We start from the raw sequence: 72,089 nt of genomic DNA, 5'->3' as shown, positions 1-72,089 counted from the left end.
AAAGCCCCGTACAGGACCTGCAACGTGCGGTCGTGCATTATTCTGCTGAAATGCAGGGTTTCGCAGGGATCGAATGAAAGGTAGAGACACGGATCGTAACACATCTGAAATATAACGTCCACTGTTCAAAGTGCCGTGAATGCGAACAAGAGGTGACCGAGACGTGTAACCAATGGCACCCCATACCATCACGCTGGGTGATACGCCAGTATGGCGATGACGAATACACGCTCTCAATGTGTGTTCACCACGATGTCGCCAAATACGGATGCGACCATCGTGATGCTGTAAACAGAACCTGGATTCATCCGCAAAAGTGACGTTTTGCCATTCGTGCACCCAGGTTAGTCATCTAGTACACCATCTCAGGCGCTCCTGCCTGTGATGCAGCGTCAAGGGTAACTGCAGCCATGGTCTCCGAGCTTATAGTCCATGCTGCTGCAAACGCCACCGAACCGTTTGGTGCAGATGGTTGTGGTCTTCCAAACGTCCCCATGTATTGACTCAGGGATCGAGACAAGGCTGCACGATCCGTTACAGCCATGCGGATAACATGCCTATCATCTCGACCGCTAGCGATACGAGGCCGTTGGCATCCAGCACGGCGTTCCGTATTACCCTCCTGAACCCAGCGATTCCATATTCTGCTAGCAGTCATTGGATCTCGACCAACGCGAGCAGCAATGTCGCGATACGATAAACCGCAATCGCGTTAGGCTACAATCTGACGTTTATCAAAGTATGAAACGTGATGGTACGCATTTCTCCTGCTTACACGAGGCATCACAAAAACGTTTCACCAGGCAACGACAGTCAACAGCTGTTTGTGTATGAGAAATCGAATGGAAACTTTCCTCATGTCAACACATTGTAGGTGTCGCCACCGTCGCCAACCTTGTGTGAATGCTCTGAAAAGCTAATCATTTGCATAGCACAGCATCTTCTCCCTGTCGGTTAAATTTCGCGCCTGTAGCACGTCATCTTCGTGGTGTAGCAATTTTAATGGCCAGTAGTGCAGTACACTACCAAGGATGAGACAACTCCGTCAATTAGTTTGCCGGTTATGGACTTTTAAACAGTGGATACATTTTTTGGACCTCTCTGTATATAGCTTCTAGTGACATATTTTGCGAAACAGAGATTTCAGAAACACTTTTTTGCGAGATAGAGCTGTATAATGACAGCAGATAAATAAATAATGACACATGAAGAGCAATAGGATTGTTTCTGCTCTGTCATGATGAAGTACTCAAAGCACCCAGCAGTGCCAGACAAGCATTACTTGCCATTGTCTCGACAATCCAGCGTTAAACTGCGGTGAGGGATATGCGTTCGCAGATCCGATAAGCAGATCCCGCGTAACAGCCGCGCACGCAGTTATCACTTGTTTTCGAGCAGAACGATGTCGACTACCCTTGCACAGTTTTCTCATTTGTTAGGAAAGGCAGTCATGGGCTGAGTTACGAAACTGTTTGTGAGAGTCTTGAAAATCGCGGTGAATTTATCCATGCGTCGATTCAGCGTCAGGAAGGATGTTGTTATTTTGTACGTGAAGTGTCGTCAAAACGTAATGGCATTTTTGCCTGTTCAAGTGTTGTATTAGTCCGACTCGCGATTCTTTCGTTGTTGTGTTAGTAACCATGTCTGAAAAGTATTTGCACAGTGTGGTTTCGAAGAGCTATATCTGTACTACCATGTAAAGGCAATAACGTTTGACATTGTTGCCAAAAATCTCGAAAATTCTTCACTGATTCATTTCAAATTTTTACATGATATTGTAACAAACGTTTGGACAGACATGGGCTACATTCAGATGGACGAAGGATACATTTTTTTTTTTTTGCAAATATACCGGGTGATCAAAAAGTCAGTATAAATTTCAAAACTTAATAAACCCCGGAATAATGTAGATAGAGAGGTAAAAATTGGCACACACGCTTCAAATGACATGGGGTTTTATTAGAACAAAAAAAAAAAAAAACGAAGTTCACAAAATGTCCGACAGATGGTGCTGGACAGCAAAACGTAACTGCTACAGTGACGGGTGAGGGGTACGCCGATATGTTACAGAATCACATCATCCCCAGCCTGGCTGATAAACACCTGCTGGAACGTACGATGTTTATACAGGATGGCGCTCCACCCCATAATGCTAGATGCGTGAAAGATCTCTTGCGTGCGTCGTTTGGTGATGATAGTGTACTCAGCCGCCACTTTCGTCATGCTTGGCCTCCCAGGTCCCCAGACCTCAGTTCGTGCGATTATTGGCTTTGGGGTTACCTGAAGTCGCAAGTGTATCGTGATCGACCGACATCTCTAGGGATGCTGAAAGACAACATCCGACGCCAACGCCTCACCATGGCTCTGTACATGCTTTACAGTGCTGTTCACAACATTATTCCTCGACTACAGTTATTGTTGAGGAATGATGGTAGACATATTGAGCATTTACTGTAAAGAACATCATCTTTGCTTTGTCTTACCTTGTTATGCTAATTATTGCTATTCTGATAAGCTGAAGCACCACATGTCGGACATTGTTTGAACTTTTGTATTTTTTTGGTTCTAGTAAAACCCCATGTCATTCCAAGCATGTGTGTCAATTTGTACCTCTCTGTCTACATTATTCCGTGATTTATTCAGTTTTCAAACTTCTGCAGACTTTCTGATCACCCGGTATATATGGCATATAAATGTATACGGGGTACCCATAGTTAAAGTACCAGTTTCAAAACGCTGTAGAAACAGAACACTGCTCAGAATGACGTCAAATTTGAACAGTATACTATTGATGTAAGGGGAAACGTCGTGGAACAAAAAAAGTTTAACGAAAGGTTGACTAATAGACAGCTATAAGCATCAGACGGCTATAAGCATCTAAAGTGTCACATAGACCGTCAGTGACAGAGCACTTCATGTTCCTGCTGCAAAGAAGTCGAGTACACCGTTCGTTTGTTGTATACTTTTACGAGCTTCCAGCAGGAGCGACTTATTTATTTACAAATATCTGCGTAGCTACTAGATTATTTTTGTAATTTCTTGCATGTTCAAGTGCTTATTAGGCACAAGCTTTTATTTTAATAATAGTGTAGCGTACCGTACTGCAGTTGCTATCGACCCTCATACAGTACAGGGTTTTGTTTATTTGGGTAAGTATAGCTCAGTGTCGGATACTCGTAGACCATCAGTGACAGAGCACCTCGCATTCCATCTGCCAAGAAGGTGAGCACACCTTTAGTTTGTTGTATATTTTTACGAGCTTCAAACGGGAGTGACTGCAGTAATGGATATGAACCGTGATTGCTGTGTACAGATGCAAGGTGTGTTGGTGACCCTTCGCTCACAGCTCCAGGCTGTGTTGGCTCCTGTCAAACAGCTTGAGGCTGCTGCCAAGGGGCATCACTGTGGAGGATCGAACGCGGGAATGGGAGAGACGTCGAGCACGTCCCACTTTCCCCTGTTCGGTCCACTGCTGTGGCCGCCACGGGTATTTCCTGCACTAAGGTTGACCCATCAACCATGGTCGAGTGGGAGATCATTCCAGAGTCTGGCAGGCAGCGAAAAACTTTCTGAGGAGCCGATCGTAGGGCCTCCCCGGTTCGGTTGACGAACAGATTTCGGGCGTTATCTGTGGCTGATGATGTCTCAGAGCTGGATGCGGTCATTCACCCTGTTACAGAAGAAGCTTCTTGGCCCGCAAGATCTGGATGTTCACAGAGGGTTGGTTTGCTGGTAGCTGGGTGCTCCAACGTTAGGCCTTTAATGGGGCCCCTTAGGAATATAGCTGCCAAGGAGGGGTAGGAAGCCAGTGTGCTCTTTGTGCATACCCAGGGGGAGTCATTCCGGATGTGGAAAGGCTGCTTCCGGATGCCATGAAGAGTACAGGGTGCAGCCAACGGCAGGTGGTGGTTCATGTCAGTACCAATGACGTATGTCGCTTTGGATCGAAGGACGTTTTCTATGGTTTTGGGCGGCTAGAGGAAATTGTAAAGACTGCCAGTCTTGCTTGCGAGATTAAGGTGGAGCTCACCATCTGCAGCATCGTCGATAGAATCGACTGTGGCCCTTCGGTGCAGAGCCGAGTGGAGGGTCTGAATCAGAGGCTCAAGCGGTTCTGTGACTGTGTAAGCTGCAGATTCCTTGACTTGCGCCATCGGGTGGTGGGTTTCCGGGTGCCGCTTAATAGGTCAGGAGTCCAATACACACGGGAAGCGGCTACACGGGTAGCGGGGGGCTGTGTGGAAGGGACTGGGCGGTTTTTTAGGTTAGAGGGCCTCAGGGAACCACAGAAAGGGGGTCCGTCTAAAAGGGGGAATGTAAAACACAGTAAGTTAGTCGTAGAAACGATCGGTATTGTAGTTGTAAATTGTCGTAGCTGTGTTGGGAAAGAACCAGAGCTCCAATCCCTAATAGAAAGCACTGAAGCTCAAATAGTTATAGTTATAGAAATAAGTTCAGCAGAAATTTTTTCTAATGATCTAACAGTGTTAAGAGAGGATAGATTAAATACAGTTGGTGGTGGAGTATTTATTGCTGTCAGAAGTAGTTTGCCTTGTAGCGAAATCGAAGTAAATAGTTCCTGCGAAATAATATGGGTAGAGGTTATACTTCAGAATCGGACTAAACTATTAACTGGGTCGCTTTAACGATCCCTGACTCAGAAGATAAAGTTGCTGAACAGTTCAAAGAAAACTTGAGTCTCATTTCAAACAGGTACCCCACTGATACAAATATTGTCGGTGGTGACTTTATCTAGCCTCGATATGCTGGAAAAATTATGCGTTTAAAGCCGGCGGCAGGTATAAAACGTCATCCGAAATTGTATTGAATGCTTTCTCAGAAAATTGTTTTGAACAATTAGTTCATGAGCCCACTCGAAGCGTAAATGGTTGCGAAAGCATACTTGACCTCTTAGCAACAAATAATCCTGTACAAATAGTGAGTATCGTGACGAACACAGGGATTAGCGACCACAAGGCAGTAGCTGCTTGGCTGAATACCGTAACCAAAGAAGACGAAGTAATTATCTCTCAATTCCAATCAAGAACAACTGCCAAGATGAGAAACATAGAAATAGATATCGCAAAGCAGTTTAAATCACTTAATAAAAGCAAGGCTTCCGGTCCATATTGTATACCTGTCAGGTTCCTCTCAGAGTATGCGGTTACAATAACTCCATATTTAGCAATTATATACAACCACACGCTCACAGAAAGATCCGTACCCAAAGACTGGAAAATTGCTCAAGTCACACCAATACCCAAAAAGGGAAGTAGGAGTAATCCGTTGAATTAAAGGCCCATATCACTAAATCGATTTGCAATAGAGTCTTGGAACATATACTGCATTCGAACATTATGAAGTACCTCGAAAAGAACTATTTATTGACACGTAGTCAGCACGGATTCAGAAAATATCGTTCTTGCGAGACACAACTAGCTCTTTATACTCATGAAGTAATGAGTGCTATCGACAGGCGATGTCAAATTGATTCCATATTTTTAGAATCCCAGAAGGCTTTCGACACCCTTCCCCACAAGTGTCTTCTAACCAAACTGCGTGCCTATGGACTATGGCCTAAGTTGTGCGACTGGATTAGTGATTTCCTGTCAGAAAGGTCACAGTTCGTAGTAATATACGGAAAGTCATCGAGTAAAACAGAAGTAATATCTGGCGTTCCTCAAGGAAGTGTTATAAGCCCTCTGTTGTTCTTGACCTACGTTCACGACACAGGAAACAATCTGATTAGCCCCCTTAGATTGTTTGCAGATGATGCTGTCATTGCCGTCTTGTAAAGTCATCAGATGACCAAAACGAACTGCAAAATGATTTAGATAAGATATCTGTATGGTATGACCCTGAATAAAGAAAAGTGTGAAGTTATTCACATGAGTACTAAAAGAAACCCGCTAAATTTCAATTACGCGATAAGTCACACACATCTGAAGGCTATAAATTCAACTAAATACTTAGGGATTACAATTACAAATATCCTAAATTGGAACGATCACATAGATAATGTTGTGGGTAGAGCAACCCAAAGACTGCAATTCACTGGCAGAACACTCAGAAAGTGCAACAGGTCTACTAAAGAGATTGCTTACGTCACGCTTTTCCACCCTATTCTGGAGAACTTCTGTGCGGTGTGGGATTCGCATCAGATGGGACTGACGGATGACATCAAAGAAGGGCAGCTCGTTTTGTATTATCGAGAAGTAGGGAAGATAGTGCCACAGACATGAAACGTGAATTGGAGTGGCAATCATTAAAACAAAGGCATTTTTCGTTGCGACGAGATCTTCTCATGAAATTTCAATCACCAGTTATCTCCTCCGATTGCGGAAACATTCTGTTGGCACCTACCTAAATAGGGAGAAATGATCATCACGATAAAATAAGGGAAATCAGGGCTCGCACAGAAATATTTAAGTGCTCGTTTTTCCCGCACGCTGTTCGAGAGTGGAACTGTAGAGAGAGAGCTTGAAGGTGGTTCATTAAACGCTCTGCCAGGCACTTTATTGTGAATAGCAGATTAATCACGTAGATGTAGATGTAGACGTAGAATGTGCACACCAATAGACATGCGGCACACGGCTGTTCTTCCGTTTGTGTCCGAGACCCCAAACATGAGTGCCTCCATAAAGGTTCACCCGCTGCTAATAAAGCTCTTGTACGAGAATGGTGACCTTCGTCTGCAGTCATGCAGAGACTTCCGACACTCAAGGGTACGAAAAATGGCACTGGTCCGGTGTCTGCTAAGGGTCATTACAAAATTTGGAAATTTTTTTTGTGGTGGTGTGCAAACATGCAGTGCACGCACGGAGAATTGCAGAAACGTTGGACATGCCTGCGAGCATAGTGCATAAAATCCTACGAAACATCCAGCATTGCTATCCGTATAAAATCACCCATGTTCAGGAGTTGCTTCCTGCTGACTTGCCAGCAAGACAAACGTTCGCTCCGGAATTTATTGCTCGCTTGCAGTTGGACAATGAATGGCCGTGGCACACTCTGTGGACAGATAAAGCCCATTTCCATCTCCATGGACATGACAATGTGCAGAATTGCTGAATATGAATAACGGAAAATACGAACACACATCAACCGGCATCGATTCATTCTGCAAAGGGTACTGTGTTGTGCGAGTTGATCGGATTGTTTATCGTAGTGCTGTATTTTTTCGAAGAGATGAGTCTTCCTTGTTCAAAAATGGCTCTGAGCACTATGGGACTTAACATCTGAGATCATCAGTCCCCTATAAGTTAGAACTACTTAAACCTAACTAACCTAAGGACATCACACACATCCATGCCCGAGGCAGGATTCGAACCTGTGACCGTAGTGGTCGCGCGGTTCGAGACTGAAGCGCCTAGAACCGCACGGTTACGGCGGTCGTCCTAGCGCGTCCAGTTACCTGTACCGTCACTAGTAAACGCTTTGAAAGTCTTTTGCACACCAGCGTCATTTCAACCTTTCAACAGTGTGGATGTGTGGGTAGGATTATTTTTATACTCCTCCGCTCATTGCACGACCATTGTATGCAGAAGCATTTCGGAATTACTAGAATTATCAGCCATCATTTCTCTACAGCATGGCCGTCCAGATCACCTGATCTTAATCCGTGTGACATCTGACTGTGGGGTTATCTGAAAGATGTTGTGTTCAGTGCTCCAATTACGAACGTATACGAACTGAACTCACGCTTTCTGAACGTGACCCCCAAGACATTCTGATCTGTTGTGGAACATGCTTTTTCTCGATTTCAGCTTGTGGCAGAAAACGGTGGACGTCATGTCGACCACGTCTTGCGCCAGTCTCACGTCAGTTGACAATGGATGCAATTTTGCTTTTTATGCTATTTTTCACCTCCGATGTGGTACGACCTTTTTGTGGTGGGTGGGCTAACCTAATTGATAGTGCTACAACTGTAGACTGCCGAACATCTGCAAACACGCGCATTGAACGGTACGCATGGTGCATAGTGCAGCTCAAAACACAACCGACGTATTGCGAATTTTTTTTTCTCTGACGTAACCCCCCGCTTCATATAAATGCTGTTCAATTTTGAAGTCATTCTGAGCAATTGTTCTGTTCCCACAGCGTTTTGAAACTTGAACTGTGATTATCGACACAATTTATATACAGTATATAAAATTTAAGGTTGTTAGCAAAATTCTCCAAAGTTGTTGACCGATTTATTTCAGTTGTACTGTAATAAACATTCAGACGTACATAATAAACTTATTATTTTCAACAGCATGTGCAGGTTTTCCGTTAACGTCAACTGCAAGAAATAAAATGCTATGCAATGCCGTCAAAATATGCGATTTCTTTGCGGCAGTCAGTTTTAACCACGGTAGCAAGGCATACAAGCCAACAGCTAAATTGTTTCCCTAATGTAAATACTTTCTCCTTGTACATAATTTTAAACGACAACTGAATACGGAACAGTGTGTCTTTTTGTTTTCTTCTTCGCAGTAGGTCGTAACAGAAAACAGGAAAACAGTGTTTGTGGGATACCGGCTTCTGATTAGAATACCACTACGGAATCTGAATCACCCGAAACTTCGTAATTCTACCCGATCGCAGATTAAAACTATGCGAAATACCGTCATTCAAACTACTGTTCTCACTAATTCAATAGCTGGAGAGCTGGAATGGACAGATAGCGAGGGAAGGTTGAGATGGACAAAGAGAGGGGGAGAGGCAAAGAAGAGAGAGAGGGGCGAGGAGGAGATGGACAGAGAAAAGGGGGAGGAGGAGATAGAGAGGGGAGGAGGAGGTTAGGATGTATACTCCATCCCCATACATATTTAGCAATTGCGAAGCATTGCTGGGTCTTCTAGTTTAGTCTGTTGTCGGTGCTCGGAAAGGTTACATGTTTTTTGGTAGTGTCGGTAGTTGTGTATCATGTTTAAAGATAGAAAGGACAACTTGTGTTAAATTTTGCTATAAGAGGCAAATAAAATGCAGTAAAGTTTTAGTAATGTTAAATGTTGCTACTTGTGGATATGCTAATAGTAAAAGAAGGATTTACTCGAATCTATCTAATTTTGCTTTCATAGTTATTTGTCGAGATACATGCAGGAGTAAGCCATCCTACCTGATAAGGCGCCTAGGTTGATTAACAATACTCGAATGTCTATCAAACGAACATATGAAAGTTGCATCCTTCAGGGATGAATCTCAGTCTGCTTTCAGCCTTTCCTACGATTATTTTTTTGTAGCTGATCCGCCTTAAATCGCTCCATACGTGTACTGCTAAATATTTAATAGATGTGACTCCAATGATTGTTCGAAGATTTTGTAACTGGACAATAGCTGGTCTTGTCGCCGATTTATGTGCGACACATGCTGTTTGCTTATATTTCATTCTCACAGTTACTTCCCATACATTTTCAATGTTTCAGTAACAGCAAGGCTATAAAAAAAGCTCTTTTTAGGCTTCCTACTGTGGGGCGGCGGGTGGAATAATAGAATATATGTTTTGTATGTATGCTGTTTGCCGTTCTCAACACTGGCTCTCTAACTACAATATTGGCAACCAGAAAGTGATTAGCAAAACGTGAAGCCTGTAATTAGAATTCCTAGTGCCCACTTCATCTGAGAAATACATTTATAGCTACAGCTTATAGCTCTGAGGAATTAGGAGATTGTCTGGGATTCATAATCAAAAACCATTCTCTCTAAAATGTTCACTATATTCTGAAAGTCCCAGACCAAAAAGGATCCACACAATCCAACTACCAGAGTAGTTCAGAGTCTAATGTGCTGATGCCACTATAACTGTTCAAATTAAATATTTAAGTGAATGCTCGCCATAATTTGATGATAATGTTCATCAAACGCCACGCTAATAATGGTAGAATGTCTGTCCTGCGGCGGCACGTGAAAATACGACATACGCAAACTAAAGATAGATCATTAACGTCATCCCAAAATTAACACTTCACTCGAAAACGATTTCATGGTTACGCGTACCCCGAGTGACTTATTACTGCATCCGAGGCTGTTTATATCAACGATGTCGATACCGACGCGAGGCGACTCCCGGCACAGGTGGTGCGCTAATCAGTGTGTGGAGAGAACTGGGGCCTTCCTTTTCTCGCGCAGCATTCTTACACATAAGCCGCGGTGCGGACGGCTAAGGGAAAGCCTTATCAAATCTGCTCTCCCGACTAGCCGCTGGGCTAGTAATGCACCACTTTAAGTTATCGAATAAATCATTGCTTCCTTTGCTGATGGCCGATGAAGCTTTAAATTTAATTGTGCAATCAGCACACAAGTAAGTAATCAAAATAAAAGTCTGACGTGGCTAAGTCAAATATTTTGTGTGAGAGAATTAATTTAATTACACTACACGCAGTAGACGACTCTGAACTTGCCCTTTGGAGGTACGCTATCGCTATAGTTTTATAGTTATTTAGTTGAAACTTCTCACATCTTTATGATTATAGCGGATCTACCTTCTACTTAAATTTAAACATCCTAGCTTTATTTATTCGCCTACTTAATCTATCTTGCTTCCTTAATTTTTAAGATAAAAACCAGAAAATCATGAATTTCAACTAAAATTTTAATTTTTGAGATCCAGAATACTGTTTCTACTAAATTATTGTGCAAAAGGAATATAAATATAAATTTTTAAGTTTCTAGCTCTTTTCTGTTGCGCCACTGATTTTTACAGAAAAACATCCAAATTTCGAAAATGGTTAAAGTTATTGAACTGATATTCAACATATATTGATTTAGTATTACTCCTGACATGCTAGAAACGTTTCAGATTATTTACTTGATTTTTAAAGTATTGCGCAACATTTATGACGTCAGATCTAGTTACAGCGGACTGGCTGGCACGCAATGGAAAGACTGATGTGAATTTTATAAGGTGTGAGTAGGCTGCTTCCCTACACTACCACAACGGTAAATACATAACCCTTATAGGATCATTTTGTGGTCCGTCTGCCTCTCTGGCTGGCTGTCTATCTGTCCGATTGTTCAAAGCCCTTTTTCTCAGAACAGGTAGTCGCATCAAGTCGATATTTATGTCACAGATTATGATCTGTGGCCCCTTGACAATATAATAAACGTTAGCTTCTGAGTCAATGCAGTCAAAAGGTACGGCCATTTATGCTTTGATACTCGCAAACGCACTTATCATATAATTTATTTAGCAATTACAGTCTCGGTCGCGTATAAGTTATTACATTTTATTTGTTTATAACCAGTTTCGATCTACTAAAGATATCATCATCAGGTTAGATCATAACCGGTCATCCACAAATAAAAAATGACAACTGATCTGATGACGATCTATGTAGTGGACCGAAACCGGTCATCCACAAATAAAAGGTAACAACTAATACGTGACCACGACTGTGTTTGCTAAATAAATTATAAATTTAGATCGCTATTTCCTGGAGCAATGTTCCAAAAAGTGTCACTCATCATAGCCTGCAGGGTACTCCGCATTGACCCAGAATCATGGAATTTGTCAAAAAGAAAGGTTTCACACTACAATCAAAGGAAAGAATCCAAAATCGTTAATTTGTAATTATATCACATGAAAAAAATTATCATTTGTTATCAGACTGTGTGTCCGTCCGACTGTTAAGACCTGGTTTTCTGAGGAACGGATAGACGTGTCAGGTTGAAATGCATGTTACATGCTAAGGTCTATGCTCCTTGACGGTATAATAAACGTTAGCTTCTAAGTCAATGCAATTAAAAGTTGCGGTCATTTGTGTCAGATATTTTGATACTCGCAAACTCACTCTTTAAAACCTTTAGAATACTTCCCCTTGGCGTAAAATCATGAAACTTGTCAAGAGAAAAGCTTTGCAGTACAAATAAAGGAAAAGAAGAAGAAAATTGTTAATTTATAATTAAATCAGTCGAAAAAAAATATTTCTTTTGTCATTTGTTGAACGCCTTCAAAGTTGAAATTAAAACTTACTCGATAGTGTTGAAATCAATCGGACCGATATCTTGCCAGTGTCATTGTCGATAAGCGGCGAAAATGTCTTGGTCTTTGATTCTTGGAGTGGATGAGCTGTCTATACACATAATTAAGTTTGTACCGAAGCCTCAGTGCAAGAGTCCTATTCGCACCTGGCCAGTTTTTATTTTAATATCGAAATACACACACAAATGACTGAATAAGAGTTTTAAGACGGAAACGTACGTGTGCAGATAAGAAATTTATGACCCGTCAACAACGAAGTAATTAGAGACATAGACCAATCTTTCAGAGTCTCATGGGTCAGTCTCTTGTTGACACTGGTGACTGTTGACGGAAAGCAGAAATACTAAATTCCGCATTTAGAAATGTACTTATGAATAAAGATGCCGCACAGTCGCATATATGAGAGATATACACAAAGAACTCATGGACCAATAAGGACCGACCGACCGCCGTGTCATCCTCTGCCAACGGCATCATTGGATGCGGCGTGAAGAGGCGTGGGGTCACCACACCGCTCTCCCACCTGCTGTCGCGTTTTTTGACATTGGAGACGCTGCTTCTTACTCAAGTAGCACTTCAACTGGCATTACGAGGCTGAGTGCACCACGTTCCACTCCACAAAATGAGGAAAAACCACTGTCAACACCGGGTAACGAATTTGGGTCCTTCGCATACAGGCACACACGTTGCTCACTGAGCTATGGAGGCAGACATATTGGTAAAAGAACCGCTCGATACTGAAAAACTATTCAAACTGCTTTAAGCAAGCAAGACACGGAGTCTCGTCGGAATTCAAATTAGATTTTATTTGAGAATGCTGCGGAATTAGCTTCTTTCCTAGTACATCTTTACTGCGTATCTCATGCGGTGCTAGTAGTCATAGAGTGTACATACGCGTAAGAATGACAGCGAACTGTTAAGGAGGTGCATGTGACCATGCGTGGGCTTCTTGTTGTGATGTTACCATAACAGGACAGCAGCCACTTAAATGCATGCTCCGGACGCATGATCGCAAAAACCTACGTGTCCAGACCTTTGGCGAAAAACGTGGAGAGAGAGACTGCCACGGCTAAACTGAGTGATCGACATAAATATTAAATAAGACTATATCTAATAAAAACTAAACCCATCCAGTTACTGAGAAACCAGTAAGAAGGTTATCACGAAAAATTTAAGATTGGTGTGGGAGGGGGGGGGGGGGGGGGGGGTATGAATGTGCCCTCGATCGAAATAGTAGTACTCATTTAATATTAAATTTTTGTGCATACCATAAGCTTCGAAAATTATTATCTCGACAATAACTTAAGCGATTTTCACAAACAAAGGTCTTCAGGTAGCACAATCAGGAGATCAAAATAAATTTTTACAAATATTACCTATTTTAAATTACGGGGTTGGAATGTGCATCCAGTGTCTAAAAACATGAATTTTTACCCAAGAAAAAAATAAAACAATGACAGTAGTGGCATCATTACTAAGTAAAAATAGACAAGGACGTATGATTGCACTTAGTTTTAATTGTTTATATTTATTACCGACAAAACTGTGTGAGTGATGTATACCTTGACAAAATTGTTATTCTTGAACAGAACTATTAAAGTTAGAGGGACACAAAGAACAGCAATGGAAATCTGAGGAAATTTAATTCAAAGTGATACATGTGTCTAACGTTAACTTTATAGTTGTCAAGTATGTTACAGAAGTTGGTGGAAGTGTATGCACTTGACTCAAGTCCAAGTCATGGCTTAAACAGGCAGGGTTTTGTCCGCTATGAGTGGAGTGTTCTGTTTTGAGATCTCGGACAGTGATTACATACGAGTGGCACTAAGTCGCCTCTCGAATGTGCCTAGGGAACGATGACCTCAGCAGTTTGGTCCCTTAGGGATTCCCACCCATTTGAACTTTTGAATAAACGACATCTCGTTAAATCTTGAAAATTCAGTGACTAGCGAACATTATTTTACACCACAAATTCCTACATGCAAATAGTTTGAACTTTGTGACTGGGTTTTTACAGTAAATGTGGCAATGCACTGGTTGGCCGTTAGACTCTGGCATAACCAACTCTTACAAATCCAACCACACGTTTGAAAACCCTATAAACAGCGATTTTAATCTGAGTTCGATTTGTGATTTGTGCAAGTGCATATGGAGGCTTACGAACTATTAGTTAACAGAATTTTTGGGTGGGGGGGGGGGGGTGTTAAAAAGTCGAAATCAGGATTTTTAACGAATGACATTTCCGTAGTGCCAGATGTAGAAGCTCTTCCGGGGTAGTTCACAGTGAAGTGACCCCGTAGGCAGTGAAGGATTATTTATGACTTCGACGATCTACGAGAAACATTTTGGAGTGGTCAGCAGCTACTCAGTAACAGGGAGACGTGGCATAGCGCCAGTTGGAGTTGCAGCCGCTGTCGCTGCCACACTGTACCTCATCACATCACACCAATATGATTCCAGTGTCACATGATGACCACCTGACAGTATCAGACCACACCTGTACCATACAAATATGGAGGCACATCACACTGCATTGGAGTAGCCTGTTACACAAGCAACAGCAGCAGCAGAGTCACAGTCACCACAGTTGAAGTTAGTTGTTGGCAGCAGGTGCATTATTTTGTAATTTCAGCTGTCCTGCTACCCACAGAGATAGAGCAGAAAAGCAAAACATCACCCAATGATTGTGTCAGTCAAGCATACTGTGAATCACCCTGTGAGTTTACAGATGCAAGGAAATGCAAATGAAGGTCTTTTTCATAAAATTTCAAGTCATTTGAAAAAAAAGTGAGCGCGATGTTTGAGAAATTTTTAGATGATGTGGTAGACAATAAAGAAACATGGATTAAAATATGGAGAAGATATTATTTTGAAAGACAAATTCAGTTGGATGTCAAATGGGGGGGATGGGATATTTATCAGATCTAATGTAATAGAACACCAACCACCATCAAGAGTTGATGCAGTCGCGACTGACTTGAACGGGGAAACAGATTCGAATGGGCAAAAGTTTGACGCTATGGATGTTGAGATGAGGATAACTCTGGCTGATGTAGAGGAAGAGATTGTGGCTAGCAATGATGAGTCAAAATCTGTTGTGATAAGTGAAGTGACAAGTTGAGAATGGTCCCTTATCAGATGTTTTTGGTGGTACCGACTCATGTGCAGATTATAGCTGCAGATAATGATGTTTTGTTGCAGGAACTGTAAATGTCACATTAAATATTAATGAAGTAAAATTTGTTACGAATAATAGCAAAGTTAGCCAGAAGAACAGTAGAATAAGTAATTTACAATTACGGAGTGTGTATGGAAATGTGGGGTGTCCTGTGATGCAGACACCCAGTGGTTACATTTTCACAGGTGTAAGCAAATGTATTACAGTAAATTTACATCTTGAAGCAAGAATTATTTTGCACAAGATATGAATGATGAATCAGGAGTTATGTTTATGGAAAGATTGGGTCTTGATCAGATCTGGAAAAATGAAAGTGCAAATCAGTTTTGATCTGATGTAGTGCCAGGCAAAATTTATAAAAATAGGGACTGGGGGGAACCTAAACAAATTAGATCTCATAATGAAGTTGTGTGGAACCAGTGTATGGGAGAGAAACATTCACAATTAAGGGGTTTTCACAGGCAGAATCGAGAAAATCTATACATCTAAAATAGTTACGCAAGTCTGAAATCAATAAAGGTGAGCAGCTAGGACAGAATTTGGAAAACTGAAATTTGTTGCTACTGTAGTGATAATTTTGGCAAGAAATATGACTCAGAGGTGGGACACTTATAGGCAGAAGGTTGATAGAAGGGAAGTTAAGCAAAGGAGAATTTGCGGAGGAGATACTGATGAGTATTGAGGATTAGTTGATAAGGACAGTGGAGTTGAATATATTGGAGAGATAATATGGATTTGGCATCATTAATACACAATAAATATGTCAGGAACTAAATTCAGATGTTGAACCTGAGAGAATAAGTGTGTGCTATGGTGAAACGAATGGATGTAGACTTGACCGTGTATGAAAATCACAATAAACAAAATTTCATACACACTAGAAAACTTTGAACAACATTAAATCAGCGGGAAACTAACGAAGCCTGTACACTAACCTCACAAGTGGATAACTGAATTACCGATATGTGCCACAAGCATGGGCCAGATCTATCTCTCTGAGCACCAGAAGTTAAATCTGGATACAACTGTAGGTACCTGTAAGAACATGAAAGCGCCGAAAAAAAAAAAGTTACGCCAAGCTACACGAGCATGCAGCGATCTCACCAAAATTATCGTAGTTTGCAGCTAGAGAATGGTTATCGCAAAGTAACTTCAGCTCAGTACACAACGTCCATAAGACATCTCCGACAAGCACCGAAAAGCAGGAAACACAAGCCGTCTATAAAGAGGAGGAAATAGAAATAAAATGCCCTATCGCCATGCAACTCTGCCATGCGGGTCTGCCATTGGCCAGCTCACTCTGCCTCGAAAGTGTCACATACAGACATATCTTCAGTTTACCAGCCAAAGTCGCTTACAATCGCAACCCAAGTACAGAACACATGAAACGTGCACTGATGAGCCAGAAAATTATGACCAGCGGCCTACTATCGATATAAACCCTTCAGGCGACAGTAGCATCACCTGTCCAGGAATGACTGCTAGTCAGACAAAAGCACGGTACATGTAGTATCAGCGACCGTACTGGTCGTTTGTAGAATGGGTAAGGTGTGCGATCTATCTGAGTCAGACCGAGGGCAGACTGTGATGGGCGGGAGGCTCGGCACAAGCAATTCGGAAACTTCAGGACTTGTTGGGTGTTCAAGGAGTGCTGTGGTGACTGTCTTCAACACGTGGTGAAATCACGCCCAGACATCGTGGGGTTGGGCGGCCACCCCTCATTATGGATGTCGGACGTCGTATGCTGGGCAGACTGGTAACTAAGGACAGGCGGTTAACTGTCGTTGAATTAACAACAAACTTTAATGCAGGGCAGAGTGCAAGTGTGTCTGAACACATAATGCGCCGAATACTACTAATGATGGTCCTCCGCAGCTGACGACATCCGCAAGTACGACTAAAATAGGCACGTGACCATCGGGACTGGACGTTGGCGCAGCGGCAGAGCGTTGCATGGTCTGATGAATCCCTATTCGTTCTTCATCAAACCGATGGGAGGGCACGAATAGGTCGTCTTCCAGGTTAACAGCACCTTACTGCGGGGTGGAGACAAGCTGGGAACATTCACTTGGGCACTCATGGGTCCAGTGGAGTTCGTGCAAGGCACTGGTTGCAGACCACGTACACCCCTTCATGACGATTATGTTTCCCGACTGCAGCGGCATTTCTCGACAAGATAATGCGCCATGTCAGAAGGCCAGGAATGTGAAGAAATGGTTCTAGGAACATAGTGGTGAGTTTCAACTGATGTGCTAGCCCACCAAACTGCCAGATATGAACCCGATCTAAATCATCTGGGATGTGATTGAACGAGGCGTCAGAGCTCATCGCTCCCTCCTCCCCGGAATTTTTGGGAATTAGATGACTTGTGTGTGCAGGTGTGGTGCCAACTCCCTCCAGCGACCTACCAAGACGTCATTTCTACCATGCCATGACACGTCGCTGCTACTATCCATGCCAAAGGTGGATTTACTGGCTATTGTGTAGGTTGTCATAGTGTTCTGGCTGATCATTGTACATGAAGTTGCAAGTACGAACAACCATCAGATGTACACTCCTGGAGATGGAAAAAAGAACACATTGACACCGGTGTGTCAGACCCACCATACTTGCTCCGGACACTGCGAGAGGGCTGTACAAGCAATGATCACACGCACGGCACAGCGGACACACCAGGAACCGCGGTGTTGGCCGTCGAATGGCGCTAGCTGCGCAGCATTTGTGCACCGCCGCCGTCAGTGTCAGCCAGTTTGCCGTGGCATACGGAGCTCCATCGCAGTCTTTAACACTGGTAGCATGCCGCGACAGCGTGGACGTGAACCGTATGTGCAGTTGACGGACTTTGAGCGAGGGCGTATAGTGGGCATGCGGGAGGCCGGGTGGACGTACCGCCGAATTGCTCAACACGTGGGGCGTGAGGTCTCCACAGTACATCGATGTTGTCGCCAGTGGTCGGCGGAAGGTGCACGTGCCCGTCGACCTGGGACCGGACGCAGCGACGCACGGATGCACGCCAAGATCGTAGGATCCTACGCAGTGCCGTAGGGGACCGCACCGCCACTTCCCAGCAAATTAGGGACACTGTTGCTCCTGGGGTATCGGCGAGGACCATTCGCAACCGTCTCCATGAAGCTGGGCTACGGTCCCGCACACCGTTAGGCCGTCTTCCGCTCACGCCCCAACATCGTGCAGCCCGCCTCCAGTGGTGTCGCGACAGGCGTGAATGGAGGGACGAATGGAGACGTGTCGTCTTCAGCGATGAGAGTCGCTTCTGCCTTGGTGCCAATGGCGTATACATGAGGAAATAAAATGAAATGATTTCTGACTCGGCAGCAATTAGACACGGAAATAATTTCAATGGTGGCAAGTGAAAATTTGTTCCAGAGTGGGATTAGAACCCGGATTTCCCGATTCGCGTGAATGGTCACCCTGACCGCCTCGGCGATCCGGACCCGACTACAGTCCGACCCAAATTCCCATCTCGGCGCACCCTATTGACGCTCTGGTCCCCGTCCATTATACTCAGTACTCACCGGCAATCGCTGGAGTCAAGCAAGAGTTTAGGAGAAAAAGTGCATACGCACTGAAGGAATCTTGTGGCTATGAAACCTGGCCGGCCGCGGTGGTCTAGCGGTTCTAGGGGACTGGTGACCACAGATGTTAAGTCCCATAGTGCTCAGAGCCATTTTTATGAAACCTGATATAAGAGGGGGGTTCAATAAGTATTACGCTACATCTTTTCATTGGACAATTTTCGTTGAAAAAAATTGCAGAATTTGTTGTGGGTCATCGTGGAATACTCCCGCTTCAGCCTCTATAGCTTCATGAATATCCGATAGGTGACGGCGCTATACACAACCTTCAAAATGGCGTCTGTGAAGGAGGTGTACTCCAAACAGAGAGCTGTCATTGAGTTTCTTTTGGTGGAAAACCAGAGCAGCGGAGATATCCATAGGCCCTTATAGAATGATTACGGAGACGTATCAGTGAGCAAAAGCACGTTGAGTCGGTGGACGAGGCGTCTGTTCAAAAATGGTTCAAATGGCTCTAAGCACTTTGGGACTTAACATCTGAGATCATCAGTCCCCTAGAACTTAGAACTACTTAAACCTAACTAACCTAAGGACATCACAAACATCCATGCCCGAGGCAGGATTCGAACCTGCGACCATAGCAGCAGCGCGGTTCCGGACTGAAGCGCCTAGAACTACTCGGCCACAGCGGCCGGCGAATTGCCCATTGCTTAATGCGTTGCGTACAGCCCCTCCCAGTAAGGAGACGTGAGGCCGTCGCATTGAGCGGAGATTGTGTTGAAAAATAGGGTTTTGTAGCCAAAATAGTGACAAATAGTATGGTGTTCTGGAATTCTGAATAAACCCAACCTGCTTTCAGAAAACGAAGACGTGTTGCATTAATTACTGAACGCCCTCTGTACATTCATATATGTGTGGTGCCTGTTATTTGGGACATGATTCTGCAGCCGTACATATACATGATGATGATATTTGGTTCGTAAGGCGCTCAATTGCGCGGTCATCAGCCCCCGTAGAAAGTCCCAATTTTTACACAGTCCAATCTATCCACAGTCACTAATGATGATTTATTATGAAATGATGAGGACAACACAAACACCCAGTCCCCGGACAGAGAATATCCCTAACCTGGCCGGGAATCGAATCCGAGACCCCGTGATCCAGAGGCAGCAACACTAGGCACTAGACCACGAGCTGCAGACATATACATGATGAACGAATGTGAATGTCGTGTGACTAGGGCCTCCCGTCTGGTAGACCGTTCGTTGGGTGCAAGTCTTTCGATTTCAGGCCACTTCGGCGACTTGCGCGTCGATGGGGATGAAATGATGATGATTAGGACAACACAACACCCAGTCCCTGAGCGGAGAAAATGTCCCACCCAGCCGGGAATCGAACCCGGGCCCTTAGGATTGATATTCTCTCGCGCCGATCACTCAGATACCGGGAGCTACATATGATGAAATGAAATGGGATGAAATAATTTCTGACTCGGCTGCAATTAAGCACTGAAATAAGTTCACTGGCGAAAAGTGAAAATTCCTGGCATGTCCGAAAGAACAGACACCACCCATATATAAATGCATATACGGCTAGACGAACGTAAGATCTCTCTCTCTCCTGAACTCTTGGGGGACTGCAGCCAATGCCGTCGAGCACTGAGTACGACGGACAAGGTCGATACATCAGTAGTGTGCGGCAAGATGGGAATTTGGGTGGGACCGGAGTTGTGTACGGATAGCTGAGACAGTCAAGATTCGAGTCCCGGTCTGGAGAAACTTTTCACTTGTCGCCATGGAAATTATTTCAAAGCCTAATTGCAATCGACTCAGAAATTACATTATTTCATTTCATGGCGGCGCGGGGTAGCCGCGCGGTCTAAGGGCGCCTTGTCACGGTTCGCGAGGCTCCCTCCGTTGGAGGTTCGAGTCCTCCCTCGGGGTTGGGTGTATGTGTCGTCCTTAGCGTAAGTTAGTTTAATTAGTGTGTAAGCCTAGGGACCGATGATCTCAGCAGTTTTGTCCCATAGCAACTTACCACAAAAAAATTTCATTTCATTTGATAATCAGATTTCTTGTCGTTGGGTCACAGAATTTAACAAAAATGTACGTATAGGAAGAGCATGTGGCTAATATGTAGAATAAACAAAACATCAGCTATGTGAAACTGCAAAGCGGAAATACTGTCTGAACTTTCTACCCAGCAGAAAAGAGTGATTTGTGTACACTGTTCTTCACCGTCGTTTGCCGCAGCTGAACTGTGCGGATAGAATCAGTCTGAGGTGGAAAATATCCACCCAGGAGATGTTGAGAGCGCACGGAAACTGATGAAGATACCGACTGACAGACTGACGGGGACAGAGTCGCGTAGCATCTACGGAGGAGCGGCTGAGAGAAAGGAGGCGCGTCTTTCCGACTTCTTTTATCGCTTCGTATGAGCTCAGCCACTGCCTACTCTCTGGGAGATTACCGCGTTTTACCAAGAGATAAGGAAACGGAAGGCAGGTCCAGTGACTGAAAAATACCTCGCGGCAGATAAACTGCCGTTTGAAGTAAACACCGGGGGAAATTATATGCTGGGCTAATCGTACACCATAATTCTCGTCGCCGCAACAAAAACAGATTTTGCTTACTTTTGCTTTAAAGTTCGAGCTCATCAAACAGGCATCTCGTGCCACAATGACGGACTACAAACAAGATGATACGAAGGTCACACCCACGCCCATCTGAAAATTTCTCTAAGCCATTAATCGACAATGTGTGTGCTCCAGCCTCACTGAAAACACATCTTGCGGTTAGATTAGGCAGACACGCAGAGTATAAAACCGTACATGCACAGGCAGATTGCAGCGGTGAAGATGAGGTCCTCCGTGTGCTTGCTCTTTCTTTTGGCAGCCGGTGTCCTGGGTCGCCCGGGAAGACCTGGAGCACGAGGACCTCCCAACAAATTCCCCAAGGACTTCATCTTCGCAGCTGCCACCGCGTCCTACCAGGTGGAGGGCGCCTGGAATGAAGGAGGTAAGAACTCTTTGTCTTTGCGCCTGAAACATTCGGTATTACCTACGCTTAAGCACCAACATGTTCTTGTGTGTTAAAAGACAGAAATGCCGTGGAAGACCTTTCTCATGTGCAATTTGTCAAGGTGATAGTTTTTCTCAGTAAGACATTTTAAGTGCATGAATATTGCGAAGTTCATGGAGACATTGATCTGAATCAACACCTGCAGACATTTTGTGGCACTAGTAGCTACTCTAGATATAAAATTTCTTACTCAAAAAAATAGACAAATCAAAAAGCACGATCGATTTCGCGCACGTACAACGACAGCGGTTATTCATGCGAATTACATGTCATATGAAGTGGCTGTGTATGAGGCAGAAACTGGTGTAATTGTTTAATATCTACCGGGGCCAAGTTCTTTGATAGCCGCACGGACTTCCATTGGATGGGACATTGTAATGTTGCCAACGTAAGTTCTTCAATCGAGAACGCGAACTTATATTCAGAGAGTTGTTTGAGTCTAGTTAGGCCAGTACGTTCATGAGTAATTCGGAATAAGAGTAGTGGAATTACGTGGAGCTCAAATAGATATACGAAACACGAGAATGATGTGGGCGATGAATAAAACAGAGAAAACCTAATGACTACAAAGACTATTAATTAATATTATTCGTGAAAGGGAAACTACAGCATACGGACTGGATGACATTGTCTTATCTTCAATAACTGTGAAGTCTGTTCAACCCGGTATGGTTTTTACTATTGTGTGACTTGATGAATGCTTGTACTGTGACGCAAGTATCTGCATTTGATGTGCTTCAAAAAGTCCACTCAGCTGAGACTGCGCAGTAGTGACTGAAAAACAAATGGATATTTTAATCAAATCAAATAAATAATAATGTGCAGGAAATTTTATTATCCGTAAATTGCTGACATTTGTGGATCCTATTGCAACTAAAATATCTTGTGATGCTTTTGAACGAGGCGGAACAGGGGAAACGGTATGTCAGGTATATAGGACAACGTTTGTTTCGTTAGTCGAGTATAACCTTAAGTGTAAGGTACACATGATGCAAAAATAAAACGGAATAACTGCCTTAAATGAAGGAAGCAGGGAAGTCAACGGGCAAATCATTACAAACTACAAGCTGTTTCAAAAGATGCATCTTATTTCACAACACTGCATCTTTCACGTGAATGAAGGCTGAGGCTTGGGGTCGATTTTAACTTTCGCATCGAAAGTAAAAGTTCACTTTGGCGCCAGCTGTAAGGTACCAGTTCATGTCGTGTCGTTACCAGCAGGGGTCACTGTGGTGCAGCTATCTAGTTCGCTCGCTCGTTTGTCGTTTGAGTCGCGATGACGATAACACGGCAACAAAAGTAGTTTTGCCTCCTAGGTCGCATGATCTCAAGATTTGCGACTTTTTTGTGGAGAGTTGTGAAAGACGCCACTTATGGGCCACCCTTTCAGCAGCTTTGGGCGTATTACGACGCCGCACAGCAATAGCAGTGAACGCAGTAACTTCAGACATGGGAATAGTTTGACTATTGCTTTAATTTTTGACGGATTAACCGACAGTGGTAAACAAAACGGTCTAGACGGAACTCCGGTCAGAACTGATGTCGTATGCTGAACGTGAGGTAAAGGAACAAACAGCCCTTTTTCTGTCTTTGGTGTGAAACTCGTCTTGCTCTGGAACAGAAATTGCTATCTAAAGCCAGTGCTGGACATTCTGGACCTGTTGGAGAACGAATAGTCCGGATGGAACAGTTTTTCTTTTCTTTCTTTTGCTTGTGCCTTTTTCCCACAATGACGCAGGGTCGGCAAGGTTAAACGGATTTGGCAAGGTTAATTTAAGGGGTGGCCGGATGCCCTTCCTGCCGCCACGCCGCACCCCCTGGGCCGGAATTAGTGTACCCCAATTGTCTGTGTCTAGTGTAATCCATGGAATAGTGCGAATGTGTTCAGATGCCTGCGAGCCGTGCAACTGAGGCGGGACGTTGGGACCAGCCAAGTATTCACCTAGCGGGATGTGGAAAACCGCCTAAAAACCACATCCAGGCTGGCCGGTACACCGGCCCCCGTCGTTAAGCCGCTGGGCGGATTCGATCCGGAGCCGGCGCGCCTACCCGAGTCCAGGAAGCAGCGCATTACCGCTCTCGGCTAACCTTGCGGGTTCAGTCCGATCGTACCGATACTGGAAGCAGAGTTTCTCGCATGAGACGTTTACTCATTCACACAAGAAAACTGCTTCATTTAAAGAGGGTGAAGGAAGATATGCTGACAACTGACCATGAAAGACTGGAAACTTCTTTTGATGAATACATTTTCTGTCGGTATATGATGGATTCACGGCATCATGTTCATCACAAACGATAGAAAGCCTTTTGGAGTAACTTCGTAGGCCACTAATACTGCAAGGTCCGGAAGACCTTCCCATGTTTTAATGACGTGGAATTAGTCACTGGTCCAGGCAACTAGATCGAAAAGTCAGAACGGCTCCATCGAACTGCTGGACATTAAAGTTCCGCAGAATTCCATGTCAGATTAACGATGATAGTAACAAAACCAAACTTGTCATCCAAGATTTATTTATTTATTTATTTATTTATTCTTTGCCCATGGACTCCAGCTGAAAATCCAGCTGAGAGTATTGGGTGTGTCATACAATAGCCTATTAACATCAAACTTGATTTCAATATATATATAAATGAAACAAATGATTAAACAGAAATAGTCCATAATCATACAAAGGTTTTACATGTTTCACATTATATGTACACACAAATCAAAAAAACATACAGAAATGATAATTTTTACAGGTACATTTCAGTAATGATATATTTAAACACATCTTAGTATTCACTCAAACTGTATATACATTTCTCTGTGAGATATAGTTTCAAATGATTTTTAAAACATTTTAGATCTGTTTCTTTTTTAATGATTTTGGGGAGTTTATTAAAAAACCTTTTGCCTGCTTCTTCTGGGGCAGTCATAGACAGTTTTAGATTTCTGTTTATCATGTAGTAATTTTCATTTCCTCTTGTACCGTGTTTGTGTACATCTTTATTTAGGAGGTGTTTATCACTTGACCTTACCACCATTATGCTTTGGTATATATACAGTGAATATACTGTCATAATATTATAGTGTACAAAAGCTTGCCTACAGGTCTGTCTTGGTGGTATTTTTGCAATGCATCTCACTGCCCTTTTCTGAATTGTGAATATTCTTTTTAGGTAGCCAGCTTGTGCATTTCCCCATATATGAACCGAATAAGACAAATGTGGGAAGACAAGTCCATAATACATTGATCTGAGGACTTTATCATCCACAGTCTTAGCTGTTTTATGCATGATGAAGATCTGTTTGTTTATCTTTTTACACAGTGCATCTATGTGCTCCCCCCATGCCAAATGTTTGTCTATTATAGTTCCTAGAAAATTTGTGCTGGTTACTTCTTTAATAGTGTTTCCATTTATATTAACATTTATATTATAATTTTCACTATGCTTGGTCTGAAATACTACATTCATTGTTTTAGACTGATTCATGAACAGGTTGTTTTGTGTTAAATATTTATTTGCATTTTCAATAGTCAGGAGTGCTTCCTTCTCAAGCTCCTCCTTTGTGTCAGCTGTGCAAATGATTGTTGTGTCATCAGCATACATAATAAGTTTCTGATTTATATAGTTGGGGAAGTCATTTACGTAGAGTATAAATAGTATTGGCCCAAGCACAGACCCTTGCGGCACACCGTGTTTAACTGTTTGTAATTCTGATATGTAGTTTGTTATGTTTCCCCCACTAGTATGTCTGATTTCTGTACATTGTTTCCTATTTGTAATGTATGATTTAAGTATGTCATAGCATTTTCCTCTAATTCCATACTGATATAATTTCATCATTAATTTTGAGTGGTTCACACAATCAAATGCCTTAGATAGGTCCATAAAAATCCCGCAAGTCTTTTGTTGCCTGTCAAGTAAATTAAGAATGTGCTCAATTATATCTGTTGATGCTGTTTTTGTTGACTTCCCTTCTCTGAAACCATGTTGTGATGAATGCAGTATACTGTACTTTGTTATAAAACTTACAATTCTATTCTTTATTATCATTTCATAGATTTTAGCAAATGTTGAGATCAATGATATTGGCCTGTAATTTCCTAATTCATCCCTGTTCCCTTTCTTAAATATTGGCTTCACTTTACTTACTTTCAGTGAATCTGGAAATATACCTTCTTCTATCGCAGCATTCAGCATGTGTGTCAATGGTTTTAATATACATTCTCTGCATTCCTTTATGAGATGTGATGTGACACCATCCAAGCCAGAAGAATGTTTAATTTTAAGTTGTTTTATTAGGTTTGACACTTCTGCATCTGTTGTAGGTATGAAAACCATAGTATGATTTGTATGTGGGGGGTTTAACAATTTACTTACTGCATTTGTTTTATTTTGACTTATTAATTCGTCTGCTACAGTAATATAATATCTGTTAAAAGTATTGGCTACTTCTAGAGGGTTTGCGTTGCTTTTCCCACTCATCAGTGGGCAGATGTCCTCTGCCCGATTTGCTACTTTTCCTCTCTCTCCATTAATGAACGACCATAAACCTTTTGAGTAGTTCTTTCCCTTATCTATAGACATCCTGATGAATGATGCTTTAGTTTCTCTGATAAAACTACAGTACTCTTTCTTTTTTATTTTATACAGTGTGTTGTAGGCCTCATTATTTTTTTGTTTGGAGAGGTCATAATACACTCTCAGATTATTTCTGGCATGGATTACTTCTCCAGTCACCCAGCTTTTCTTTTTTTGTTGCTGTTTGACAAGCCTTTTACTAACAGGACATGTAACATCATAATAATAATTGAATAAAGAATAAAACTGGTTCCATTTGGTGTTTGCATCTTTAGCTGCATATATTGTTTCCCAGTTTTCTGCCTCTAACATCTTTTTTAGCAGATTTATGTTATGTGGGTAGTTCTGTCTTCTCATCTCCCATATCTTCTGCACTGAATCACTAGTCTTTATATTTATGTCTATCATGATTGCAAAATGGTCTGCTAATGTGGAGTTTATTACCTGTGTGTCACAATAGCATGTAGGAATATTTGTTATTACATGATCAATAATAGTTTCACTATGCTTTGTTACTCTGGTTGGTTTATCTATTTTTATTTTTAGATTGTATATGCACAATAAGTCCAGTAGGGTCTTAGTATTGTCTGTATTTTTACTCGTGTCTATGTTCAGATCTCCTATAATGATCAAATAAGCATATGTTTTTGAGAGGTGTTGGATTATATCTTCCAGCTGTTCAAAGAAGGTTTTAATTATACCATTTGGTGATCGATACAAACCTAATACACAACATAAATTCCCAGCAATTTTAGTTTCCAGTGCTGTAGCTTCAAAGCTCAATTCTATAGCATATTTTGTTATATTTATGGCTTTAGTTGATTTATAGTTAGAAAAAATAGCAACCCCACCACCTTTATAGGAAGTTCTGCAAAAACTGGCTACTTTCACATAATTCTTCAAGTTGTACATTCCTATGTGATTTTCTTTTAGCCCATGTTCTGTAACTACTAGAATGTTTGGCCTATACTCCTGTAATATTACCTCTAGTTCCTCTGTTTTATTGTTTATGTATTGAACATTTTGGTGAAGTATTCTAACAGTTGGCTTTAAATGTAATAGTTCCCCTTCCTGTAATATACTAAGCAGTTCACTTGCTCCCTTTGCTTCTGGTACTATGCAGTGATTTTTTTCAGTTTGTGTCATTAAACCTGGAACGTATCTTTGTCCGGTGTTTATATTCCTCTCATTATTGTCACACTGGTATTTAAAACGGACAGTTTTACTTACATCTTTTTCCATGTTCTCTTTCTGCTTACTCGGTACCATAAAAAATTCTCACTTAGTGTAGCAGATCTCCTAGTTCTCAGGCATCTGTCTTGATTGGAAGCTGCTTCTGCTGTTGATCTCCCAGGCCTCAGGCACCTCTTCTGTGTGGTTGTTGATGCTGGTGGCTCCTGTGCTCGCCGACTTGGTGACTGCTCTTCTTCGTTAGCTGCTGCAGCTAATGACCTTCGTATGTTTTCCTCACATGCATTTTCATTGCCTTGAGGTAGTATTATGGGTTCTGCTGTTCTGGATGCTGCTGCTGATGACGACAGCTCTGCTGATGTTTGTGGTGATTCTGCTGCTATTGGTTTATCAGACACTGCTGCTGAGAACATCTGAGCCTTTGCTGCTGCTGCTGGTGTTTGTTGTAGCTCTACTGCAGATAATGATGGTTCCACTGTTACAGACAACTCTTGTTTTGGCGGAATTGGGATTGGAGACACTTCCATTACAGATGACTCATTAATAAATTTAAGTATTTCGGCACTAATAATCTTTTTCCCTTTTACGTTCATGTGGAGACCATGTCTTGTGAAGTGCTCTCTGTGAACACTGTTTATCTCTACAAAAGTCGTATTCTGGAAACCTCGGCATATTTTCTCAAATAGCCTGTTTGCTGTAACAATCTCGATGTTTACGCACGAGTTTTCCATCAGATCGTGCCTCCTGGGGATACTAACAATGTAGAAATGCACTTGAGGCATCCTTTTGATTGTTTCCTTTAGGATTCTCGTTGCACGCCGAGTTTCATTACAGTAAACATCATTTGCGCCTCCTATTATGATGCAGCTGTTACCCGTCGTTAATATGTTGTCACTGTTTTTCAGAATTTCGCGTAATGGCGCGCCTGGTTTGATGATGCCTGTTACATTAAGGTCTGGGTGGTTTCTTCTCATAATTTCCGTAACTCCTCTCCCATGACTATCTGCAAAAATATATGTCTGTTGCTTGTATCCTTGCTTATGCATAACGTGGTTGTTTACTTTTTTTTCCTTACGAATATTTACCTTGTGTTTTTCTCCGTTTAATCCACTTGTATATTTTTGTGTGGATAGTTTGTTCATATTTTTATCCATAGATGCACTATTAACACTTTCTTTTCTTGCGTTTAATTCACTTGTGTCTTTTAGAGTGATCAGTTCGTTCATATTTCTAGTTACAGTCGTACTGTTTACACTTTGTACATTTGGTTGTGCATACCTACGAATTTTATGGCTAGCATTAATGAGATCTTGTTGCCTTGACGATTCAGACAGTTCCCGTATGGTTAGTACCAAATTTTCCATTGTTTTTATATATTTTTTTATAATGTCAAGTTCTTTTTGAAGTTCGTCATGCACGCTATCTTCTATTCCCGCGTAGCACTTTTCACTCGCGATCTCGCGGCCGTTACACTCTATGTCACATTTACACTGTATTTGTAAATCTTCTTGAGCATAACAGCGTGAATGGCACCATTTATGTTTAAACACGCATATTCTAACTCCATTTAGCACTGTTTCGTCACAAACAACACACTTGATTGAAATTAAGTCCTCAAAAACTGCAGAGCGGTTTAAAGTTACGTGTACACTTGCCGCCATTATCCCAATTCCCAGCTGCTGATTGTCGAGTCTGTCTAAATCTCTGGCTAATTGCTGCGAGGAACTTTCGAGAGTAATGAAGTGGCAGGACTGCTACATAAACTTACAACCTATGTGAAAACCTTTCGTAGGACCTGAAACAACATCAGAGTCGATATTCACTTAACGTGCCAAACGACGAGTTTTTGCGGGGTGCTGTCCTCACATCCAAACACTTCGGGAGTGCCTACCACAGCGAATCACAGAAAAGCAAATAAGTCGCCAGGTTTTGATGGAATCCCGATTCGAGGTTACAAAGACTACTCTGCAGCATTGGCCCCTTACTTAGTCTGGATTTACTGAGAATCTCTCGCCCAGCTGAAAGTTCCAAGTTATTAGAAAATAGCGCAGGTGACTAGTGTATATAAGAAGGGTAAAAGAATGGACCTGCAAAATTACAGAGCAATATCTTTTACATCGGTCTGTTGCAGAATCATTGAACATATTCTCTGTTCGAACACAATAAATTTCCTTGAGAGGGAAAAGCTTCTGTCAACAAAACAGCACGATTTTAGAAAGCATCATTCGCGCGAAACTCAGCTTGCCCTTTTCTCACATGAGATCTTGTGCAACATGGATGATGGGCAACATGCGGATTCCATATTCCTACATTTCCGTAAATCATTTCTCACGGTGGCAGACTGCCAAGGTTAACGAAGGTACAAGCATACGAAACAGGTTGCGAGGTATGTGAGCGGCTTGAAGACTTCTTAAGTTATAGAACCCAGCATACTGTCCTCGACGTCGAGCGTTCATCAGAGACAAGGATATCGTTATGAGTGCCCCAGGGAAGTTGAAGTGTAGTAGGACCGCTGTTACTTTCTGTACACACAAATGATCTGGCGGACAGGGTAAGCAGCAGCCTGTCGCTGTTTTCTGGTGATACTGTGGTGCAAGGGAAGGTGTCGTCGTTGACTGACTGTAGGAGGATACAAGCTAACTTAGATAAAATTTCTAGTTGGTTTGATGAATGACAGATATCTCTTAATGGATAAAAACGTAATTTAATGCCAATGAAAACCAAAAACAAATCAGTAATGTTAGAATACTGTATTACTAGTGTGTTGCTCGACACAGTCACATCGATTAAATATGCAGGCATAAAGTTGCAGAGCAGTATGAAACGGAATGAGCATGGTAAGGAATGTAGTAGGCAAGCGAATGGTCGACTTCAGTTTATTGGTAGAATTTTCACAAAGTGTGATTCATCTGTAAAGGAGACCACATATAGGACATTCGTGCGATCCATTGTTGAGTACGAGTGTTTGAAATCCACACCAGGTCCGGTTAAAGGAAGACGTGGAAACAATTCAGAGTCTGGCTGCTAGAATTATTACCGGTAGGTTCTATCAACACGTAAGTATTATGGAGATACTTCGGGACTCAAATGTGATTCACTGCAGGGGACGCGATGTTCTTTCCGAGGAGCACTATTGAGAAAATTTAGAGTACCGGCATTTGGAGCTGACTGCAGAACGATTCTGTTGCCGCCAACGTGCATTTCGCGTAAGGACCACGAAGATAGGATCAGAGAGCTTAAGGCTCGTACAGAGGCATATAGATAGTCGTTTTTCCCTCACACTATTGGCGAATGGAACACTAAAGGAAATGACTAGTTGTGGTACAGGGTACCCGCCGCCACGCACTATACGGTAGCTTGCGGTCTATGCATGAGCTTTAGCATATATTTCATCCACCAATACTCTTCCAACCGAACTCTTTTAATAAAACCAAATAGCGTTCTCATTCTAAACATTTTATGATATGTTTTGTCTAACCACCAGTATCCTGAGATACATGAGCGAAGAATCTGTGCAGAGTGATATTCAATGTAAGTTGGTGGCTGGAGAACAAAATAATTACCCTCATTTAATAATTCTTCTTTGTACAATGTTTTACCTGTTGATCAATATGTGTTGCAGGAAAGGGTGAGGGCATTTTCGACCGTATGTTCCACACAATTCCGAACATCACCACCGATGGCAGCAATGGCGACGTGGCGTGTGACTCCTACCACAAGTACGAGATAGACATACAGCTCGCCAAGGATATGAACGTGAGTGTTGTTCGCAGTTGTATTAATCTTAGAACATATTGGTGATCCTCTACAAAAGTATGATCTGTTTTAATGTCTAATGTGATTTTTGATTCATTATTTACCGATACACAAAATAAGAGCACCGTAGCTTCAAAATTCGTAGGAGTCTGAAAACTGACGATGCTTGTAATGCGCTGCTTGAGATATCAACACTGATTTCAGTTTTCTAGATAAATTGAAAATCAAGAACATTATTCACTCGGTAGCCTTCAGTAATAGTAGTCTGATTAGTTACATTGCTTGGCAATTGTTAAGGAATAACTGACACTTGCTAAGGAATAACTGGCAATTGCTATGGAGCAATCGGCAAATGCTGCGGAACACCCAGCCAACAATAGCAAAAGGAAATATGGAGATCGGGACGGGTTAACTCCAGAGAAACCTGTTCACGAATATCCTGGATGCATTGGATAGTTCATGCATCAGGGTGTTTCACGAAGGTCGTCGTCGAACCTATTAGCGTGACATTCGGGCTTGTGGTGCGGCAACACGTCTTCGAGATATCATTTGAGTGGACGAGCAGATGGAAGGCTCTAAGCTGATCGGGGTGTCACTACTATGGCCACAGTGATGGGAGCCTACAAATGTGTCATATAGCAAGTAAAAAAGGCCGCTGAAGATGAAGATGCCATGCGAAAGCATGCCCGTGGTTGAAGGCGGACCACCACACCGAAAAAGGATCGATACGTAGCCCTAGAGGGGAAAAGAAAGAGACATCTCACTCTTAAGTAGATCGCTGCAGACCCTGCAGCCACTACCGCTGCCCGTGCCTCTACCCTGAACCATTTCGCGGCGATTAAATCAGGCTACCTTCTATGATCGGAAGCCTTTCAAATGCATCTCACTACAGTCGTGTCACGGTCGGTCAAGAAAGCGTTCGCTGGTATAAGGAGCATGTTGGCTAGGGGCAGCAACAGAGGTCCGGAGTCATGTTATTCGATGAATCCTGTTTCTCTGTGGCAAGTGATTCTGGCCACAGGTTAATGCGGAGAAAGAGGGGAACACGTTACACACCACAGAATGTTCATGAACGTCACTGGTATTGCCTAGGAGTTTTGGTGTGTGCAGTCGTTATGCACAACGACCGAACACCGCTGCATATCTTTGCGCGAAGTAACACCACAGCGGTAATGCAGGGAGACTATTCTAGATCATGTCCGTATGGTTACGGGAGTAGTAGGTCCTCACTTGCTCTTTACGGACGACAGTGCCCACACACACCAGAATGTTGAGGTGTCGGACACACTGGAAAGTCAAGATATTGAACTTAACGGATTTCTCTGTATACTCTCCTGGCCCAAACCCTATACCCCATGCCTGGTATGCTCTCGGCAGACATACTGCTCAACGAACACCGTCTCTCCTAAACGTGAAATACCTCAAAATCGCCTTGAGAGAGGGATGTAGCAGTATCTCCCAAGGACGCCTCAACACTTTTGTAGCCATTATGCGTAACAGGTACAAAAAGTGCATTAATGGCCAATGATGACATAACTACTCACTGAGTGTCCGAAATCAGTCTTTATGTCGGTAGTCTGACCTGTGTCAAGCATAAACATTGTTTATATCTGTTACCCTGCTTTCTCCCACTCCGTTACTGTGTTTCATGTCATCCATTATTGTCTATGGTTAACTAGTCTAGCTGTTCCTTAGAAATTATCAACCAGTGTATTTGTCATACCTAAAGGAAAAACACTAAATAATTCATTGCATATGACTATTGTGTGTCGTAATCGCCGCCAGTATGATGTAATCATCAACCAAAGAAGTGAAAAGGATGTTAAGTCAATGTCGAGCATCAGGACACTTTCTGTATTGTATAAGGAATAATATGCGGAATACGGTTCGTCATCAAATTCTCCGAATTTATTATCCTCAACTACAATTGCTTGGCTATGTATAATTTGATGAACGAAGCATTTCCTCTGGTACCATTCTTAAGCTACAAGTCTGTCATTCTATATCATAGCCTTTTGTCAGTAAATACGCTGAGGCTTGCAGAAGTGTTATATAACTAAGAGGTGAGTGATCAGAGAGCCACGGCCTTGCGTCAGTTCAGCAGTACCGATCGGCTAGCTCAGCTGGCGGAGAGTAGCTCTCACTAGGAACAAAAGAAAAGAAATAACTTTCGCAGAAGTTTAGAAAAATGTCGCTTGTTTCGAAATATCGTCATGTTCTGCGAGACACAAATGTAGAATTCAGTTAATTAACTTGTTCTTTGAGGGAATAATTCAGAAAAAGCATTTTTGTAGGATAGCTGTAACTGAATGTAGCCCTCTCTTGAAAGGTATGAAATACTCAAAAATTATGAAGGTATTTCTATTAAATGTTCGAAATTGCGAATCAAAACGTAATATACTTAATCGTTTAAAGATTACTATTGCGTTTAGAAGTGCTTATTCTATATTAATATCATGTTCTCTGTTAACAACTTTTCATAATTATAAATCGTCGTTTCACACTCAGAGCAACGGAGGAAACAATGAGTGTGTTAGCAGTTCTTGCGCGTGTGTTTGTGGGTGCTATAATCATAAGGGGTCGTCTGATTCTATGTTGAGAAAGTTTAATTTAATTATTTATGTACTTAGTTACGCTGATCGGTATACGGTCTAAAGGCCATCGCTCACAGCCATTCAGGCTTTCCTCCTGAGGTTCTCTTTCTAAACACTGAAGCCAGTAGTAGTCGTGTTCTTTACATCTGAAAAATAATAGTAATGAAATACAATAATAGTAGTAATCGTAATGGTGATAATAATGAATATCATAACGTACCTAATTGATCGACGGAGGGTGGCGGAGAGCGCTAATGCGCTGCTTCCTGGAATCGGGTAGGTGCGCCGGCCCCAGATTTAATCTGCCCGGCGAATTAGCGGGCGCTGGTATGCCGAAAAGCCTGGATGTGGTTCTTAGGCGGTTTTCCACATCCTGCTGGGTGAATACCGGGTTGTTTCCCACATTTCACATCAGTTACACGACTCGCAGGCATCTGAAAACGTTCGTACTATTCCATGGCTTCCACTGGATGCAGAGAGCTGGGGTACACTAATCTCGTCCTGAGGGGTACGAGGTGTCGGCAGGAAGGGCATCTGGCCACCCTCTGCACCTAACACAGCCAAATCAGTAGTAACACGGCCGACACCACTTTGACGCAGGACAAAAACACCAAGAAAGACAGCAAGAAATAACTAATTATAAGGATCATATTAAAAGAGGCGAAAACACATTTTTAATATCGCAGCAGTTTGGCATCTAATACCAAATGGTTACTAACAAAGACCGTGACAACAATAGGGGGAGAATAAGCTTAGTTAATTGATGGCAGCGTCATAGTAATAGCGATAAAGGATGGGGAAGGTTGAAGAAACAGGAATGGTGAAAACAAAACCAGACAAGAAATAACGTGAATTTATAGGAAAAAGTGGGGACGGGGTGGAATCTTCAAGGAATGTGGGGTAAAATTACATTCGTGGACAAAAAGAAGACTATTTAGTTACATCGACAGCGAATCTACATTAGTGCTAACAAGCTGAAATAAAGTTAACATGTCATCAGTTCGAGGAATGGTTTGAACAACACAGTGCTTCATTAGGCATGGTCGTATGCCCATACCTTCCTGCGACCTTCGAACTGACTTACACGGCCAGGTAACATATAAAAACTCAAATTTCGTTTTGATTGCTGCACGATTTTCAATTATATGTAGGCTAGTGGCCAGTTCCACATGCCTCTCCATACCGCATCCTGTGACGCAATTGGCAGAGGATGACACGGTGATCGGTCGGACACTATTGGCCCGTCCAAGGGCAGAACAGGGAGCTTAACCTTTACCTTGCTAGTCAGTTTGTTCTAGAAATTAAATGGAAATGACTTACAGACTATTTTAGCGCTATAAAAGGATACATCAGAAGTTTGGATTCCACAAAGTAAACCTAATGCTGAGTTCGTGAAAAATGAGTAGGGACAAAGTCAAACGTAATTTGAAATTCTAAGCGAGTCTGTCAGCATTGTGTTTGTGCCGCAGGTGGACGCATACCGCTTCTCCGTATCGTGGCCCCGGGTTCTCCCCACCGTAGATGTCAACAACATCAACCCGGAGGGAATCGATTACTACAACAAGGTGATCGACGACTTGATCGCCAAAGGCATCACTCCAGTGGTAAGAGCAACCTCAGTGATCCGGTTTCTGTACCTTGACATTAGATCACTAATCAAAAGTGACGTCACATGGTGGTGTATATGTTTGTTGCAGGTGACGATGTTCCACTGGGACCTGCCACAGACACTGCAGGACATCGGGGGGTGGCCCAACCCCAGGCTGGCAGACTACTTTGTTGAGTACGCCAGAGTGCTCTACGACAACTACGGTGACAGGGTAAGCGACAAAAGAGTGTTCTGGGGTTACAAAACCGACGTACAACTATGCATTTATCTTCTTATTCAATATTACGCTGGAATTAACAACTGCAATATAAGGAAAAAGGCATTTCCATCAACAGTTAGTCGTTCGAGACTAAAAATATGTAGCTTAATAGAAACGACGCTGTCTTGACATAGAAAAACCAGAAGCAGAAAAAAGGTACGAGAGTTCTATTGCGATGAAATAGATGTATTGAAATTTGCAACCGTGATGGTACGTGGGAACACAGTCTTATGACTGTCTATAAATGTGCCTCTGACTGCAAAAATGATCTTCAATTTCGTTTATTGAGCCATGATCGATTTCAGTGCCACTATCACCACCTACAGATGCAGCTGTTCACATTAACAAGCATTTTAATGTAGTAGCGCAATGGGCCAGTGTTTTTTCTTCTGACTGTCCAAAGAAAAAGTCATATATTCCGAGAACTGTCGCTGTCGCTTGTTCATTTAACGCTTCTTGCGTTTGCCTTATGCCATCTGGAATCTATATCACAGTGACGAAGTAACTTCATCAAACCTACGCTAACTCTAAAGACAACGCTGCGTGTTCTACATACACCACAAGGTGCACGCAACAGAAGTGCGTGCGCACAATGACGCTATTGTATGGAGTGTCATGTGGTACAATGCTACTTGTTACTGTATACTGGCACACCACCTTCTGTCTCACGTGCGCACCACTGTATGGTCTGTGGATTTCTGGTTTCGTCCTCTAAACGTAGGTGATCTTAGTTCCATCTGCATGTGGCCCCATCTCACTGTCTGCACTTAGTAGCGCGTCAGTTGCTCAACCAGTTGTTGGTTGCAGATATCAAACATTTGTCGCTCTACCACATAATTAGACTGAGGTGATATCCAATGGATTAAACTAAACGAACATAGGGTGAGAGCTATAGTCCTGTTTAATGAACTAACCACGTGTTGTGTGAGCAGGTGAAGTGGTGGCAGACGTTCAACGAGCCGGCCAGTTTCGTCTCAGGCTACTCTGGAGGCTACATGATCGCCCCAGGCATCAACTCGTCAGGTGTGGGAGACTACATGGCGGCCTACACCCTGCTCAAAGCACACGCTGGGGCTTACCGCCTCTACGACGAGAAGTACCGACAGACTCAGAAAGGTAAATATCGTTCGTCATTATGGCTCCGCTGGCTAAGAGTGAAGCAAATGTGAGCCATGTGGTATTCAAACTTGAGTAACCATCTTTGGCGACCCGGTAAACGAAATTCTAAAATCTTTTAAGAAGATCTGTGTACTGTAAACGCAAGTCTCATATCACGCAAGTCATTTAGTGAGCGATCTCAACAAGTGAGGCCTACTAGGTTTGATTAGTACAGCTCGTCCCATTTACATTATACGAACCAAAGATCACAATTTGCCTTTAACAGTCACTTCACACCCTGTACGTCACTGCGTCTACAACTAGGTATACACTAAGCACCTCATTGTATGCTGGGGAGTACTTCACATCAATATTAGCCTGTTCTTATTCTGTACATTTGCAGACTGAAGCGACGAACGAAAATTTGTACGGAGTTCGAGATTCGAACCCGGGTCTCCTGCTCACTAGAAAGGTGCGCTAACCACTACGTAACCGGGCACAGTGGCTTTGCACAACTACGTGGACTACCCTAGCACGCCTCCTCAATGCAAATTCCCATTCACGCCTCAGTCCACTCGCTATTCTCCATAAACTCGAACAGCATTTAGAGGAATTTGGATTGAGGAGCGGGGCGTGATAGAGTAGTTCACTTAGTTGTGCAAAACCACTGTGCCACGTTGCGTAGTGATTAGCGCACCTGTCTAGTGAGCAGGAGACCGGGGTTCGAATCTCGGCCTTGGTACAAATTTCCATACATCGCTTCAGCATGCATACGTGCGATATAGATATTTGAGACCTGAAAATGTTTCTGGAACCATACAGTCTCATTTGATCATTCCTATTCTATCCATTTACATATGGTGTGGGTGAAAATTGATTGTCTGTGTGCCACTATAAACTCTTATCGTTCTCTCACGATCGCTGTGCAAGATAAAATAGCATTGTTGCACAATAAACCTCGATAACTAATGTTACAGAATGTAGTACCGTTAAAGAGGAATAGTAAGCTTATCTCCTAGCAATCAAAAAAGTCTCTCCCTAAAACTCTGTATCAGCTCCTAAATTTGTTGAACTCCTTTATTTTTTTTTTACGGAAGCTCAGCAATGCCTTACTGAGCTTGATCTTCTGCAGAACACAAGCTGATAACCGTTGATGCAGAGGTCTATCTAAATATTTATCAGTTTAGTGCTAAAACCAATCGAGTTTAGATGTTAAGACGACCGCTGAAGGCAACTAACGTTCGCGTTGCAGTCCCACAAAGAGCAGTGTAGGTTTGTTAAAAATATAATTTTTATTAGGTATTAATTCCAATTTTGTACGTTGTGCCGCACTCAGTGCCTGTAGAATAAAGACGCACTTTCTAATACTAATCGCTGTTGCAGTTCAAATTCATGGTGTAATGAATCGTTGTGAGTCGTTACGCCCATATTCTGTTTATACACTCGTTCTGAGGTTAGCAAAATGTGGCGTCCCGGTAACCAGCAACGAGGGACGTTTAGATTAACGTCTGCAATGTAGCAGTAGTACAAAAATAGTAAATCGCGAATTGGTGAAAGGAAAGCAAGTGGTTGGAAGGGGATGGTGGTTATTGCATTGTCCATAATTAAAATTAATATTCTTGAGCATATTTACTCTAATAAAATACATTGTAGAAAACCCTGACTCGATGGCAGCATTGTTCAGCTAGATATCAGATCAATGAGATACGCACTGAATATACCTCACCACTGAGTGTGCAAGTTCTGTACGAAATGTCGAGTTTTACCAATACGCAAGACACTGCGCAGAGATTGCGCATGACATTTGCAGATAGAGATGATGACACATCTTATTTGGTTCGCCCCGACGGAATTCACAAATATTTGGTCCATACAACTTGTATAACTACGAATCAGTGTTACAGTGTCTGATGATGTTGATGACTAATGGTTTGTCACTAAACACCGTGGGCATCAACGCCCTGCTACAGGCCTCAACATTTCATAAAATTGTTTCATTTCGTCTATGAGATTAGTCCTCAGCGACCTTTAATGTGAATACGCTCTTTGCTTTTGAGAGAAGTTTGTGAATAACTTTCAAACCATCTTTGACTTCCTCTGGGTGAAAATTGGGGACATGATATTCAATTCAGTTATCTTTGCTGTCCTGTCTCTGCGTATTGAATACACATACATTTCCTATCTTTCAAAGCTGTTAAACATGCTACCAATGCTTTCTACTTACATTAATTTGCTGAAACGTCGTCCACTTGTTAGTGCCTCGTGTGTTGTTTCTCTTAGCTATCGTACAGAGTGTATAACTGGCATGTATCTCTCTTATCACAGGAAAGGTCGGCATCACAATTAATAACATGTGGTATGAACCCGCCACCGACTCTACAGCAGACATTGAGGCAGCAGAACGCAAGATGCAGTTCTACGTAAGTACCAGGAACTCTTATAACCTTTCCTGTATTACAATAAGGATGTTAGTGCCCTTCAGATGGAGGGCGAAGGCTCTGATTAACACGGTGTGCCATAACATTACTTAAACAACCAGTCATCCAACGTTAATTCTCCTGGCTAAATCTGAAGAACTGTTTCTTCAGCGTTTCATTCATTATGAGACAATGTTCTTGGAACCATTCTTGTGTTTTGCTTTTCTAATAGTGATCAGACAATGTTATGTCATCAGGTCCAAAATATACTGTTCAAGACGAAATGCAACCCACTGAATGACTTTAATAACATTGTTTATAGTCCTTATAGTCACGAATCAACATACTAAGGAAAGCTACGCTCTAAGACAAACAAGCTACGTACCATGAAGGAATTATCCAAATGGAACAAATGGAACGGAAATCGGTAGATGGGTTGTACACGTACAGACAAACAAATGATTGCAATTTCAGAAAAATTGAATATTTTATTCAAGATAAAGTGCTTCACAAATCGAATTCGTCACTAGCGCGTAGGTTTACTTCTGGGCCTTATGCAAGCAGTTATTCTGCTTGGGATTAATTGCCAGAGTTTCTGCTTGTCCTCCTGAGGGATATCGTGCCAAATTATGTCCAATTGTTGCGTTAGATCGTCAAAATCCTGAGGTGGTTGCAGGGTCCTGCCCATAATGCTCCAAATGTTTTCAAACTGGGAACATCCGGCGACCTTGGTGGCCAAGGCAGGGTTTGTCTAGCACGAAGACAAGCAGTAGAAACTCTCGCCGTGTACGGGTGGGTATTATTGAATTGTAAGCCCAGGATGTCGTGCCATGAAGGGCACCTAAGCAGGGTATAGAATATCGTCGACGTACTGCTGAGCTGTAAGGATGCCACCCATCCAGCCATAGGGGTCCTGCTATGAAATGAAATGGGGCCCAGGACCATCACTCTTGGTTATCGAGCCTTATGGCGGGCGGCAGTCACACCGGTATCCCACCACCGTCCTCGGTCTTTCCAGACACGTTTTCGGTACGGAATCTTATTCCTGGAGTAGAAGCGATGGGATGACGCACTGACTGTCAATCGCCATACGGCTTGACAATCAGGAGTGAAGGTCTGGGGTGCCATTTCATTTCAAAGCAGGACATATTTTGTTTTCATCCACGGCGCCCTTAGATCACAGCGGTACGTCGACAATATTTTACGCCCCGTAGAAAAATTTTGTAGCAATATGGGAAGTGCTCTCCAAGCATCTCGGGATGTTGCGAATTTAACGCGCCAGTTGGACTGAATTTGGCACGATATCGCTTGGGGAGGACTTGCAAAAACTCTGTCAGTCAATGTATAAGATCCGAAGGCAGACAATCGCGTTGTTGACCTGCTCAATTTGGAAAGCACTTTCTCTTGCATAAATCATCCAATTTTTCTCAAATTTTAATCACTTGTTTGTCTGTACATGTATGTCACTTCTACAGATTTCCGTCCCATTCGAATAATTTCTTAGAGGTGTGGTTTTTCGATTTTTTTGCCCTTGAGTGTAAATATATGTTTTGGTCACTTATGTGAACAATTGCATCCGCACAATAAAGCTAGATTCTACACATACACAGAAAATATTGCGACTTTTTCTTCCATGTAAAAAAGTTATCGAATTTGTTAGAACGGATGTTCCCTTGGATTTAATTCAGTTCCATCGTCATTTCCGCTTCTTACTGTTTCAAACCAAAGGGATGTTAGTGATTTCAAGGATATAAATCTGTTGGGAGAACACGAACATCGAAGAAAAGGAATAGGAGTATTGGGGTTTAATGTCTCGTCGACGACAAACAAATAGTTCATATGGCTCTGAGCACTATGGTACTTAACTTCTGAGCTCATCAGTCCTCTAGAACTTAGAACCACTTAGACCTAACTAATCTAAGGACATCACATACATCCACGCTGGAGGCAGGATTCGAATCTGCGACCGTAGCAGTCGCGCGTTTCCAGACTGTAGCGCCTAGAGCCGCTCGGCCACACTGGCCGGCCACTGCCATTCACTTCACAGTGGTTTGCGCTACAAATCAGGCTGTTACCACAACCTTTATTTACAATCACTGCCACTCAGATGGTTCAAATGGCTCTGAGAACTATGGGACTTAACTTCTGAGCTCCATCAGTCCCCTAGAACTTAGAACTACTTAGACCTAACTAATCTAAGGACAAATTCGGGAAGAGGACACATAGTGCAGGAAATCGGAAGGTTGGTTTTCAGTGGATCCAGCCTAGTATTTGCCTCAGTTAGTTTAGGAAAAAATCAGGAATTTTGAATATGGATGAGAAATACAATTTGTTTCTATAAATCTGAATGGCTACATGAGAATTTGAACCAACGTACTGCCGAATGAAAGTACAGTGTCTCACCTTCTGGACTGCCTCCAAAAAAGTTTCTTAACGCATCTTGCAGGTTTAGAAATGTATATAGATAAGTGCTTTTATTTATGAAGCAAAAGCTTCTTACAGAGCCTGCAGACCAGAAGTATAAATAGTTAAACGAACAACAAAGCACAATGCACATGTTGTCACAATGCTGTGCGTTAAATATGGCGCATATGTTGCCAGCGACGTAGGAAGACTTCGGCTTGCGCTACAAATCAGGCTGTTACCACAACCTTTATTTACAATCACTACCATTCAGATGGTGCAAATGGCTCTGAGCACTATGGGACTTAACTTCTGAGCTCATGAGTCCCCTAGAACTTAGAACTACCTAGACCTAACTAATCTAAGGACATCACGTACATCCACGCTGGATGCAGGATTCGAACCTGTGACTGTAGCAGTCGCGCGGTTCCAGACTGTAGCGCCTAGAGCCGCTCGGCCACCCCGGCCGGCAACTGCCATTCACTTCACAGTGGTTTACAGAGTATAGATGCAGATGTAGATTTATGCGCATCTGTTGGCTTCACCTACAAACAAATAAATCGTCACTTTCAAGCCTTACTTATGTGTATAGCTACCCTACAGGCCAGCGTTCACCATCCTTATGGAAGTCACATGCCACATAGTACAAAGATCAGGGGCGAAGGAAAAGTCTGTACAGTAATGGAGAACGCAACAGGACCATGCCTGGAAAAGTACTGTGGTGTTCAAAGGAATTTTCATATTGATGACTGCTTTACTGTAGTCAACACCCACTTACAGCCTATTTCATTAACAGAGTTCGTCTGCAGCTGTATCACAGAAAATCCCAGAAGGGTCCAGAAGAACAGAAACTGTCGCAGATGATTCCAATTGATAAGTACTGCAAGCGAGCAGCTTGCTAGAAGGGTCGAATATAAGTCACATGAGCTCAGCTTCACATGTCTTAATTTGCAGCATGTCACTACTGGACATGCCCATGTCGTCAATCGTCTCCTAGGTTCCGCATTGACAGTGTGACCAACACTTAATTACTTTCAGTACTCTTTCCAAGACTAAAAGAAATTCCATTCGTTTTGCCAAAATCACATTTCACACTCCAAATATATGCAACTATTTAACGTATGAGCATCTGAGACAGTATGCGTGGAAGAATTACTAGCTTAAGATTCTGCACTTTGGAAACTGATTTCACCTAAGGAATTTATGTTCCAGTCTGGTCTGTACAGTCACCCAATTTTCACGGCCGAGGGAGACTGGCCTGAGGTGGTGAAGCAGAGGATTGCGGCAAACAGTAAGGCTGCGGGCTACCCCAGGTCCCGACTAGTGGAGCTCACGCCAGAGGAGGTGGAATACACCAGGGGTGAGTAAACGACACCAGCCACAGCCAGTGTGGTCTGCTCGGCTTGTTCCTGCTTGAATTCTATCCATTATAAAAGGTTCTTCGAAAGTACTTCCAGGGTTTCAGATGACCACAGCAGGAAAACATCAAGAAATACGAAAAAACTTCTCGTATCAGCGGATATAGCTTGTCTCCAAGATTCTACTGGTAATATGCGCCGTGCCATAGTTGGAGAGCGCACTACTATCGGCAGGTGTTTCAGAATATGGTATGTAATAGATTGATGGGTGCATTTCTTGTCGCTGAATTCGCTAAATGAAAGTCAGTTGTGATGTTCAGCGTCAGTTTCGCGCCAGATATCGTTTAAAATCTCCAACGGACAGAAGAATCCATGAAGGTACGACAGATTCCGGTAGACTGGCTGTTTATGTAGTGTGAAGGAAACAATCTGTCCAGGACTATCAGCAGAGACAGTGAGCAATCGTGGGAATCGTTCGTCAGGAGCCTTAAGAAATAGTCGACACATGCGAGCAGAGAACTGCAGATACCACAGTCAAATGTCACCTCATCCTATACAATCGTCTGCTTGTGAAACCATACTGGATTCACTTGCGTGCGCTGACTGCTCGGCAGAATGAGCTTCGTCCTGTCTTTTGGAATGACTTGCAGTAACGCAGAAATCGGTTTTCAGTGACAAAGCCACATTCCATGTATCTGGAAAGGTGAATTGTCATAACGTTCATGCTTTTGGCACAGAAAATACATAAAAAGATTATAGAACATATTCATGATTCACTTACCGTTAACTTCTTGTACGCCACATCCTCTTCAAAAGCTTTATGGACCATTTTTCTTTGGGGAGAAAATTGTGACTGGTTTCATGTACTTGGTCACACTGCAGTAATGGCTTATTCCACCGTTACAGCAACACAGCGGAGACTTCATTTTGCAACATGATGGTTACCTCAGTGTCGAATTGCTTCAGCGTTGGATTGGTCATACTTCCTATCATAATGCTCTTCTTCTCCAGTGGTCCCCACAGTCATCTGTCTTTGATTTATAATTGTGGGTTATGTAAAAGACAGTCTGTTCCTGCATCTGCCATCACTAAATCTGAATAAGTGACAACGAAAGATAATTAGTGCAGTCGCTGATATCGACCGTGACTTGTTGAGATCCATATGTCAAGATTTTGGCTAAAGTATTGACATTTGCCACGCAGCAAGTAGTGCTTATACTCAGCACCTGTAATAAGTTAAAAACTTGGAGACATGCTCGCGTCACTGATATGTGTCTCTTTTCTGCATGTCTTGCAGTTTTCGTGCAGTCCTCTTCTGAAACCTCAGAGATACTTATCAATAATCCTGTTGGCATGCCACACACAAATCACATTTCTACAGCTAGGAGTCATAGGGGACCGAGCTACTTACACTCAAGTAACACCTCATTGTTTTTTAATTCCTCACTCTTTTTCGTCAAACAGGAAAGACTCTTACAATGGAACAGTACATTTCTTAATAAGAAACGTTAGGGAGCAATCATACCCAAACCGAAAGTTCTATCTTGATATTGCTCCCGTGCACTTAGGAAATACTGTAAAGTTTTTCTGTAGTTTAGTTAGAGTACTCCACTGTTTCAATTGTTTTGCAGGGCCAGACTTTTCTCAGGTATAAATGTTATGAATAAGGAATTAACATCATTTTATTCTTGGCAAAATATCGAAATGGAAACAAGGTCAAAATGCAGAGAAATGTATTCTTTTGGACGACATGAAGCGATAATAGTATCTTGAGCTTCGCTGTTAATGAGCCTCTGTTGGATTCAGTTATGCTATACAAATGCAAGGAGATGAAAACATGGAGAGGCATGAAGTGACTGATCATGTAGGTACAGTTTGTATAACTTGAGCTTCATACTTTGTTTCACTGATAATGCTGATAAGTCTTTGACCTGTCACTTCCAGAATTGATTAAGTGTATACAAAGAAAGGTGGAGTCTCAGCTTTATTTGATGTGCACATGAGTATGCGAGAAACTATTTAAAATCTCTACTAACAGAGCCTCACGGGAAAATAGGTAATATCTCGCGAATATCTACAATGAGAATTCCAAGAACTAATAACTGGGGTATGATCAAGAAACAGGCTCCGGCATTGGATGTTCCGTTCTCGTAGATACAATACAGATAAAAATTAGTCATATAACCGGTCATTGAATAGTGTGCAAACAATCAAGCAACTAATGCTCTATCCGTAAATGGAACGAAGGATCTTCTGCATATTGCAGCTAAAGGACTAACGTTCCTATGCAGTGTACAGCTATTATCACAGTATAAAAACACATAACATGTTCTCTAAGAGTACCAAACAAGTACTGCCTGTTATCTTCGTGAACTGACAGTGAATTTATCTTGTTTGTAATACTTATCAGTCGGTTTTAAGATTTTGACCCACAAAAAATGAATGGGTGAATTTATCAGGTATAAAAATTAGAAATAAACCACGTCATTTCAAACTCATATTTATTACGATGTATATGTCAGTATTTCAGGATTACACCATTCTACCTCACTGGTTAACATCGGGTGTTATAGAGTATTCTCTTGTTTTGTTTTCATTACTGCGAAATTTCTGCCCTGTAGCCGTTAACAAATGTTTGTAAATCTATAGCCCATAAAAAATGGATCTTCAGATAACACAACGATAAGAACGAAAATGTACAAAGACAATAGCGACGTCTCGCGATAATACTTTACAAGCATTTGAAATTAGTTTCGCAATAGAAATTGCACAGGAATGAAAACAAGATAAACAGATATTTTAATTAATTTAATAACAGGTAGTGTGGTGATCTTGCCTTTCAGACTATTTTTGGTGACCGTGAGCCTTGACGCAACTGAATATTTCGCGTTTTCTATCGATAAGAGAAAAATCTGTCAGCTTGTGCGATTTATGAAGTATTTTCTCGGTCCGTTTGTTGCATGGTTAAACAAAACTTCTACATTTGTAAAAATGCTGTATCAGCTATAAGTACGTGTGTGACAGTGTACTGTCTTATTTCAGGCACGTCTGACTTCTACGGACTGAACCACTACACGGCCTACCCAGTATCAGACGGCTCCAGCGGCTACGACCCCTCCATGGAATTTGACGCGGGCGTCGTTATCGGGGAATACACGGACGCACCGCAGGCTGCATCCACCTGGCTCAGGGTTCGTAGTCTCTATGTTCACTGAATCACTCATTTCTGTCTGTCTTGTGCTTTATAGCTCTGCTCTGTGATATATTTACTGAAACCGAACGAGAGACTTGGAAGGTAGTACACTCAAGGTCCTCGATTATTTGTTGTACAGACTGCTTCAAAAATATGTTGACGGACTTTGGAGGTAAGTTCCTTACGGAAAAAGAAGAAGTTCGTATAATCATATGTGCGAAAATCCCTTGTTTTGGAGTTATTGATGGAAATTGACATTCAATGACTTTCCAGGTGCAATCTAACAACGGCACTTAGCTATGCAGCCGTTTGACTCATTGCAACCTAGATGGTGTTTTGCTGCCAGGGAGACTTATTTACATTCGTCATTCGTCTGTCTTCAACGTGTCCATTGTGTGTATTTACTAGAAGTACCGAGTTATCTAAAAGTGCTTCTTTAAAAATGACAGGATGTTTATTTCGTGAGCGGCCACACATGATTTTTACATACAACCACACAAATGTTACTAGGCACAAGGTCGCACATCTGCGTTAGACGGTCTTTCCAGAGCGAAGACAACTGAGTCATCCAGCCTCTGGTGTTGTGTATCGGTGCGTTGCCGAGTTCAGATCCTTAGCATCACAGGTTGTTAATCGAAAAAGACCACTTGTTCCTCATACCCTTGACAAGAAAAATCACGTTCTATGGGCTATCGAAGAAGAGCCTGACATCAGCGCAAGACATGTGGCCCTGGCATGTCGTACACCTCCAAGGTCAGCATGGAAGATTCTCACGAACGACTCACGTATCCGTACCATCTTCAACTTCTGCAGGCCCTCACGCCTGTCGATCACGCACCAAGGGAGAACTTTTGCCAGTGGTATGTCGCACAAACTGCCAATCCATTGTTTGTATCTTCAGTTTTGTTTATAAACGAGGCAACGTTTAGAGGAAGTGAAACAACAAATTTCGGCGACCAAACCACATGGGACGATCTCAGTCCTCATGCTACAATACAGGCTAGATATCAACATCAGTTTAATTGGATGTGACTGTCTGGTAGGGTCATACGTTCTCCAAGCATGTCTTACAAGATCTGTCTAAAGGGACTTTATTCAGAACACTCCAACACCTAATAAAAGATGTGACCCTGCAAACAAGAAGAAACATGTGGTTTATGAGTGACGTAGCTCCAGCACATTTAAGTCTCAGTGTAAGGGATGCACTGGCTGGTATCTACCGTGACAGATGTACAGGTAGAACAGAACCAGTTCCATGACCTGAACGTTCCTCCGACCTCAGTCCTTTGGATTATGATCTTTGAGGACATCCTAAGCAATTGGCCAATGCAGCATACCCCCCTCAGATGCATAAAAATCTTAAATGACGTATCAAGGAAGGCTGAAAAACCCTTCGAAACCATCAGGGAGTATTTGTAATGGCGCGACAGTCTATGTTTTGACCAGTGCATGCGTATTTAGAAGCAAGAGGGGACGTTTCGAGCATTTATTGTGAGTTAGTGACTCGATGAGCTTCGATTACCTAAGCAGGAAGTGTTCATATATAACTTGAAAACGGATTTTCGGACAAACGTTGATGTGAATTCTTTTCTTATATTGGTGAGAGGGACCTGTGTGAAAGTTTGTGGAAGTATTTTTGAAACGCCCTGTATATCCCAGTTTCCTATCATCTCTACAGTTCGTATATCCTACAGCTCCCTCTAGTACCATGGAAACTACTCCCTGATATGTTAGCACATTTGCTATCGTCCTACCCTTTCTTCTACTCAGTATTCTCCACATATTCCAGTACTCGTCAGTATCCCACGACCCAGGATTCACTTCCATTCTACGCTGTACTCCATATGTAGACATTCAAAAAATTCTTCTCCAATCTGAGACCTATTTTGGATACCACTGGACTCCTTTTAGCGAAGAATTCCCTCTTGCCTGTGATAGCTCACTTCTTACATCCTCCTTGCCTTGTCCGACAAGCGTTATGTGTCTTAGTGTCTTACAAGATGGCACAGTGTCTTCCCCCCTTCTAACACAAGTTTATCGCATGTCACATGTCTGTTACGTGCAATATTCTGCAGTAGCTTCACGTTTTAGACAATAAAAGACAAGGCACAGGGAAGCACCTGAACATTTCTACGATGTTATCCTTCGTGCCAGCACGTCTAATTGCCACGTTACTCTTGCAGAGCAGTCCTTGGGCCTTCCGCAAGCTGTTCAACTGGCTCGCCCAGCAGTACCCTGGCTACCCGATCTTCGTCATGGAGAACGGCTGGTCCGACACTGGAGAACTCGAGGACCAGGGCCGAATAGACTACTACACGGTGTGTACTCTGTCCATCTGTTTCGATGCAAAGGACATTATCAGAAACTTATGCTGTATTTCTTCAGTAGGTTGTCAGTGGGAATTTTTTGGAAAAGTATAAAATCCATACACAGGTCACATTTTTTGAAATATAGATGAAATTATTGCTGTTGCGTAGCATATAAGGAGACACTGTGGACACGTCACACTCACAAATATTTCTCAACAACATTTAAAAAAATAATTATCGTGTTATTTGTGAACATTGTAACAGAGCTCTCTGCAGTGGGACTTTGAAAATGTTGCACTACACCATCGCACCCATATTTACATGAAACAGATAAACAGTGTTGGATTCGTTTATTCTGTAAACGTGGTTCCATCATCTTAACCATTACATATATTTCATAGCTTCTATTTATGAAAATATAGGTTGTTTTGTTGTTAACAGAGCTACTTGGCTGAGATGCTGAAGGCTATTAATGAAGACGGCGTCGACGTCATAGGCTACACAGCGTGGAGTCTCCTGGATAACTTTGAGTGGGGCACAGGATTCACGTAAGTAATTCTAGATAAAAGTGATCAATTGCTCTCAAATATTGTTATTACTACTACGGGCTATGACGTTCTCGGAGTATCTCAATTAGATAGCATAAAAAAATTACTAATTCCAGGAGTACATATGCAAGATGTGTGTCTTGTAAACGTAACTGCTACGTCCACATCTGTTATTACACCCAATCATGTATATGTAACGTGATAACTAAAAAGATACACTAATTGCAGCCATAAAATGCTTTCACTTCATGTGCAGCTTGTTTAAATATTGTACTTTTCCGTTGTTTCAGGACAAGATTTGGACTTCACTATGTGGACTTTAATGATCCAGATCGCAAAAGGACGCCTAAGGCATCCAGCAAGGTCCTTGGACAGATCTTCAAAACGAAAACACTTCCAGCTAAATACCTGAAGTAATACCTGAGAATCTGTGCACTGTGGAAACAATAAAGAAACTGTGTAAATTACGGACATCATGTATTTTCTTCTCTATTACACCCACTTTCCATATATGACTTACGTAAAGAGTATCTTCGATCTCCACCTGAAGACGTAATTTCCCATAATCTGGAATCGTTTCTCTGGAATAAGGTTGAAAAATGAACTGTTTCTGGCTCAGAAAGTTCTGAGTTAGCGTCCCATCAAACAAATTTTCTGAAGTTTTATCTGTTCTCCGTGAATTTCGAAACACTTAATACTTACATACTTACTGTTGTAGCGTAATTTCTTGTTTCTAATAGGAAATGGTACACGCCTGGTCCATACAATCCTTACTCAACAACATATTTTCTGGTATAGTGTAGATCAGTTCTACATCGATACAAATATCTTTCTCCAGATTTGTTACAACAGTAACGAATCATCGTTGTTGGAGTTCGGGGTTAAAAATTTCCCCCATTACTTTCAGGTAAATAATGAAAACTATAGGCAGACAGAATATTGTTCATAATCTTTTCTTCGTCTTGATTATCGGGAAGATTTAATTGTACACAAGTCATCTGTCGGATATTCTTATTGCCCATGCAGGCAAACTGTAAAACTTTATTTGAAACGCTCCTGAAAAGCAGAGACGCTCAAATAATACTATGTACAGAAAGCTGGTTAAATCCTACAGTTGATAGCAGTGAAATTATAGGGAAAATTTAAGTGTATATCAAAAGGATAGGCTAATAGAAAATGGAGGTGGTGTATTTGTCGCAGTAGACAAGTCACTCAGAACCACCGAAAAAGAATGAAAGGAAAATTACCAAATGGACAGCATGTCTTACAAAATAAGTAAGGGTGACAAATACCATAAAAAGATGAACAAAAAAAAATAATTAGAAAACTGTAGTGCACAACCATGCAGATGATTTATTTCGTTGTTTCTTTCTTATTTCTGAAATAAAGATTTGGTTACAAAAAAAAAAAAAAAAAAAAAAAAAGACAGAAATTGAAGCTGCATGAGAGATTTCCTGAGCAACACTCATTATCACAAAGTGAGCACAAAATATTAATTGGTTCTTTCTATCGACCACCATACTCACCTCCTGAAATAACCAAACACGTCAATTCGCTTGTAATTTTGTTCCCCAATCATGCAGTAATCATCGGAGGGGACTTTAATCACCCAACTAACAATTAAGATAATTAAAATTTTATTAATGGTGGGTGAGACAAGGTATTACGGGGATAATTAATAAATGCCTTCTCTGAGAACAATTTGGAACAGACATTTCGGAACCCTCTCATGGTGAAAATAGTTTAGACCTAATGGGAACAACTAGACCTGACCTCTTTGTGGAGGCCATATCGAAACTGGTATCAGTGAGTATGAAACGGTTGTGGTACCCATGGTTACCGAAGTACAAAGAACAACTAAAATAAGTAGGAAGACATATACGTTCAGTAAGGTAGATAAATATGCAGTAGTGTCATTTCTCAATGTAGAAATTGAAACTTTTAGTACAGAACAGGATCATGTAGAGGAGCCAAAAAGAATGGTTGACCATGCAGTGGGTAGCTCGTAATAGGAGGGACCCTCCGTGGTATACTCATACAGTCACTGTAAAGAAACTTCTAGACAACAACATAATAGGTTAAAACAAAGCATAGGGTTACACACAGAAAGACGCTAAAAGAAACGAGTTTGACTGTCGAGAGAGCAATACGTGTAGCCCTCAATAATTATCGCAGCAGAATACTGCCCAAAGATCTTTCACAAAACCGAAAGAAATTCTGGTCGTATATAAAGGTTGTTAGTGGCACCGAAGTTATTTTCCAGTCATTCATAGATGATATGAAACTGAAATTGAGAGTAGCAAAGCCAAAGGTCTAATACTTAACTCCGTTTTCAAATGCTGCTTTACAAAGGAAAATCCCAGAGAACCGCTCCAATTTAATCCTCGTACCGCCGAAAAAGATGAGTCAAATAGATATTAGTGTCAGTGGCGTGGAGAAACAGGTCAAATCGTTAAAACTGACCAAAACTCCAGGACCCGATGGAATCCCCATAAGTTTCTATACTGGATTTTTGGCTGTATCGGGCCCTCTTTTAACTATAATCTATCGTAGGTCCCTCGAAAAAACAACCGTGCCCAGTAATTGGAAGAAAGCACGGATCAAACCCATTTACATGAAGAGTAGTAGAAGTGATCCACAAAACAGTCGTCCAATACACTTGAGATCGATCTGTTGCAGAATGTTAGAATATAATTCTGAGTTCAGACGTAATGTTCGTCAACCGTGTAACATTTCTCCAGAATAAGGTGGACACAATGTATTTATTCAAAGTGCATTTGCGTCAACCTGCGTTTTGCTTACCTGTCCAGATTCCTACGGCGACAAATCCTTTGGTCACCTTCCACCCATTTGTCATTAGCAACGGGGGCATAACTGTTGTCGACGCACACCACAACAGGGAGGATGCAGCCAGTTATCTTGGATGGAGAGTCATCGACAGTTGACTTCGGCTGTTCCCCAGGGAAGTGGGCCGGGACCCTTGCTGTTCATTTTGTACACTGATGACGTTGCAGACAATATAAATAGTAACCTCAAGCATTTTGCAAATGATGCAGTAGTGTATGATGGAGCACTCTCTGAAGGAAGCTGCCCAAATATTCAGTCAGATATTGAAGAAATTTTAAAGTGGTGTAAAAATTTGGCAGCTTGCCGTAAAAGTATGAACTTCAGAAAACGGAACAGCGTAGTGTGTTATGACCATAGTATAAGCGAGCCATGGTTGGAATTAGTCAATTCATACCAAGATATGGATGTAACACTCTGTAGGGACATGAAATGGAATGATCACATAGGTTCAGTCGTTGGTAAAGCAGGTGGTAGCTTTAGTCTATCGGTGGAATACTGGGGAAAAGCAAGCAGTCTACAAAAGAGGTAGCTTACAGATCGCTCGTGCGACCCATCCTAGAAAATTGCTCAAATTTGTGGAACCCGCACCAAGTCGTCTAAGAGTTGATATTGAGAGTATACAGAAAATGGCAGTATGAATGGTCACAGGTTTGTTTGGCCCATGCGAGAGTGTCACAGAGATACTAAAGAAACTGTACTGTCATACGTCTGAAGATAGACGTAAACTATCCCGAGTAAGTCTGTTCGTGAAATTTCAAGAACTGGCTTTAAATGAAGACTCTGGGAAAATACTACATCCCCCGACACATTTCTACGGTAGGGTTAATGAGGATAAGATTGGGTTAATTACGGCACGCACGGAGGCATTTAAACAGTCATTCTTCCGCGCTCCATATGTGAATGGAACGGAAAGAAACACTGATAATTAGTACTGTGGGAGGTCCCCCTGCGATGCAGTTCACAGTGGTTAGAAAATTATAGATGTAGATGTAGATTAAACATAACAATAGTTTACATCACTGTGAAGCAATTTGTACAGAGTACAGTGGAGCACATTGTAAATACTGTTTTTCGGTATTTATTAAACGGTCTTCTACGGGTTCAAATCGACCATTCTGTTGTTGTTTATTGTAGTCTACAGTCTGACGATCACACTCTTTTTTAACCAAGAAAGACGTAAAATTTTTCCTTTAGCTACATGTCTGGAGACTTTATAAAATTGATAAAGCAGTTACGAGAGCTGGAGTGAACAAAGATATTGGTGATACCTGCAGCAATCTGCAGAAGGGTTGAACTTCCGTCACGTTGAACGATTCTGTTCAGTCGCCGTAGCTCCCGTTCTTGCAGGATCTTTCTCTGACTGCAACGATGTCAGAGATTTGATGTTTTACAGGATTCCTGGTATTCATGATACATTCATGAAATGGTCGTAGGGGACAATCCCCACTTCACCGCCACCTCGGAGATGCTGTATCCCGTCGCTCGTGGGCCGACTATAACGCCACGTTCAGATTCACTTAAATCTTGATAACCTGCCATTGTAGCAGCAGTAACGATCTAACAACTGCGCCAGACACATGTCTTACATAGGCGTTGCCGACCGCAGCCCCGTATTCTGCTTCTTTACATGTCTCTATATTTGAATACGCATGCCTATACCAGTTTGTTTGGCACTTCAAATGGCTATCGTTTCGTTATATAGCTGCCAGCTCGCCCAGGATGATCTCTGGCGCGCGTTACTGCTGTCAACCACCGCCGCATAGATGGTCTTTGCCGCTTCTGGATGAACACTTGTAAAGCTGGTTACAGAAGTGGTTTTTCTAGAAGATATACACACATACACTTACTTTAGTTACAAGAAATAAAGCATTTATACACACTTTACTTGCTTTACGACATTTTGCTGCTATAATAATAGATTGAAACGACCGCGTTATTTAAGTAACAAAACGCAACTGTTCAAAATTTATTTGACATCTTACAATTCCACCTTAAAGATCTATTATTGTTTTATTTAGAAAAGTAGGAGCTTTTCTGATTTGCTGATAATTGATTTTGCTTTGAAGTAATATCACAGTTTCTTCAGTAATTAATTTCAATACTTATGCAAATTATGTAGGTGGTGAGTAGTTTTATTAGGGTAAAAATAGCTTTTCAAATTTCTTTCCGATTTTACGTGTTGATTATCTTTCAGGTAGCCCACTGTACTGCCTCTCTGGTAAGACAAAGGCTGAGCCTGGGTCGGCATAGCAACAGATGCATCGTACAACACCCACGCTCAGCCCACATGCACATCGTCCCGCAGTAGTATTGCTGACAAGGGACGCTATCGTTGAGTATCGCTGACGGAGGGTCGCCCAATATAGCACCGTCTGCTCACCAATGGGAGGACTGTGGAGCAGTCTCGTGGGGCGTGGAGGATGAGTAGGTGAGAGTGGGTCGGTATTCGGGACGCTCTCTTGCCTGCCAGCTCGGTCCGCGACGGGACGTGTCCACTAGTTCCTTCCTTTGGGAGCGCAATTTAACTGCGGCAGCCTTCTGTTGTAGCGATTGAGTTTGGTGTAGCCCTTAGGCATTGGCATTTGGAAAATAAAACCTCCACTGGTAATTGGAATCAGTCTTTTCTTTCGAAGGTTTTCTCCCAACACCACCGGAGACACCATTTTCTGCTCACTTTCCGTCCTAATCAACTCCAGCACGAACACATCAAAACTTTAAAGACGGAAGTCGTTTTACTACATAGTATTTTCCCACCTTGCATCCATCTTGCCTCTAAGTAAGTCAGTTTGACAAAAGATGATTAACTTCATTTCAGTAAACGCAAAATTATTTCAGAAAAATTAAAGTTCAAATGCTCCTTCAGATCTGGCAATCGAAATCTTTGTAGCATAACTTGCTTTACAGGAGGATAGTCATACTGTAAGCTAATACCAGTTCTCTGCCGGCCACTGTGGTCGAGCGGTTGTAGGCGCTTCAGTTCGGCACCTCGCTGCTGCTACGGTCGCAGGTTCGAATCCTGCCTTGGGAATGGATGTGTGTTATGTCCTTAGGTTAGTTAGGTTTAAGTAGTTCTAAGTCTACGGGACTGATGACCTCAGATCTTAAGTCCCATAGTACTTAGAGCCATTTGAACCAGCGGAACCAGTTCTCTTTGACTGTACAAACTGGACGCTGCTGTGTTGGGGATATAACCAAGTTCTAAGGAATACAACACAGATAGGAAGTGCAGCCAACCGCAATCTGTATATGTTCCAAGTTTATAAATCAACCTCTAATGCTCATCACGGTTTGGTAAAGAAGTGACTATAACTTAAATTCCAATTAGGTTCCACAGGGCAGTTTTAATTAAAAGCGTTTGAAGCATATTCAGTAAAGTGTTTTTAAAGTGCAGAACAAACGTTACTGGCCGTCCCGGCACAGAAACGGTTGGTCGAGCAGCCAGTTTGCAAGCAACAAGCAAGTTAGGTTGTGGTTTCCAGATGTTAACAGTTTGAGTCAGTACAGAATTTAAACACTGCTGCCAAAAATGGCAAGTAATTCAAATCTACCCATACTTCTTATTTTCTTAATTAAAAAGTTTAGTCTATATTACGAAAAAATTTGTAGATTCGAATCCACGGGGCGAGATTCGTTAGAATTTAGTGGACAGGTCAAACGGGAAATCGGCGGGTTCGGTTATAAGGTTGACAGAGATATGCACCTCTAACCCGTGAAAACATTGCAATAACTGTTCCAGCATCTCAGAACGGCCGGTCTCCGACTCTATAATAGTATTAATTTGGCGCCAGTCGAGCACAAGCCGAATAGAATCATTCTTCTCAGTGACGCAGATTAAGGGGCCACTATATGAACCGGCTGCAGGTTCAATAATTCCTTCCGCGACCACAAAACGTAACTACTCCTCCACTTTCTCCTTGTTCATTAACGAGATGAATACGGTCACCCAAAAACTTCTTTTGCGGTTTAAGCTAGAAGTGCCGCACGAAATTTTTAATACGAGTAGTTCCAGGTGCTCCAGAGAATACCTCACGATGAGACGTTAAAATTTCTTGGAGATGTCTCATGACCCTCGTCTTTTCCAGGTGTATAACTTCTGATATGTCATCTGCTTTATGTCTTGTAACATTGTCCATCTTACGAACCCGGAGGTAACGGTTGTTAAGATAATCGTTACAAATATTTTAGCACAACCACTAATACACTCTAAGGGAAAAAATCAACGCACCATGAAAGTATTATCCGAATGGTGCGGGGATCGGTAGTTGTGATGTACTTGTACAGAGAAGAAATTACAATTTCAGAAAAGTGACGTGGTTTCTTCAAGGGAAAGAGCTCCGCAAATTGAGCAAGTCAATAATGCGTTCTTCCACCTCTGGCCTTTATACAAGCAGTTATTCAGCTTGGGACTGAGTGACACAGTTGTTGGATGACCTCCTTAAAGGATATCTTGCCGAATTCGGACCAATTGACTGGCCAAGTCGTCAAAATCCGAAACTGGTTGAAGGTCCCTGCCCACAACGTTCCAAACGTTCTCAACTGGGGAGAGATCCGGCGACCTTGCTGGCGAAGGTATGATTTTGCAACCACGAAGACAAGCAGTGGTCCATTATCTTGCTGAAATATAAGTCCAGTCTGGCTTGCCATGAAGGGCAACAAAACAGGGCAGAGAATATCGTTGACGCACTGCTGTGCTGCAAGGGTGCTGCGGACGACGACCAGATGGGTCTCGCTATGGAAAGAAATGGTTCTCTGGTCAATTATAGCTGGGACGTATTCAGTCACGCCTTCGCTAGTCATTGGGGCTCGGTTTGAAGCGGGGCTCATCACTGGAGATAATTCTAGTCCAGTCAATGAGATTCCAGGCCGAAGCGTTATGGGTAGGAACCTCCAACCATCAGGAGACAGAGGATCTAACGCACCAATTGGACAGAATTTGGAATGATATCCCTCAGAAGGACATCCAAAAACTCTAAAAATCCTTGCCAAGGCCGAATAACTGCTTGGATAAGGCCAGAGGTGAACCAAGGTGCTACTGACTTGGTTAATTTGTGAAGCGTTTTCTCTTGAATCAATCATCCGATAATAAGTTGTTTACCTGTACATGTACATTATATCTAAAGAGTTACGTCCTGTTCGGATAGTTCCTTCGTGGTGGGTCTCATTTTGTTTTACTTAAAAGTATGAAGTCGACAACAGGATGAGTAAATATAAAATACAGTGTGCATCTTGTGAAGCGAAATATATAAGACAAACTGGTAGGGAATTGTCGACAAGATATGGGGAACATGTAGACGCTTTTAGAGCGGGTTACTACTGCAGATCGGTGACTGCTAAAGGTAGGAGAAGGAGGAGATTAGTGTTTAACGTCTCGTCGAAAACGAACGGAGCACAAGCTAGGATTGGGGAAGGATGGGGAAGGAAATCAGCCGTAACACTTCAGAGGAACCATCCCGGCATTTGCCTTAAGCGAATTAGGGAAATCACGAAGAACCTAAATCAGGATGACCGGATGCGGGTTGGAACCGTCTTCCTCCCGAATGCGAGCCCATTGCGCTACCTTGCACCAGGGGTATATATATATATATATATATATATATATATATATATATATATATATATATATTAAGGAGCACAAGCTAGGATTGGGGAAGGATGGGGAAGGAAATCAGCCGTAACACTTCAGAGGAACCATCCCGGCATTTGCCTTAAGCGAATTAGGGAAATCACGAAGAACCTAAATCAGGATGACCGGATGCGGGTTGGAACCGTCTTCCTCCCGAATGCGAGCCCATTGCGCTACCTTGCACCAGGGGTATATATATATATATATATATATATATATATATATATATATATATATATTAAGGTTGGCGTTTGTACAATAAATGTGAACGATTTTGCACAGATAACCATTAGTATAACGTCGCTCCATGCTCTTTGTAACGTCTCTGAAATGTTTCTGAGTGGCTAATGGTTCAGTGTAATATCTCAGAGCTGTACCCTTGTTTACGAACTAGAGGTGCATGGAGAAGCAGCTGTTGTGACCGTTGTTTACCGCTTTATGGAAGGAACGGTTTGGTGGACAGCCGTAAGGTGCACACCTACGCTCACGGACGGAAAATAATCTTCCATTGAGGAAGACGTGAAGGCGCGACGATGACTTGAGAGTCCACAGTTGCCCGCCGGAAACTAGCAGGGCGAAGGGGTCCACCTTTTTCGGCTGTGTTACTGGCACTGCGATGACAGCGATGGCGACGGCGCTGCACCGACAGTCACTGGCTCCCCATCTGGCGTAGGTAGCTGAGGCTGAGGCCTTTGACTGAGCAATTTCTCGGTAGTGAATGGGAAAACCATCAAGTGTTTCATTATCCTGAACATTAAATGGAAATATGAATCTTGAAAAAAGTGCCAAACACTGAATCAGCGCCAACTGGCAGGCGACAAAGAGTGTCTTCATTGGAATGCTTAGCTGTTGGTTTGTGCACAATTTCCTACTGGTAATTAGAGAGGAGCAGAGACCAAAGCTGCAAACATTTTTGCTGTGCATGGAGGGGCTGCCTTGGAAAGACTGAACAATGAGGTGAGTGGCTTGTGATGCATCACAAAGTAAAATTTTGTGCCGTATAATTGTTGGTGGAATTTGGTGACCCCACATACGATAACAAGAGCTTCCTTCTCAATCTGTGACTAGTTTCACTGTGCCTTGTCAAGGGCTTTGGATATGAAGGCATTTGACCAGTCCAGTGATCCAACTCTGTGTGAGATAACAGCCCCAATCCTGCAAGGGGATATGTTAATCTAAAAAACGGCCGGCTTATCAGGCTCAAAATATGCCAGACAACGATCGCTCAGTAAAGCATTTTCAGTTTCTGAAATGCGACCTGACACTCCCAAGACCAGACAAACGGAACATTCTCTCTTCGAAGACGTTGCGTTACAATCTGTAGAGCATTTGGAATCAACTGAATGTAATAACTCAATTTACTCAAAACAACTTGGAGTTGTTACAGCCGGCCGAAGTGGCCGAGCGGTTCTAGGCGATTCAGTCTGGAACCGCGCGACCGCTACGGTCGCAGGTTCGAATCCTGCCTCGGGCATGGATGTGTGTGATGTCCTTAGGTTAGTTAGGTTTAACTAGTTCTAAGTTCTAGGGGACTGATGACCTCAGAAGTTAAGTCCCATAGTGCTCAGAGCCATTTGGAGTTGTTACACTTTGACCCAGCATCTGAGAGCTCTTGAAACAATTTCTGAGATTATAAAGATGTTCATCGGGAGTACGACCCGTAACGACTATGTCATCCAAATAGCTCAAACAAGAAGGAATTGTAGTAGTCAACTTGACAGATAACGTTGAAAAATTGCAAAAGTGGATGCAATGCCGAAGGGCAACCTCAAAAACTTAAATAACTCCATATGGGTGTTGAACAAAGAAACTTGTTGCGATTGTTCATCTCAGGGAAGCTGCAAATGAGGATCACGAAGACCAATCCAGGAAAAGAAGCGACCCGCATCAAGTTTTTTCATGAGTTCCTCAGGCTGCGCAGGGAACACACGTCGATCACAGTCTGTGGATTTACTGTTCCCTTGAAATCTGTGCATAAGCCTAGCCCGCCGGAAGATTTGTTTACTGTCACTAAAGGCGATGCCCACTGACTGGCTGCTAAAGTGAAAATCATACCATTGTCCCGCCAAGATAAGAACTCTTGCGCCACCCGATCATTGATAGTGTAAGGGACCGGCCATACTCGGCACAACCATGGTTGCCGCACTGTCTTGCATGGTAACGCGAGTCTTAAAATTATTAGCTTTGTCTAGGCCATAATGAAAAATGTCACTTAATTCGTTACCCAGTTCAGGTACCCTGTCCATTGGCACAAAAGAGTTCACGGAAGAAACATTGCCTTGATTGCCTTGATGTGTAAAACAAACAAATGAAAAGACTCCATGCCAAAAATATTTTCACTGTCACATGAGCGCAATAATCGTGAATGAAACTCACTTGGTGATGTTGCGAAAAGTGGCAGGTAGACTGCAAATGGCTGACATAGGAGTAGTATGTCCACCATAACCAGAAAGAGCGGCCTGCAACGTAATTTAGGCTTGCCTAGCGTTCGTATGTGCTTCTGTCCCACAAAGTCACTTATGCACCAGTGTCCAACCGTAAGGATATTTTGCAGTTGACAATCTGCAAAGTGACAAAAATTTTATTTACCTGACGCTGTCTAGAAGAAGTGTGTGACTTCTTCGTTGCTGCACTTGGTTTGCACTGTGTTGCACTGGAATCACTACTTGACTCTGAAAAAGTTGCTTTGACATTCATCGAGGGACAAACTGGAAAACGTAAGAAGTGCGTGTTGGACTTGCTTTTATGCAAACAAACAACTTGAAAGTGACCGTCTTGCCACATTGCAACAGTTAGCGTCGCGACAGGGGCACGCCTGGCGCTTGTGCGCTTGAAACACCAAAGGTAAGATTTATCGCCACTAGCCTGCTGCCTAGCGCACTGAATCCGTTTACGTCGCTGGCCTGGCTCTTAGAGTGCTCCGGTGCACGAGCTAAGAGCACAACCTCTTTACTACTACTCTGTATGGTACAAATAGAAGCGGCGTCAAAAGCCACCGCTGCAGTGTCATACAAATCCTGACGCTCCCCTAATTCCAAAGCCTTTTGCAAACTAGGATCACGATACTTAAGAATCTGTTTGTGTGTGCAAGGAATCTGGCACATTTTGAGTAATGGCGTGACTGATCGTGGCATCACTGCGATGATGTCCACACTCGGAGTTAAATTTTTCCTGGCCTGTAATCCCTTGTAAGTCTGCTACCCACTGCTTATGAGCCTGATTAGGCTGCCTCCACAAGCGAAAGAAAATGCAACGAGCAACTGCCACGTGAATCTGGTCATGAAAGTATTTCTATAAATGGATAGTGTCTGTTCTTTCGGACATGCGGAAGCCGCAGCTGTTGTGCTATAGGTATGTAGAGAGGGGATCTCTGCTGTCACCTGCATCGGGACATTACGCGGAACTAGCAGCGACAAGTGAAAATGTGTACCCGACCGGGATACGAACCCGGATTCTCCCGTTTACTATGTTGGTGTTCCAGTATAATTATACAGGGTGTTACAAAAAGGTACGGCCAAACTTTCAGGAAACATTCCTCACACACAAATGAAGAAAAGATATTATGTGGACATGTGTCCGGAAACGTTTAATTTCCATGTTAGAACTCATTTTAGTTTTGTCAGTATGTTCTTCCACCTGTGCTGCTAGAACATGTGCCTTTACAAGTACGACACAACATGTGGTTCATGCACGATGGAGATCCTGCACATTTCAGTCGAAGTGTTCGTACGCTTCTCAACAACAGATTCGGTGACCGATGGATTGGTAGATGCGGACCAATTCCATGGCCTCCACGCCCTCCTGACCTCAACCCTCTTGACTTTCATTTATGGGGGCATTTGAAAGCTCTTGTCTACGCAACCCCGGTACCAAATTTAGAGACTCTTCGTGCTTGTATTGTGGACGACTGTGATACAATACGCCATTCTCCAGGGCTGCATCAGCGCATCAGGGATTCCATGCGACGGAGGGTGGATGCATGTATCCTCGCTAACGGAGGACATTTTGAACATTTCCTGTAAAAAAGTGTTTGAAGTCACGCTGGTACGTTCTGTTGCTGTGTGTTTCCATTCCATGATTAATGTGATTTGAAGAGAAGTAATAAAATGAGCTCTAACATGGAAAGTAAGCGTTTCCGGACACATGTCCACATAACATATTTTCATTCTTTGTGTCTGAGGAATGTTTCCTGAAAGTTTGGCCGTACCTTTTTGTAACACCCTGTATATATATATATATATATATATATATATATATATATATATATATATATATATATATATATAAAGTTGTATTTAATGTGGTATGACAATAGTAATTATACTAGATCTTGCACTCACGGTAATTTCTTTACCAATTTTGATGCAGGTTGGAGAGAAAGAGCAGATTTTGTGAACTGCGTTACTTCGGTTCTCGATTGTGTCCAGGAGGAATAATAGTGTTTGATTACGCAAAAGTGGTTTGAACCTGACATTTAATCCGGATTCTCTTCATGCAATTTGATTTTTCGATACAAATACCTAAGGGACGTAACTGAATATTGAAATGGAAATGGATGAAGGAAAGTGCGCTATGGTAATGGTTATCAAATCTGCGATTGAATATATTAGTAGCCTCCCGAAAACAACCAAGACACCGCTGTAAAGAGCTGCCCTGTAACATAGTTTGCATACAAAGGAAAAACACTGAGGCTACTCAAAGAAAAGAACAAAAAAAGGGATTTCATTATAACACATCAGTATATTCTGAAATAATCCATACCACTAAGTGTGAACAAATAACCATGGAATATAAAACTTACAGTTTGCACTTCTTACGCACATTCCGTGCTACGGCAATGTCCTTTCTTGTACGTCCAATATTTTCTCAAAATTAATTTTCCTTGCGCGAGCGTGATTTCATAGTGTCGCACTGTTTATCGAAGCGTTCGTTCGATAATTTACGTTACTGATACACAAATATCACATAAAACTTGTAGCGATGCTACACTGCACTTCTTAACACGTCAGCATCGAAACAGTAAAAGGTAACCAAGTCTCTATAACTATTCATAGCAAAAGTCAAAACTTTTATAATTCAAATGTTTCGTATCTTATTAGGATCGAGCGTTGCGGCAATTTTTGCATATCTGCACTCGGCGGGTCATAGTGTTTATTTGAAGCAGTTAGTACTGGACACGCGTCTTTGTGTAGACGCACATTACAAAATATTTGTTTTCCTATCATCTGCGCTGTGATGCGTAACATTTTACCAACTACAGCTCGATGGCTATTCTTCTCTTTTATGACGAATATTTTATATACAGAGCATCCGAAACCCAATAATATTACAGTGTGACAACCATTGCGCCGTGCCATCCGCGACACAGCGTTACCGCAACTGCACGGACTATCTCGGCATGCCTCTCGGCCGATCCACATTGCCATCGAGCGGCACCTGTCCGCAGTCCCCGTCTAAATCCTCCATGTTCGCTGTCTCAGATTCCCACAGGAGGTCGGACCTACTTGTGCACCCGCACTGAAGAAGGTTGATCAATTGCCCAACTAGGTCTGTCGGACATGTCCGAAAGGACAGACACCACACATTCACATAATTTGCTAGGCATAGCTGGGCAATGGATTCAACTTCTTCAGTGCAGGTGCACAAATATGTCCAACCATCTCTGGGAATCTCAGAGAGCGAACATGGAGGAAATAGACACAGACTGCGGATAAGTGGTGCTCGATGGGAATGTTGATCAGCCGTGAAGCATGCCGAGGTAGTCCGAACAGTTGCGGTAACGCTGTTGCCCGGATGGTATGGCGCAGTGGTTCGTGCAGTTGCCAAGTAAGCGGGAGATCCCGGTCCCGTACGCATTTTCACTTGTCGCCGCTGATTCCGCGTAATGTACTAATGCAGCTGACAACTGTGCCTCCCTATTTATCAAAGTATTTGTCTAGTGCACCAATTAATTCTTCATGAGGGACACTTTCAGATCGGGTGTTGGGGAAACGGTATGCAAGCCTGTACACTGACACTCCGATAGTTGCCAAAAAATAACGTTGCCTGTCCCTACCTTCAACGTCTTGTGCCGTGATGTGTGTGTCGAACTGTGCTTGGTTTCCGAACCATTCCTCGTGTGTTGAATGAAAATCACGGAAAGGCGGCGCGGAAACAGACGCTGCTGCCTGTGGCTGTGCTGTGGGAGGTTTTGGCGATGGCGGCGTGTTACATTGCGCAACGAACAGTCTTATCATTTCCATCAAGTTCTGCACCTGCTGTGCCTGAAACTGAACAACCTGTGATACTGGCAGTTCTTCGGAGGACTATCCATGATGAACACTCACAAAAATTACGATGAAAAGTATGCGTGGTCACTAAAAATGATGTAGAGCACACCAAAAAAGAAAAGAAAAGAAGAAAACGCAGGTAAATGCAGGTCAAAGTCCGGAATACTCATGGGTAGAGACCTGTCACTTATTATGAGTAGTCCAGGAGCGGATGCCGAGGAATATTAGGGTGCTGAGACAGAGAGCAAGATAATTGGGAGCACACGTAATAAGTATGTAACTGTTTATTTTACCCGGCCGCTGTGGCCGACCGATTCTAGGCGATTCAGTCGGGAACCGCGCTGCCACTACGGCGGCAGGTTCGAATCCTGCCTCGGGTACGGATGTCTGTGATGTCCTTAGTTTAGTTAGGTTTAAGTAGTTCTAAATCCAGGGGACTGATGACCTCAGATGTTATGTCCCATAGTGCTTACAGCCATTTGAACCATTTTGTTTATTTCACTTCACTTTACAGCAGCACGTCCTTAGAGAATCCAACCAGTCTGCTACACATTCACGTTAGTGATGAACAATCAAAATAACAGAGGCAAACTAGTAACGCTGCGGAGGCTCCAATTGAACTCTACGATTAGAATGGCAGGTGTCGGTGCGACATCCTCTTAAATCGGCCTGAAGGCTGCGCTACTTGCATATGCAGCAGAGAGTGTGTCTACGGGGCGGTTACGGATTGGGAGGGCAGTCACACGTGTTACTGCTGACCTCTGGACATAGTATGCATGGTGTAATGTCGATAGTGTACGATATCATACCTCAGCTCTTCAAAATTTATACACAGGGTTCTGAGTGGCTCCTCACTATGTGTAACAGTGCCTGACCTTTTATCTCCTAGTCAGTTACTCGTTTCACTCGTACTCTGACCATTTCTCCTTCGGTTCGTAGTTTGTACTTCCACGACCTCTAAATTGCGCCTCCCCCTTTTCTCACAATTGGAAGCATCCCATGTCCCGTTATCGCTATTGCGCGAGGACCAACGTGCTCAGGCTATTGTGTTGAAACCTATTTCCATTCCTTTGTGGTCGGTGACGAGTTTCCCAACCTCTTAGTTCGTCAAAACGATGTTCTGGGTGTGCCACATTACTCTGTAGTGCGATAGTCACACTTGCCGCGTACCAACGATCACATCACAGTCCATGCACCGTCTGGCGATTACTGTCTCACGTCAAGATGCTGATATTGCTCAGTTAAACACATTCAAATAACTTCAGCCGCATCAAATGGCTCATCGAGGTACTGATTCCTCTTAACAGTCTCCTTAAAGTAGATTACTGTGTTCAAGTCGGATTCCGTACATGCCTCGTTGCCGCGAAGTGACGACACATTTCGTGCTCATTAAAATCAATCGATGCTGCCTCCTCACGCACTTCACTACGGGCTGCCTCTCCTCAGATCCGACATTACCGTGTCGCTAGTTCCTTAAATTCCTCCTCTTCAATCCTTGTTCGCTCTTGCCCAGTGCAACTACTGCATTATTATCACTATCATTGACATTGGTAGTTCGTTGAGGACCCGTGTCATGCTGAAGTGTATGCAACTCTTTCCAGTCTCTCTTGTTAATCTCTGCTCGAGCCTGTTTAAAGTTCAACAGTGGTTCGACATCGGTGGTGTCCCGTACAGCAGCAGGACGTTGACCTTTCCTCCACGAGCAACAAGTGCTTCACTGCTATGGTCAGTTGTGCCAATTTGTCTGACATGTCACCTATTATCTCTCCTCGTTGCTGCAAAACCTCGCCATGTTGTACCTGGTTATTCTGTACCTTTGCTTTTTGTACCTTCATAACTTCACTGACAACCTCACGTACCTGCTCTGGGTGAACCATTGGCATTTTTCCTGTCACTCAACTCTCGTAATATGATGAACTAATATTCTCGATTTTGTAGTTCACCTCTTCGTGGCATAGTCAGGTCATTTCTTGTGGTGTCACCGCCGGACACCACACTTGCTAGATGGTAGCCTTTAAATCGGCCGCGGTCCGTTAGTATACGTCGGACCCGCGTGTCGCCACTGTCAGTGATTGCAGACCGAGCACCGCCACACGGCAGGTCTAGAGAGACGTCCTAGCACTCGCCCCAGTTGTACAGCCGACTTTGCTAGCGATGGTTCACTGACAAATTACGCTCTCATTTGCCGAGACGATAGTTAGCATAGCCTTCAGCTACGTCATTTGCTACGACCTAGCAAGGCGCCATTATCAATTGCTATTTATCTTGTGAAGCATGTACCGTCAGACCGATGTTTACCAATTATGGATTAAAGTTAAGTAGACTCAACTCCTTTAACTGTTCCAGACCTCACGCCAGCCTGCGTGAGCTTAAACGCGTGCCTTTCGGCTACCTCCTAGTGGCTTGGCTGTCTTGCCAAGTCACAACATTTCTAAATCAGTACGTATTTAGACCAGCTCGTACCTATTGCCTGCAATTTAGGCATCAGTTATCGTATTTTGCACCTCGATGTCCTTAATTTGCTTAGTTAACTTGCCGTGTTGGGCCTCGATCCTCATTCTCTGCTCCTCGAGCTTGGTTCCTAATGCATTGCTTAAGATAGTGCTAAACTGCGATATAAGCTTTTGAAATGCAGCAAGATCTGGTGTTCCTGCTGCAGGCATGATTTATATGCTTACAATTTCCTCAGTCAAAGATGATTCTTGCTTGACCATTAGGGGCGTTTCGTGTTCTGCATTTGTCCTGCTGTCTGTGATGTCTGTTCTGGCCCTTGTACCTGGCACATCAGATAAGCTTGCAAACAGAGATTCTGTTTCCTTCTACAGCGCGGGGTAGACACGTTGTCTAGGACGCCTTGCCACGATTCGGGCGGCTCCCCCCGGTGGAGGTTCGAGTCCTCCCTCGGGCATGGGTGTGTGTGTTGTCCTTAGCGTAAGCTAGTTTAAGTTAAATTAAGGAATATGTAGGCCCAGGGACCGATGACCTCAGCAGTTTGGTCCCATAGAACCTTACCACAAATTTCCAAAAACAATTTTTCAGTTTCCTTTTCTCATAACTGCCCATTTTCAGTTAACCGAACCTCAACGTTCTTTGCGTCCTTCCCTACCTCTGTTTCATGGCCTTTAGGTGGCACATTAATGCCTTGCTCGTGATCCATGTCAAAAACCTTTTGCGCCTGGGATTGTGCACACCTATCCATCTCACGCTACGCAGAGCAGCAACCGAAAATCTTGGTCGAATTGTGAAGCACAAAATGAAATAAATTCCTTGATAATTGAAATAAAACACCCGCTGTTCTATATACACCTGCATCTTATTCACCGTTAAAAGTTGAAACACCTGCAAAAACACATCAAAAATTTCAAGAATATGACGCCGAATGACGCTGGAACCTATCAACACTGTCGTCTCTTTGCAACATAGAAGTAGCAATATTCCTAAAAGAGAATTTACACATAAAAGATTTCTTATCTAAAGCTTCCCGAAAGATCTGCGGTGTCTAAAACAACACTGCCAGGCATCTTCAGATTAATGTTCGCCTTATAACAGTGACTGTGCACAAATACTACGCTTAACATTACCTGCTCGGCCATATGTGTCAAATGAATATTGGTTATAGTCTCTATTTTAAAGCGAGAACTAAAAAACGGAAATTTAATTAGTGATCTCCAGGACGACCGGTCAGGGATTGTGGTTTGGTCGGCATTTCAGGCATTTTCTTTTCACAGCATACATTGTTTAGATGTTACAGGGTGGAGGAAACCATGCTACCATGCACGTTAAGGCGAAATTTAACGAATTAAGTAGCTGCATTATGAACATTTATGTAACGGGGGAGCATACTCCTGAGATGCAGTTAAATGTAAAACACGTACAAAATTCTGTTCCTATATTTCCGTATAAACAAATGATAATACCATATCAATAATTTGTCAGCAATAAATTCGTTGGATTGAGGACATGCAACTTGGATGAGCAACTCACACACCGAGCGAGGTGGCGCAGTGTCTAACCCACTGCACTCTCATTCGGGAGGATGACGGTTCAATCCTCCTTCCGGCCATGCTGATTTAGGTTTTCCGTGATTTCCCTAAACGCTTCAGGCAAATGCCTGGATGATTCCTTTGAAAGGGCACGGCCGGCTACCTTCCCCGTTCTTCCCTAATCCCATGAGATCGATGACCTCGCTTTCTGGTCTCCTTCCGCAAACAACCCAACACACCCCCACACACAAAGATTCAAAAGCAAAGTTCACCACTTATCGTTAATAAATGAGCCATCAAAGCCAGCTCGTGACTTATACCGAAATGAACCATAAAAATTAACTGGACACTTGATACATGAAATGTATCGTAACCAACTAATAACCGAATACGGTTTCATCTGAATTTGTGTAAATTATGACTCACGAGAATTCCGCACCGACAGAAACCACGTCAATGAACTTATCCATCGTGATATTTCCGTGACTCTGTGTTTTGCATTGCACATTTTAATGATTTCACATTACTGGTGCCATTACTGAAACGCAGGCGATTTGGGATACCAAACCGAATAAATGATAACCATTATTACTTTGTAATGAGTGGCTGGAGACCGAGGAGACCATGAGTCCCTCATGCCAAAGTAGAAATATTTCCCCGAACAACATCAGAAATTTTGGCAATGGAGTTCGAGTTCACACTGAATGTGGATGCTTACTGCACGCCGCGCGTAGTGGCTGCGCGGCTAGAGGCGCCATGTCACGAATTGCGCGCCTCCCCCCCCCCCCCTCCCCGCAGGAGGATCGAGTCCTTCCTCGGGCATGTGTGTGTGTGTGTGTGTGTGTGTGTGTGTGTGTGTGTGTGTGTGTGTGTCTGTGTCTGTGTCTGTGTCTGCTGTCCTTAGCGTAAGTTAGTTTAGGTAGTGTGTAAGACTAGGAACCGATGACGTCAACAGTTTGGTCCCTTAGAAATTCATACACATTTGAAAATTTTTGAGCTTACTGCACATTCGATCCTGATATCAAGCACAGAGATTTATTACAATTAGATTGCAGGTACAAGCAAGTTTAAAATGCTTCGCTAGAAGTGGCATCATGATCGCATGACTGGGAGCGCCATCATCTAACAAGGGCATCCTGAAAAGTAATGCCTCCGAATTTTTTATTCTCTTCTCAATATTGGTTGAGGTATTACTGTCATGCATACTACTCGGTCGACTTTCCCGCCTCGCTGAGGCAAACTGCAACTCTCTGCCACTAGAGGGCTACGAATTGTAGCGTGTAACCTGGTGGTAGGTAAAGTGATTATGTTGGTGCGTGAAAAACAACATACTGCAATCCAGTTTCATGAATTCGAAGAGTTCGTCCGGTCATGGACAATCCTCTCCAACATCATGACAATACTAGACCACATATTAGCGCTGCGACTTCTGCAACAATCCGACAACTTGAGTTCACTGTCACCGATCATCCTCTATACCCTCCCGACTAGGCTCCATCCGATTTTCATCTGTTTTCAAAATGTAAAAACTCTTTCTGGGACTTCACTTTGACAGTGATGAAGCGGTGCAAGCAGAGGTGAGGTTGTAGCTCCGTCTACAAGGACAGTATCATCGAAGTGGTCTCTCGTAGGAAAGAAATGTGTTCATCACTAGCGTGACTATGCTGAGAAATAGTAAATAAACAGGAAGAAGAAAGAAGTAGAATGTTAATAAAGTTTGTCTTATTTCAAAATCTTTCAGAGTTTTCACATGAAGAATTGGAAGGTATTTATTTCCAGCAATCGCTCTTGGAGTATATAAGAAGCATCGATAACCGCAACTGATCAGTATTCTCTGATAGCGGAAATTGTCAGCATTGCTTCCTCCAAAGTAATTAACATCCCAAGACTAGTCCATCTGCCGAACAGCTGTCATATAATTTTGGTGGTTTTGCTTCATCGAGTTCGGTGAGTACCTTTTCTCGTCCTGAATTCGCTTATATTTTTCATGCTCAGACTTTTTGGCCCAGGGATGAAGATCACTCTGTGTACCTGAGTTGTGTTGCCTTTATTCTCATATTAATTACAATTGATAGCACAACATGTGCACTCAACAGTTAAAAAAAAATAAAATAAAGAGTTGACCTTTGTAGACAAACCGCCAGAAAAATCGAAGCATTTGGCAATAGCAGCATAAACAACCGGTCCGGGTCGTGACGTCAGAGAGACGAAGCGGGTCATTGATTCAGTAAATCAGAGATACAAACAAATTGTAGATGGTGTATAGCAACCAGCCACAAATTGTTTTTACGTTATTTTGTTTAAAAAGTATCGTCATCGGCTTCGAATTTTTCACGATTTATCATTACATGATTTTTTATGCTTTCATCAAAACAAATTATGCATACGTTTTGATGGCAGCATGAAAAACCGTCTAATGACAAACTGTGAAAAATTCGAAACAGGTAACGACACCTTTTAAATACAGTAAGCTAAAACCAGTTTGTGGCTGGTTGCTGTACATCATAAACAATCTGTTTCATTTAACAGCCACGGTCTCCAACCATGTCTTTATTTGACAAAATCCCAGATATCCGACGCTCACAGTGTATTCACTTATGCCCTACGCGGTAAGGATTACTTACTTTACGACCCAGATTATGGACCTCACTGAACATTCGAATCGCAGCGACAGCACCTGGATGCCAATAAATATGCTACACAGAGGTTCAAAAGTATCTAAGAATCTACTTCTAATAGCTCACTATCTACCTTTCAGGCTAATAAAGATTGGAAGACCAATTTTACCAACAAGTCTTTTATTTTTTTTTAAAGACGCTCACATTCGTCTTTTGGTACTTGAAATGATAACTTAGCACGTTTTTGAATGAAGATTAAAGCCACAAACTTACCTTCTGCGAGCATATGGAGCCATGTATTCAAAGAGACTGCGCTCACATCTCTTCCTCGTGGCGTAATGGATGGGAGAGTGAAACGGTAATCTGGAGGTGCAGAGCTGAAAGCTATTTGTTTGCATTTTTCTATCGTTTGTGCGAATTCACTAGAACGAAAAAGAGTGCGATATTTCGGTCAGTGTTTACCCAAATTTTGAAATAGGGTGTGGAAAAAAAATGAAATAGCTGCTCTTACTGCATATCGGCTTCGTTATAACTCACATAATTTTCTTCAAGTAGCTATAGTCACGAAAGATGAGGTGTCTTACGTCAGAGAAAATATTCAATCACAAAAGCATCATTTGGACAGATATTCTTAAAAGACAGAAGAGAACATAATACCATTACCTATTCAGCGTAAAAAATATTATAAGTTATTACAGCTGCACCTAATACTTAACATCCCTAACTGTTTAATGCAGTTGCTACAATTTCTCAGCAAATTAACGACAGAATAATTCGACCAAGAGCGAATGAGTAAGGATGTGTCGAGTACTTAAGCGCTTACGTACAGCCATTTAAGCTCTCACGAATGGAAAATATTATCGGATTAGTAGCACAACGTTGCTGGATCACCTAACTGTCAAAAAATCTTAACTGTAGCCTATTATATCTTCCCCGGACTATCAGAAGAAAAATATGGTCACAATTAAAAACTTTCAGAAATTTTTGAACTCAGACGTTTGCACCTCGAGCAGTGACGTAAGCACAAGTAATGGTTTTAAGCTCCGTATGGTTCACTGAACACAGACTAAACATCGGAGGAATGAAAACAGTAAAACTTGTGATTCGCTGTATCTTCCAGTCGCTAGCCTAGTTAAGCAAAATGTTGCATCACAATGCTCGACTATATACCAACAAATCTCATCCTTTACCTGTGCCGAACTGTTATTTCACTTTCCATCACCATGCTTGCGTATGATCCAACGCTGAAAAATGTATTTCCAAAAACTTTTCTGTAGTAAAAATGTCTCCAATTTCTTCACGGGGTTTGCAACGTTATTCAGTTTTTAGTCGTAGAAGGCGTATGACTTGAAAGTAAATTCTGAGACACTGCGTATCGTGTGGGTTACCCTTGCGATTATTTAGAAAAGAATTAACAGACTAACAGCCCCAAAAAGCAACAACGAGAAGAGGAAGACGAGGAAGACGATGGCGAAAGGATCTGCAGTCTTCTGATGGACAATCACGGCAATATGAGACACAGAGCAGAGGAAGAACTCGTGGGAAGCCTTTGAACAATAGTGGAACTCTAATTACTAGTAACAAACATAACACACAATCATAGATGAACAAACGAATACACTGCTTGATGTCGATACTCATGCCCTGGGTTCAATTCGAACCGTTGCCCTCCGCTTAACAGTAAAATGC

General features: G+C 42.5%; 1 protein-coding gene across 1 annotated transcript; it reads left to right on the top strand.

The window, feature by feature from the left end:
• Nucleotides 1-21,533: 21,533 nt before the first annotated feature.
• LOC124622904 (myrosinase 1-like) lies at nt 21,534-49,491 on the top strand. Its single transcript, XM_047148694.1, has 11 exons — nt 21,534-21,693; nt 31,139-31,272; nt 35,336-35,470; nt 35,564-35,686; nt 36,667-36,850; nt 39,158-39,252; nt 42,865-43,012; nt 46,053-46,201; nt 48,387-48,521; nt 48,954-49,060; nt 49,351-49,491. Exons 1-11 carry the CDS (start codon nt 21,534-21,536, stop codon nt 49,475-49,477), a joined length of 1,497 nt encoding a protein of 498 aa, XP_047004650.1. The 3' UTR covers nt 49,478-49,491.
• Nucleotides 49,492-72,089: the final 22,598 nt, after the last annotated feature.

Source organism: Schistocerca americana, chromosome 7 (genome assembly GCF_021461395.2).
Source record: "Schistocerca americana isolate TAMUIC-IGC-003095 chromosome 7, iqSchAmer2.1, whole genome shotgun sequence".
Lineage (NCBI taxonomy): Eukaryota > Metazoa > Arthropoda > Insecta > Orthoptera > Acrididae > Schistocerca > Schistocerca americana.
Note: the sequence above shows the minus strand (reverse complement) of the source record. Positions and strands in the feature narration are given on the sequence as shown.

Excerpts from the sequence above, each read along its gene's own strand:
- LOC124622904 (XM_047148694.1), top strand. The coding sequence starts at position 21,534 with ATGAGGTCCTCCGTGTGCTTGCTCTTTCTTTTGGCAGCCGGTGTCCTG. Across the intron at positions 31,273-35,335 it reads AGCTCGCCAAGGATATGAAC|GTGGACGCATACCGCTTCTC; the intron begins GTGAGTGTTGTT and ends TTTGTGCCGCAG. Across the intron at positions 35,471-35,563 it reads CCAAAGGCATCACTCCAGTG|GTGACGATGTTCCACTGGGA; the intron begins GTAAGAGCAACC and ends TGTTTGTTGCAG.